Source organism: Sturnira hondurensis, unplaced genomic scaffold (assembly GCF_014824575.4).
Source record: "Sturnira hondurensis isolate 20B ecotype Veracruz unplaced genomic scaffold, ASM1482457v3 Scaffold0006496, whole genome shotgun sequence".
Classification (NCBI taxonomy): Eukaryota; Metazoa; Chordata; class Mammalia; order Chiroptera; family Phyllostomidae; genus Sturnira; species Sturnira hondurensis.
Genome location: NW_028079127.1, coordinates 18,376,439 through 18,439,713, shown reverse-complemented (window position 1 = coordinate 18,439,713; position 63,275 = coordinate 18,376,439). Strand labels below are relative to the sequence as shown.

General features: G+C 60.9%; 8 protein-coding genes and 1 long non-coding RNA gene across 24 annotated transcripts in view; 4 read left to right on the top strand and 5 right to left on the bottom strand.

The window, feature by feature from the left end:
* The window catches only part of RRP9 (ribosomal RNA processing 9, U3 small nucleolar RNA binding protein), a 7,406-nt gene extending 4,508 nt beyond the window's left edge, over positions 1–2,898 (bottom strand). Inside the window, exons 1-2 of the mRNA XM_037049592.1 lie at positions 2,724–2,898; positions 2,359–2,441 (exon numbers count right to left, since the gene is read on the bottom strand). Of these exons, the coding sequence (XP_036905487.1) occupies positions 2,359–2,441; positions 2,724–2,810 (170 nt within the window). The 5' untranslated portion in view covers positions 2,811–2,898. The remainder of the gene's footprint in view (positions 1–2,358; positions 2,442–2,723) is intronic.
* A 230-nt stretch (positions 2,899–3,128) lies between these two features.
* PARP3 (poly(ADP-ribose) polymerase family member 3) lies at positions 3,129–9,861 on the top strand. 3 transcript variants are annotated; one of them, XM_037049589.1, is made up of 11 exons: positions 3,129–3,392; positions 4,352–4,533; positions 5,126–5,257; positions 5,662–5,850; positions 6,019–6,151; positions 6,232–6,458; positions 6,687–6,836; positions 7,026–7,112; positions 7,370–7,547; positions 8,714–8,869; positions 9,301–9,861. In XM_037049589.1, the coding sequence occupies exons 1-11, from the start codon at positions 3,185–3,187 to the stop codon at positions 9,468–9,470; spliced, it is 1,812 nt and encodes a 603-aa protein (XP_036905484.1). In that variant the 5' UTR covers positions 3,129–3,184; the 3' UTR covers positions 9,471–9,861. The 3 variants fall into 3 exon arrangements, with proteins under 3 accessions (XP_036905484.1, XP_036905486.1, XP_036905485.1); XM_037049590.1 differs by lacking the exon at positions 3,129–3,392 and adding an exon at positions 3,402–3,694; XM_037049591.1 differs by lacking the exons at positions 8,714–8,869; positions 9,301–9,861 and adding an exon at positions 8,155–8,699 and having other exon boundaries at positions 5,662–5,852; positions 6,021–6,151.
* A 3,524-nt stretch (positions 9,862–13,385) lies between these two features.
* On the top strand, positions 13,386–15,232 carry GPR62 (G protein-coupled receptor 62). The gene is made up of 2 exons (XM_037049579.1): positions 13,386–13,443; positions 13,523–15,232. The coding sequence occupies exon 2, from the start codon at positions 13,547–13,549 to the stop codon at positions 14,636–14,638; it is 1,092 nt and encodes a 363-aa protein (XP_036905474.1). The 5' UTR covers positions 13,386–13,443; positions 13,523–13,546; the 3' UTR covers positions 14,639–15,232.
* Positions 15,233–15,297: 65 nt separating this feature from the next.
* Positions 15,298–25,380, bottom strand: PCBP4 (poly(rC) binding protein 4). 3 transcript variants are annotated; one of them, XM_037049578.1, is made up of 13 exons: positions 25,200–25,380; positions 18,796–18,946; positions 18,674–18,697; positions 18,547–18,579; positions 18,256–18,372; positions 17,937–18,068; positions 17,665–17,793; positions 17,376–17,450; positions 17,163–17,207; positions 17,023–17,086; positions 16,853–16,905; positions 16,592–16,761; positions 15,298–15,975 (listed from the first exon to the last, which is right to left on the bottom strand). In XM_037049578.1, exons 2-13 carry the CDS (start codon positions 18,874–18,876, stop codon positions 15,909–15,911), a joined length of 990 nt encoding a protein of 329 aa, XP_036905473.1. In that variant the 5' UTR covers positions 18,877–18,946; positions 25,200–25,380; the 3' UTR covers positions 15,298–15,908. The 3 variants fall into 3 exon arrangements, with proteins under 3 accessions (XP_036905473.1, XP_036905471.1, XP_036905472.1); XM_037049576.1 differs by having other exon boundaries at positions 15,298–16,172; positions 25,200–25,379; XM_037049577.1 differs by lacking the exon at positions 17,665–17,793 and having other exon boundaries at positions 15,298–16,172.
* ABHD14A (abhydrolase domain containing 14A) lies at positions 24,865–35,991 on the top strand. 6 transcript variants are annotated; one of them, XM_037049580.1, is made up of 6 exons: positions 31,349–31,401; positions 32,981–33,080; positions 33,607–33,818; positions 33,990–34,105; positions 35,218–35,453; positions 35,652–35,991. In XM_037049580.1, exons 2-6 carry the CDS (start codon positions 32,982–32,984, stop codon positions 35,832–35,834), a joined length of 846 nt encoding a protein of 281 aa, XP_036905475.1. In that variant the 5' UTR covers positions 31,349–31,401; position 32,981; the 3' UTR covers positions 35,835–35,991. The 6 variants fall into 6 exon arrangements, with proteins under 6 accessions (XP_036905481.1, XP_036905478.1, XP_036905477.1 ...); XM_037049586.1 differs by lacking the exons at positions 31,349–31,401; positions 32,981–33,080 and adding an exon at positions 24,865–24,967; XM_037049583.1 differs by lacking the exons at positions 31,349–31,401; positions 32,981–33,080 and adding an exon at positions 25,480–26,009.
* ABHD14B (abhydrolase domain containing 14B) lies at positions 26,351–31,288 on the bottom strand. Of its 2 annotated transcripts, none has more exons than XM_037049588.1 (4): positions 30,730–31,288; positions 30,242–30,316; positions 27,730–27,971; positions 26,351–27,378 (listed from the first exon to the last, which is right to left on the bottom strand). In XM_037049588.1, the coding sequence occupies exons 1-4, from the start codon at positions 30,800–30,802 to the stop codon at positions 27,199–27,201; spliced, it is 570 nt and encodes a 189-aa protein (XP_036905483.1). In that variant the 5' UTR covers positions 30,803–31,288; the 3' UTR covers positions 26,351–27,198. The 2 variants fall into 2 exon arrangements, with proteins under 2 accessions (XP_036905483.1, XP_036905482.1); XM_037049587.1 differs by adding an exon at positions 29,135–29,369 and having other exon boundaries at positions 30,242–30,794.
* Positions 35,992–37,257: 1,266 nt separating the features above from the next.
* Positions 37,258–42,771, top strand: ACY1 (aminoacylase 1). Of its 4 annotated transcripts, none has more exons than XM_037049572.1 (15): positions 37,258–37,370; positions 38,576–38,687; positions 39,427–39,491; positions 39,580–39,684; positions 40,010–40,104; positions 40,341–40,417; positions 40,510–40,599; positions 40,700–40,756; positions 41,019–41,092; positions 41,176–41,225; positions 41,342–41,486; positions 41,591–41,659; positions 42,166–42,245; positions 42,372–42,432; positions 42,515–42,771. In XM_037049572.1, the coding sequence occupies exons 1-15, from the start codon at positions 37,263–37,265 to the stop codon at positions 42,677–42,679; spliced, it is 1,353 nt and encodes a 450-aa protein (XP_036905467.1). In that variant the 5' UTR covers positions 37,258–37,262; the 3' UTR covers positions 42,680–42,771. The 4 variants fall into 4 exon arrangements, with proteins under 4 accessions (XP_036905467.1, XP_036905470.1, XP_036905468.1 ...); XM_037049575.1 differs by lacking the exon at positions 37,258–37,370 and adding an exon at positions 37,918–37,995; XM_037049573.1 differs by lacking the exon at positions 37,258–37,370 and adding an exon at positions 37,920–37,991 and having other exon boundaries at positions 38,573–38,687.
* A 3,474-nt stretch (positions 42,772–46,245) lies between these two features.
* Positions 46,246–48,440, bottom strand: RPL29 (ribosomal protein L29). Of its 3 annotated transcripts, none has more exons than XM_037049571.1 (5): positions 48,356–48,440; positions 47,940–47,984; positions 47,549–47,613; positions 46,503–46,778; positions 46,246–46,466 (listed from the first exon to the last, which is right to left on the bottom strand). In XM_037049571.1, exons 2-5 carry the CDS (start codon positions 47,974–47,976, stop codon positions 46,350–46,352), a joined length of 495 nt encoding a protein of 164 aa, XP_036905466.1. In that variant the 5' UTR covers positions 47,977–47,984; positions 48,356–48,440; the 3' UTR covers positions 46,246–46,349. The 3 variants fall into 3 exon arrangements, with proteins under 3 accessions (XP_036905466.1, XP_036905464.1, XP_036905463.1); XM_037049569.1 differs by having other exon boundaries at positions 46,246–46,472; positions 48,356–48,437; XM_037049568.1 differs by having other exon boundaries at positions 46,246–46,778; positions 48,356–48,439.
* A 3,702-nt stretch (positions 48,441–52,142) lies between these two features.
* LOC118989646 (uncharacterized) lies at positions 52,143–58,570 on the bottom strand. The gene is made up of 3 exons (XR_005067036.1): positions 57,775–58,570; positions 53,003–53,148; positions 52,143–52,802 (listed from the first exon to the last, which is right to left on the bottom strand). It is a non-coding gene; the product is annotated as an uncharacterized LOC118989646 (long non-coding RNA).
* Between the last annotated feature and the right edge of the window lie 4,705 nt (positions 58,571–63,275).

Here is a 63,275-nt window from a genome sequence, read left to right as displayed (position 1 = left end):
ACACACACAAAACTCTAACGCTAACCCCTGGACACCCACGCAGTCACACCATCACGACAACTGAAGACATTGTCAGCTTTCCCAAAGGCCGCAGGATGGGTCTTCCCTCCCTCTTTTAAGGATGGAGGACGAGCCCTGGCTGGTGTGGCTCAGTGGACTGAGTGTGGGCCTGCGAACCAAAGGGTCGCTGGTTCGATTCCCAGTCAGAGCACATGCCTGGGTTGTGGGCCAGGTCCCCAGTAGGGGGCACTCCAGAGGCAACCACACATTGATGTTTCCCTCCCTTCCTCTCTCTAAAAGTAAATTTACAAAATCTTTTAAAAAGTATACATAGAAGGATAGAGAACGAGCTCATCCAATAGGAGAGTGAGCGAAGAACGAGGTCAGCCCGAGAGGCAGGAAACAGGAGACCCCACCTGCAGAGCTGGAACGGTAGCTCCCGGCACAACCACTGCCCCAACCTGGGGGAGCAGCCAGCCCAGATCCCGGCAAAGCCTGAGAGGCAGACACACGGCGTCTGCATCACTTCACTGCCACGGCACCAACCTCCGTCCTAAGGACTGGGTTCCAGGGAGGCCTCACCAGGCCTGGCTTGACCTGGTGCCGGTGAAGTTCCCGCCTTCCCTCTATGCCAGGGCCCCTGCACCAGCTGGGACACTACTGTACTCAAGACAAGTCCTCCTTTGACTGGCTCCCGGGAACTGCAGGAAGGTCCCAGGCACTCAGGAGCAGAAAACCCAGGGCAGCCCGTGTCCCTGATCACAAGCTTGCAGATATCTGGTCCCTGTCAGGTGCCCCGACTGGTTCCCAGGACTCAATCCTGACCTTGCCCATGCCTTTCCCAGAAAGGACCTTGGCACTCTCAAGGCCAGACCACACTCCAGAGACTTTACTACCTTCAGCGCTTTACACAGCCAAGGTCAGAACTTCTACTCAGTTTCCCCAGACCAACCAATCCCCTGTTTAGGGGTTCATACATACCAGACAGAACTCCGAAAAAAGCCAAGGGAAGTATACACTCTGTGATTCCACCCACATCACATACCGGAGAAGGAAAAACTCTAGGGACAGTGGTTATGAGTCGGAGGCAGGCAAAACTGGCTATGAAAGAGCAGGGAAATTTAGGAGGGTGACGAAACCATTTGTATCTCCACAGAGGCACACACCTGTCAAACCCACAGATCTGTCCTCTAAGAAAAGGTGGATGTCCCTACATGTAAGTTAGAACTGCATGAGGAAATGGAAAACAGAAGGAGAAAAAGGAAGGAAAGGAGGAAAGCAAAGAAATGAGTAACTCGAGTCAGGAATGGCAACTGGCTTATAAGTTGCTGCAAATGGTCGAGTTCATAACCTGAGTGGTGAGTGCCCAGAGGTCATCCTGTCCTCACCACGCTCTACTGTACAAACACACTTCATTGACTCTTCTGTATCTAAGGCATCTCACAACACATTTCAAAACCACTTAAAAGTGCTTAGCAGAAGGCTTGGCGTGTGCCAAGCCCACCTACTCGCAGTAACCTCAGGACTAAGCAAAGCATCTTAAGTCTCCCTGTGAGCAAGGTAAGGCCAACACAGAGTCAGTTTGAGAAGCAGAATTCCCAAAGCCAACAACGCTTAAGGCAGGCACCAGGATTCCTGGGTACGAGGACTTCTGTGCCACAAGGCCGGGCCTGACGCTCTGCTGGCCCCTGGGAAACCCTGCCACTTGCCCCACTCCTGTCACCAGACAGGACGAGGGCGGTATTCAAAGCCCTCCGCAAGCTGGATGCCCCCACCACCTGGACTTCCTTCTCCCTGCCTCCCGTTCTGGCACTTACACCCTACACTTTCCTCTGATCCCTCAGTGCCTTCCCTACCGCTCCACGAGGGGCTCCTCATCTCTCCAGGCCCTATTCTAATGCCCCTTGTCTCTTCCCAGAACACACGGTGGTAAGACATCCCATTACAACACATTCGGTCTTCATCTGCCTGCTCACCTCTGTGCTCTCAAAAGTGAAGTCAGTGCCTGGCTTCTGTTGAGAGCCAGAGGGAGACCAGAAATTGTGAATTGTGGGAAAAGGAAGTGAAGAACTAGCCAGCATTTCTTGCATCCTCCTCCCCTTCCAAGTCAGTCCAGCCTGGACTCGGCTCCCTGCCACTCTGCCATGTGCCAGAGAGGTCTCCCTGGTCTCCAGTTGGGGTTGGGGGGTCCTCCCCACACACAGACCCCGCGGGGAAGGAGATGAGGCTACTCGGGATCAGAAACTGGAGGAAAGAGCCAAGGCCTGTGAGCCAAGGGCCGGGGTTCTCACTCACTGAGACTTCCACGCACCATGGGCCTCAGCGCTCCCTACCACTAAGAAGAAAAGCACAGCTCACCTCTCACTCTCAGAGTCACTGGAGATCTCCTCATTCATCTTGCCGCCGCCCTTGGACTTTCCCTTGTCCCCGGAAGAGTCGGCCTGGGAATTATACGAGAATGATCCTTTCACAGGTCAGGGGCCCCGACCACTCCGGCACTGACCAAGGGCCCCTTCCGGTCTGTCGAGAGCCCTGGGACTGGGAACGGCAGCCTAGGATTTGGCTGGTGGTCAGAGAAGCGAAGCTGACTCCAGTTGGAATCCCGGGAGAAGGGTCGGGGAGTGGGTCGAGGGGGCCGAGGAGGGGAAAGGAGGGGATGGAGGTGGGATGACAGTGGTCCCAAGACCAGGTCTGATCTCAGCCCTCAGAAACGCCACTCTCACCTTCCGCCGCCGCTTGCCAGCTCCCACACCGGCCCGCTCCCCCGAGACCGGCTTTCCCCGCTTCCGAGCCACTGCTGTCGCCGGCATGCTGACCGCCGTGTGTGTTGCAGCCACCGCTGGGGCACTCACGTGGCGGCGGAATCCAGGAGATCTCGCAAGACTCTGCGCCCCGATAGGCCCTCACTGCCCGGCGGGCCCCGCCTCCTACGGCCTCATTGAGTCATTTGGTGGCTTTGCCACGCCCCCCAATCACCCAGAGGGTAAGTGCCTGTGGTCACGCCTCCTAGACTTCCCGTAGGCTCCGCAGGCTCCCGCGCCGGCTCCGTAGGAAACCGCCTGTTCCGGGTTCTTCCGGCCTAAAATGCAGCGCGTGCGCATCGCTATTTAGCTGATGTCTAAGGCGGGGCGAACGCGGGGCCGTCTCTGTGTTTTCGCCCCTTGGACACTGGAGGGCGCCAGAGATGCGGAGTTCCGAGTTACAGAACAGGACCCCACCCTGTCAGGGGCGTGGACAAGGGTGTACCAAGTCTGGCACTAAATATCCGGCGGGGCACCAGGGACATCCAGGCAGCATTAGAGAAAGGAAGGCAGTGCCCGCACCTTGGCCAAAGGTTATTGGAACCGGTGGACACGCATGGGATACCTCAGGCCGAAGGAACAGCCCTAACGGTGCGTTGGTCCTCCGGGCCTTGACAGTGTCCCAATGAAGTGCCCACCCATGTGTGGGACAGGTCGCACGTATTGGCCTGACCCAGCCTTTGACTCACCCCACTCGTGGCCAAATAGTTGAAATACTATTCCACCACAACTCCAGCTTTCCTCCGCCTCTAGCGATTGTCAGGAAGTCCCTCCCATAGTCACGCCTAGGCTTTCAGCAGATTGCTAGAGGGGACCCCAGAACTGGGACAGCAGTGGGAGGTCCTCATACTGGGCATCAAGGACCACCTCTCCCAGGTCCCTGCCTCTCCTAGGTGAGTGCCCACTGCTCTGTCCACAGCCCTTTGAAGGGTGGCGGCGGCAGGGGGGGAGGGGTACTTCCCTTGTACAGTGGCAATTCAAGACCACTGGTCTGGGACGCTGGCTGACAGCCTGGGACTACTGAGCTCAATGGGAAGGGATTCCTCATCACTGGGTCCTGAGCTCCGAAGGAACAGATCTGGCCCTTGGGGCACTGCCCCAGCCGCCACTGCCCACTGAGCTCCATTGCTAGGATGAGTCAGCCCAGCACCCATGCCAAGTCCTAGGCAGCTGAGAGGTGGGAGGAGCAGGCAGAGCCCAGAGAGTTCTCTGGAGGGCGGAGGGGCCCATAGCTGGAGAGAAGGTTCTCCTTTCGTTTTCTGCACCCGCTGGACAACCTGCCCAACCAGAAAGGGGAGGGAGCCACTCCTCCCTGACCGGAGTGGGCAGACTGGACAGGGTCCTGGCACTACCCTGCTCTCGGGCACAGGGGCATGTCAGGGCTGAGAGAACTGGCTTTGGTCTGGGGCTGGGACTGGGGCCTGCAGGGAGGGGGAGGCGGTGGGTGCTCACCAAAGGCAAACCCAGCGTGGGGCCTGCTGGGGCTGTACTGGCCAGGTGGGGTGCAGCTGCCATGGAAGCCTGAAGCCCCTCTCCGTGCCCCCAACCAGCCATGGCTCCCAAGCGCAGGCTCGCTGTGCAGGGCAAGGGCCCTGGGAAGAAGAAGGGCCGGCAGGGGGCAGAGGAAGACAGCTTCCGCTCCACGGCTGAGGCCCTCAGGGCCGCACCCACCGAAGATCGAGTAGTCCGAGTGGACCCTGAGTGTCCCCTCAGCCGCAGTCCCGGGACCCAGGTGAGCCGTAGTCCCCAGCCAGGCCTGGAGCCTGCTCCCTCCTAGAGACAAATACACTCAGAGCCGCTCCCCTCCCCAGTGCAGCTTAGCTCTGGTCACATAGCTCAAGGGTCCCCCACGTCGGCTGTGGTCTCCCAAGACCCCCGAGCTCAGCAGGGCTGCATCGCATCCCACTAGGTGGGTCGTGCCTGCTCTTCAGACTGCAGGGCAGGCCCCTGAGCTTCTCTGGCCTCCTTCCACCCTTCAAGCCAGGCTCTGACCCCCTAGGTCTCCCCAGGACTCACCTATGCACCCTCAAACCTACACCACAGGGCAGGGTTGTGTCCCTACGAGACCCCTGGGGGATAAACATGTGTCCCTCAATTCCCCGACCCAGGGCACAGCTGTGTCTTTCCAGAATTTTCTTCCACGGCCCGAGTTTAGCCATGTTCCCTCAGACTTCATCCCCCAGGGCCTCCTGTGACGACTCAGGGCAGTCCGAGCCCAGTGGAGGCTGAGAGGCCCAGGTGAGGACCGTGGCTGAGTGAGCGGTCAGGTCTCTTGACCACCTGAGGGTAGCCCACGCCACCCTGCCTTGCCCATGTGCCCTCAGGCCCAGGTGCATGGGGACTATGACTGCACCCTGAACCAGACCAATATCGGGAGCAACAACAACAAGTTCTACATCATCCAGCTGCTGGAGGACGGTGACCGATTCGCCTGCTGGAACCGCTGGGGCCGCGTAGTGAGTGCCCACCTGGCCCCCTCTCCCCACGGCCTCCCCTCACCTCTCCCTGCTCCGCACTGCCCTCTGCTGCCCAGGGTCCACACAGCACTCAGGCCGAAAGGCTGTAGGTCAGGGGTGTCACACTCATTTTCATCAGGGGCCACATCAGCCTCAAGGTTGCCTTCAAAGGGCCTAATGTAATTTTAACTCCCTAACAGTTAAGGAGTAGTTACATTTAGACAGTCCTAAAATTATTTTGGCCCTTCGAAGGTAACCGTGAGGCTGATGTGGCAGTGTGTCTGACAGCCCTGTGGTGGGTGCTGACTGGCTTAGGCACAGGGCACAGGGCCTGGCCAGACAGAGGCCAGCAGGCGTTATGGTGGGCAGGCACTGGGCACGCGCCTGAAGGCTGTCGATTGCAGGGAGAGGTGGGCCAGTCAAAGCTCAGCCACTTCGATTCACTGGACCACGCAAAGAAGGACTTTGAGAAGAAGTTTCGGGACAAGACCAAGAACAGCTGGGCAGAGCGGGACCGCTTTGTGGCTCATCCCGGCAAGTACACGCTGATCGAAGTGCAGGGCGAGGACGATGCCCAGGAAGCTGTGGTGAAGGTATAGTGGCTGGGCGCTGGGCTCTGGGCTGAGGGAGGGGACCGGGGACCGGGGACCCAGCCACCTGGCCACTGCCCCTGCCCAGCGGTGCCACACTGCCACAGACTTGCACTCTCTGGCCTTGATCAAGCCCTGCCCCTGGCCCCTACGTGCACCCTCTGCCCCTAGACTGATGGAGGCCCGGTGAGGACCCTGGCTCAGCCCGTGCGGCACTGCTCCTTGGACACAGCCACACAGAAGCTCATTACCAACATCTTCAGCAAGGACATGTTCAGTGACGCCATGGCCCTTATGAACCTGGGTGAGGGCAGGGGCCAGGCAGGGTGGCAAGGCCTCAGGAGTGACTGGGGACTGAGTCTCCCCACTCCCCCACCCCCCCAGATGTGAAAAAGATGCCCCTGGGAAAGCTGAGCAAGCAGCAGATTGCACGCGGCTTTGAGGCCTTGGAGGCCCTGGAGGCAGCCCTGAGGGCGCCCACTGCCGGGGGCCCAGGCCTGGACGAGCTGTCCTCTCACTTCTACACTGTCATCCCCCACAACTTCGGCCGCAGCCGGCCCCCGCCCATCAGCTCCCTGGAGCTTCTGCAGGCCAAGAAGGACATGCTGCTGGTGAGGGCTGGCAGGTGGGCAGGCAGTGGGGATCCCGATCAGACTGGGCAAGGACATGGGAGCAGGGGGCAGGGGGCCAACGGGCCCAGAGCGCAGGACTGTGATGGACGGGCTGGTGGTGAACAGGGGGACAGACGCGTTGGGTGGCCACGGTGCCGGTCATGTGGGAAGGAGAGCAGAGGCGGGAGGACGCGTGGACAGACAAGCTGCCAGTGCCCGTCACCTTAGGTGCTGGCCGACATCGAGCTAGCCCGGAGCCTGCAGACAGCCCCTGAGGAGGAGAAGAGGGTGGAGGAGCTGCCGCACCCGCTGGACCGAGATTATCAGCTCCTCAAGTGCCAGCTCCAGCTTCTGGACCCAAAGGCGCCTGAGTACAAGGTGGGCTGAGCCCCACAGAGGAGCTGGGGGAAGAGTGGGCACTACCCCTCTGCCCATCTGCCCTCACGGTGCCTAGGGCAGTCCCTCACCCCTGGTTCCCTCTCCCTGAGTCTCTAGGGCTTGTGGAGAGCTCGGGGGTTCATCCATATGTCTCTCGCCCTCGGCACCCCACTTCGGCTCTCCCCGCAGGTGATCCACACCTACTTAAAACAGACTGGCAACAACTACAGGTGCCCTGCTCTTCGGCACGTCTGGAAAGTGAACCGAGAAGGGGAGGTGAGACGTCCCCCAGTGCCCTCCCCTGTCACTGCCCTGACGCTTGGGGAGATGGCCTGGCTTGTGTGTCCCTTACTGGACCATCCCCGCAACTCTGCCCAGTTCCCAGCAGCCCTGGGGCTGGCAAGTGGCCAGTGGCCAGTGACCAGAGCATGCCAGTGGCCAGAGGCCCAGGCCCCAGTGGGCCCCTCGGAGCGGCAGGGAGGAGCGCCGTGCTGGCATGATGTGGCTCCCCGGTTTCTCCCCACCCCACCCAGGGAGACCGGTTCCAGGCCCACTGCAAGTTGGGTAACCGAAGGCTACTCTGGCATGGCACCAACGTGGCAGTGGTGGCCGCCATCCTCACCAGCGGGCTCCGCATCATGCCGCATTCTGGTGGCCGTGTGGGCAAGGGCATCTACTTTGCCTCGGAGAACAGCAAGTCAGCAGGCTACGGTGAGCGGTTCCTCGGGCCCAGTCCCGGTGGGCATGGGGACTGAGGCAGACTGGGCCTGGTGTTCACGCACTTTGGGGGGGATCCAGGAGAGGGACCCTTGAATAGTGACTGACCAGAGCACTCAGTGGGGCTTCCTGGGACTTGAGGGAATGCAGGGACAGCTTCCTGGAGAAGGTGGTGAGGATAGAGTGAGCATGTCAGCCAGACCTGATGCGGTGAGAGATGACCCTTGGAGGCGAAGAAGGCAGCCAGTGGGCCACCGGCCAGGAGGCTGCAGCAGGTCGAGACCTCCCAGCCCAGCCTGATAGGAAAGCTCAAAGGCCTGTGTGGGCAGCGGCTGGGGACTTGGGGACAAGAGGGTCTCATCCAGAGAGCAAGCGGGTGCCCGTTTGGACATGGACATAGCTGGACCCCAGTGGTTGCAGCCCTGGGCAGGGTGGCGGGCCTGGAGGCTGCAGGGAGGAGGTGGAGTCATCAGGCATGGGTGTGGGGGCAGAGAGACAGGGCACGGGTGTGGGGGCAGAGAGAATCCGGGAGAGGGATGCGCAGGGTGGGGTGGCAGCACGTGGGAAAGACAGGGTCAAAGTCATCTCTAATGACCCCCAGGTTTCTGTCCAGCGTAGCCCTCACTGAGGTGACCTCTCCAGACTGGGTCCCCAGACCAGGCTGACCCCTTCATTGGAGACCACCGCCACTCACCCAGACAAGGCAGCAAGGTCCAAGGGCAAATGGGGCTGAAATTCTAGAGTATCCAAGGTTGCCCAAGGCCAAGGGGTCTGGCAGGGAGGCAGAGGAGCCTATGGAAGAGGGGAGAGTAGCCCCCAGAGAGCCAGCACAAGGGGGCTGGGCTAGTGGGGAAAGGGTGCGGTGGCCAAGTCAGCAAGCGGGCCAGGGAGCAAACCGTCCCACCCCAGATTCGGTCACTGGGAGGCCTTGACTGACTGTGGTGAGGGCAGCAGGGGGTACACCAGCCTGGCTCTGGGAGCCCCGGAGTCGAGGAGAGAGTCGGGAGGCAGCGTGGCCGGGGCGAGGGGTTTCCTAAGGGTGGCGGGCCCTGTCCACACTGAGGCAGCCAAGGCAGAGGGGCTAACAGTGTGGCAGGGAGGGGCCCAGGGAGTCCGCCAGAGGGCCGAGCAGCCCAGCCTGAGCCTCCCTGTGGCCCCAGTTACGGGCATGTCCTGCGGAAACCACCATATCGGCTACATGTTCCTGAGTGAGGTGGCACTTGGCAGAGAGCACCACATCACCATGGACGAGCCCAGCTTGAAGAAGCCACCCCCTGGCTTTGACAGCGTCATTGCCCGAGGCCACACAGAGCCTGGTGAGTCCCAGGCCTGAGAAGCTGCACAGGCCTGTGGATGGAAGTGGGGCTGCTGCGACAAGGGACCAGGGTGACTGCAGGGAGCAGCAAGCAGAGAGGGGGTTGTGCAGAGGGGCAAAAAGCAGCGTCCTCACTGCAGGATTTCACTTTGCCATTCAAATCGTTCCTGGGTATCCAGGAGGGCTTCAAAGGAGAGGTGTCGTCATGCACTGAAGGATGAGTGGGTGTTCCCCAGGGGGAGCAATGGGGCAGGGTGGTCCAGGCGGAGAGCCCAGCCTGCGCAGTGGTTTGGAGGTTGGCAAGGTGGGAATGAACTGGCAAGCCCTGTGCCAGAAGCAGACAGCATGGGGGGGGGGGGCAGAACTTCCTGGTAAGGTCAAGGACCAGTGAGTGACCCTGGTGTCCCCCTCGGCCGGGGCTGTACCCTGCAGATCCAACCCAGAACACCGAGCTGGAGCTGGATGGCCAGCGAGTGGTGGTGCCCCAGGGCCAGCCCACACCCTGCCCCGAGTTCAGCAGTTCCTGGTTCTCACAGAGCGAGTACCTCATCTACCAGGAGAGCCAGTGCCGCCTGCGCTACCTGCTGGAGGTGTGCCTCTGAGCTGCGCGCCCTCCTCTTGCCCCGGCCTGCTGCGGAGGGTCTGTCAGGCTCCGCCTTCCTGCCCACCTCTGGCTCCCCCAGGTCACCCCTTCTTGCTCCCACATCTCCCTGCTGTGTCCAGGATGGTGTCGCCTACTCCCTCCCCAGCCCTGGCGGGGCTGTGGCCCCAGGATCGCCCCGAAGCTGACAGGTGCGATGGACTGGCAGCATCACTGGGCCGAAGGTGCACCTGTTCCTGGCTGTGCAGTTAGAGGGGTGCAGGCTGAGAGCAGGTCGGTCCCTATACCCACCCGGGCCGTCCATCCCAGCCCAGGCTGTGTGGTCACTGATGTAGGCTGAACTTCAGGCACGCACGGGGCAAGTTCATTAAACGCTGTCTTCACTCACCCCAGACTCTGCTTCTCTGTGCTGCGGTCCCACAAGCCTGGACCCCCCCTTCTCTCCACAGTGAGCCACCAGAGCACACAGCAGCTCCAGCCCCACGCTGACCCCACCCACCCCGGTCCAACTGCACCCACCTCTGCCACACCCACTTCCTCCGATCACTCAGCCTCAGCCTTCAAAGGCAACCCTGGCCATCAACTCAGAACCGGTGGTCATGGGGCGGCCCCACCTGGCGACCCTGTCCGCTAGTCCAGACGAGGCCAGGCAGACCAGCCCTGCCCCTGCCTTCGCATTGGAGTGTCTTCTACCTGCACATCCCCAAGGCCCGGCTCTGCTCGGGAAAGGATGCCTGTGAGCGCCCCAGGTGGGCCTCCCAGACACAGGACGTGGGTGCTACAGCAGCTTGAGACCCAGCCGGCGGTCCCCCACAGCATCTCCCTGTCTTGTCTCTTTACTCTCCTTCGATCTGAAACCTGTCTCAGCCGTTTATTTCTTCTTCCATGACTTGGATGTCCTCCACAGCCCTGAAGGGTACAGGCCAGTCATTTCACAGGGTCTCTCAGTCTCGATTTCTCTCATGTCTTGTCATGATTAGATTCAGCTGCTGCCATGTGGGGGGACCCAACATGCATGACATCTCCTCGGGGGCATTCTGGCGGGAGGGACATGTCCCTCTGTTGGTGACATGAACTGATTGTTTAGACAGCTGCCACACGAGGTCTCTCCCCTGAAAGTGACCAGCTGCCCTACTTGTAATCAGCGACCTGTCCTTGTTTACTCTGAGCCTCCGATTGTCCTAGATGTGGCCTAGATGTAGAAGGTCCTTCAAGCTGACTCCTGCGTCTCCATTACTTATGAGGCCTTCCTCATTTCCCGGCTCATCTTGCACCATCTGATCAGCCATTTCTCCAAGGAGCCCAACCTCGCTAGAGCAGGAAATCGTATTTAAAATCCAGTTTCCAGACAGAAGAAATGCTCTTGGTACCAAGTGTCACTGCTTTTGAGCCCTTGTAGCAAAAAGCCAGGAAGGGTGTACATGCACAGAACACGCACGTCTCTCTACATCCACTTCCCCAGCTCCCACCCAACGGCACACGGCCCTCTCACTCTCCTCCAGTTCCACCTTTATTCTCCGATGGGAAGAACCTCGACGTGCTCCGCATCAGCCTGTCTACTTGTTTACTCCATTCTATACCAGAAGGAGATTCTGAATTGCCACACTTGTGCCACGGTGAGAAATGAGCGTTCCAAGCAGGACTCAGGCTTTCTCAAAGCTTCTTCAAGATTCCCCGTTTGCCTTTCCACTGAGGCTGACGCATCGGAACCAGTTTACGGGTTACTCGGGTTAGCCATTCCCTTCCCTTTGCTGTGGCTGTTGTTCATCTGAAATACGGGCAGATTCGTTCTTTTTTTCCAAATTATTTTGTTGTGCAAGTACAGTTGTCTGCCTCGTTCGTTTCTGCTTATATTCACCTTTAGGGGGTTTTCCTCATCTTTATAGATGTTTTTTTTTTCCAATACACAGAACATTAACATAGTTCCAAGAAGTCCAACCTATACAGAGAGCTGTGCTCAGAGTGGGCTTCAGCCCTGACCCCTCCCCTCCACTCCCACCCACCTGCCATAAGGCACCAGGGTCGTTGGTTTCTTCTTTATCCTTCATTCATTTATTTCTTTTTTTAAAAAGGATTTTATTATTATTTTATATTTACAGAGAGGGGGAGGAAGGGAGAAAGAGGGAGATAAACATCAACTGGCTGCCTCTTGCACGCCCCTGACTCGGGACCTGGCCTGTTGCCCAGGCATGTGCCCTGACTGGGAATCAAACCTGCAACCTTTCAGTTTGCAATTCTGCACTCAATCCACTGAGTCACAGTGTCTCTATTCATTTCTTCTGGCAAGTTAAAAACAGTAAATAAACAGATAAGCTATAAAGTTTTTTAACCGAGTTAAATCATTTGGAGGAGCAGGCACTCTCCAACCCACCTTAGTCCCTGTCCCTGCCTACTGCTGTCCCCGGTCCATTCTCTTATTTGCTCTCCCTGCCTGGCCTTGCTGAGCCCTGACCAGGCCCTGGTGGCTCAGGGGCTGCCAGGCCTGCAGGCATAACTGAGCAGGGACAAGGCCATGGCCCCCTCTCTTCCTTCTGAACAAAACCTCCAAATGCCACTTCACCTCCAAGAGGTGAATACCCAAGTTGAAGCTGTGGACAGAGCCTAGGAAACAGGTGACCTGGGTTTCAGGGACACCTCAGCTGCATGATCTGGGACACACTAGTCCCCTGTCTGGGCACCGGCCTTCTCCTATGAATCATGGAGAATTGGGCTGGGGCCCTTTAAATCTCAGCAGAAAGAGAGTCCACCTACAGGCCCCAAGCCTGATCTCTACCACCGAGATCTGCACTGATGCTGGCCACGTGCCTGGGATGGGGCCTAGGGGCCCACAGTGAGCAAGATACAGACAGGACCCTGCTCTCAGGGGGCTGATGTTCCAGTGAAACAGGCGCTAAACAAGCACCCGCGCAGATAGGACACACAGCATCGGGTAGGGGAAGAGCCAGGAAGAAGAATGAAGCAGGAGAAAAGGATTGGCGAGGAGGTGGAATGATCCCAGAAGAGACCGATGGCCAACGAGGGCCTCTCTCCAGCAGAGACCTGAATCGGGTGAGGGGCGAGCCCTGCTCTGCACTGAGGCAGGGTGTCTGACAGCGAAAAGAGGACATGCAAAGGTCCTGGGGTGGAAACCCGTTTGAGGTGTGAGCAACCGGCAGGATGACTGCTACGGCTGCAAGCAGGGGAGACGAGGAGGAGGGTGTGCTCAGAGTGCTCAGGGGACCTGCTCTGACGACGGGAACCTCTTTCCTGGAGGGGTGAGTGCAAGGCCATGGCCCTGTCAATTTGTTGTTACAGGGATGTGCTTCGGCCACTGTGCAGGAGACACACTGCGGGGCATGCGTCAGTCAAGACCCTGTCAGCCAAGCTGACATTGCTCCAGGTGTTCCAGACCAGAGGACTTTGATACCCAAAAGGGACTGAGCTACAAAGTGGGGTGGCGAGGGAACCCGCAGACCAGCAGCAGCAGGAAGCTGCTCCTACTCTTAGGTTGAAGCAATAATGGAAGGAACCGAACCCCAAGGTTCAGGGGCCAGGGTCACACGCAGAACCACAAGGTGGGGGGCGGGGGCAGGCTGCCTGAAGGGGAGAGACGTGGTCCTCTGGAGACAGATGGAGAGCTCAGGTTTCTTCCACCTTCCACACACTAGGGTCCTGGCGCTAGACCCCCACCTGGGCCTGCTGTGGGGCCCTCCACAGGCACTTGCACAGGAGAAGCCTCAAGCCTCCAGCCTCCAGCCGGCAGCTGCTAGGACCCAGGGGGCTGGTGCCAGGCCCTGCCCCTCCCTTGCCTGCTGGCTCTGTGGCTGTAAAGGGCAACATCAGAGTGACAGCCAGTACCATCTCCAGCAGGGGCTGAGCTGCTGGTGCAGGGGGGAGAGCCACAGCCTCAGCCTTGCAGCCCTCCATGAGGCTGGCCAAGCCCCCAAGAGGATGGCGGCCTGGGCAGCAGAGCCAGAGCCCGGGCAGCCTGTGAGGTGAGGGGCCAGAGGAGCAAGGGACGGGTGGTGGGAATGGGGGATGGAGGGCTGTTTCATTTCGCTCTCCAAATCCCAGCACAGGGTGAAGCCTGAGCGCTAGATGGCCAACTCCACTGGGCTGAACGCCACAGAGGTCGCAGGCTCCATGGTGTTGATCTTGGCGGTTGTGGTGGAAGCAGCAGCACTGCTGGGCAACGGCGCGTTGCTGGTCGTGGTGCTGCGCACGCCAGGGCTGCGTGACGCGCTCTACCTGATGCACCTGTGCATCGTGGACCTGCTGGCAGCAGCCTCCATCATGCCGCTGGGCCTGCTGGCCGCACCTCCGCCCGGGCTGGGCCGCGAACGCCTGGGCCCCGTGCTCTGCGGCGCCTCCCGCTTCCTCTCGGCCGCGCTGCTGCCGGCCAGCACGCTCGGCGTGGCCGTGCTGGCGCTCGCGCGCTGCCGCTTCATTGTGCACCCGCTGCGGCCCAGTGTGCGGCCTGCGCCCTCCCTGGTGCTCACGGCCGTGTGGGCCACAGCGGCGCTGCTGGGCGCGCTCTCCCTGCTCGGGCCGCCGCCCGCAACGCCCCCGGCCCCGGCCCGCTGCTCGGTCCTGGCCGGAGGCCTCGGGCCCTTCCGGCCGCTCTGGGCGCTGCTAGCCTTCGCGCTGCCCGCCCTCCTGCTGCTCGCCGCCTACGGCAGCATCTTCCTCGTGGCCCGTCGCGCTGCCCTGCGGCCCCCGCCGCCCGCGCGCGGGGCCCGGCTGCGCTCGGACTCCCTGGACAGCCGCCTCTCCATCCTACCCGCCCTCCGGCCGCGTCTGCCTGGGGTCAAAGCAGCCCTGGCCCCGGCGCTGGCCGTGGGCCAATTCGCAGCCTGCTGGCTGCCCTATGGCTGTGCCTGCCTGGCTCCCGCTGCGCAGGCCGCGAAGGCCGAGGCGGCGGTCACCTGGGTAGCCTACTCGGCCTTCGCAGCTCACCCTTTCCTGTACGGCCTGCTGCAGCGCCCGGTGCGCCGGGCGCTGGGCCGCCTCGCCAGGCAAGCGGTGCCTCGGTGCCCACGGACTTGCACTCTGCGCACCTGGCACCCGCGGGCGCTCCTGCAGCACCTCAAGGAACCTCCAGAGGGCGCTGCCCTAGGCCGTTCAGAGGCACCAGAACAAGACCCGGGTTTGGCCAGGGGCGCGATCCTCAGCATGCCAAAGGCCACTTGAGATCTGTCTCATATACTGAGCTGGGACGGAGAAAGGGGGGTGGCATTTAAAAGAGGACCGTCCAGCCTGCTGCACAGGTGACGGCAGGTGCCCTGAGACTCTGGCTCAGGAAAAGCAGGAAGGGAGGCTGCAACCTGGTGAGGCCCAGAGGCTTCTGGGAGCTAGGAGTCCTGGGTTCTCCGCCCAACTCTGTGCGGCCTTGTGTGCATACCGGCCCTTCCCCAAGTCTCATTTTCCCCATCTGTGCGGAGCATCTCAAAGGGCTTCTCCAGCTTAGGTGGTCTGGACACTCATGGATGGTCCCCAGACCAAGGAAGGGGTGGAGGCAGGCAGGATCCCAAAGAGGGTCCTCAGGGCCCGGCCCAGCAGGGCGGGGCCAGGTTACAGCCACAGCAGGAGGAAGCAGTGGCGAATCACTTTCCGAAGGACCCCCCTGCACCAAGGAGAGACTGGACAAAGCTACTGGGTCTCCTCCGTCAACTTCTCTCATGCCCAGACAACCACGGGAGCAGTTTGGTGCTAGCGGCCTGAGGGTGGACGTGTCCCCCAGAGGGTCCTGAAGCCCAGAACTAGGGCTGGTGGGTTCACAGACGGGGGTCCTCTCGGGCCCACTGCACCCATTTGCCTTGGTTTTGCCAATACCCACAATGTTTTACTGCTTCCTGGTCTCAGAATATTTATTCAAAAACAGGGATTGAAAAAACTGTACAGAGTGTCTGCTGCTGAGAACTCAGCCCTGCCCCCTGGGACGCCCCCAGATGCCCAGCAGCGCCCCCTCTGGGTTGCCCTCAGCCAAGCCCAGTCAGTCCATTCCAGTAAAAGGGTGTCAGTGGAAACAGCAGGAATCTGAGGGGTGGTGGGGAGAGAAGCTTGGCCCCCAGCCGCGCCCAGCCCTCCTCCGTGACCCCCACAAGGGGGCAGTAGGCTGGGAAGCCCTAAGGGATGGGGAGTGCATGAGTGACCCCCAAAGCAGGGGGTACTAAGGATGCTCCCTGCATCTAAGCACAGAGCTAGACGGGGTAGAGCCCCCCTCCTGGCGCAGCCGCACCTCCCAGAACCTGGGCCAGAAACAGCCCCCACTCTGAGGGCAGGAGCTCCCACAGACCCGGGCCAGGCAGGGCATCCATGCTTCTGGGCATTAGTGGTGTTTTGGGACCCCAGGCTGGAGGCTCCTTGGCAGGGCGGGTGTGGAGGCAGCCCCTGCCGGCGGTCCTGCCTGCTCCCATGCCTGCGCCTCAGCCGGCCTCAGTAGGGCGAGAATTTCTGCCGCTCAGCTTTCTTGCTCCCATTGGCCGCCGCCATCTTGGCAGTGTAGGCCGCCAGGCCTGGCGGTGGCCCTGGGGAGGCAGGCGGTAGAGCCAAGAAGGGCACAGGCTTGAGGCCGATGAAGTTGGACAGGGAGATGGCGTAGGGAGCGCCCAGCAGGCCTGGGGGAGCCGTGGGCAGGGCCGTCAGGGGCGGCGAGAAGGGGGCAGACAGGTCTGCGGGGGCCGAGCCGGGTGTCCCCCCAGAGGTAGACTTGGCCGTTTCTAGACTGGAGAGAGGGATACGGGGGGTGAAGGGGAAGGTGGGGTGAGAAGAGACAATGAGGACAAAATCGGGGGTGAGATTAGATGAAAGACAGAAGAAGGGAATTGAGAAGAACTGGGACACGGGGTGGACATATTTGGGGAGCAGATGGGAACGGGGGAAGGGCAGGGAGGGAAGAGAGGACAGCGGGTACCGTCTGGGGCAGGGGGAGCAATGGGGAGGCCAAAGGCCCAGGACACAGAGCCAGGCCTGGGGGAAGAGGACAGAGGGCGTAGCTAGAGAAAAAGATGGGGCAACACGGAGGGGGGGAGGTAGAGCACAGCACCAGGCAGAGGTCAGCCTCCCCGCCCTGCTGTGTCTTTCTCAGGCACAGAAGCCCCATGCCCTGTGACCCATGACCCCCTACCCCCAGCCCTCACTCACCAGGCAGTGATGAGGTACTGAGCCAGGGCGATGGACACCGGCGAACCCGTGATGGTCACGTGCCGCTCGCCGGCGCCCTCTGCTTGGTTCCCAATCTTGATGTGAGCCCCCGACATCTGCCGTATCTCGCTGATCTTGCTGCCCTGGCGCCCGATCACGCAGCCAATCAGCTAGTGGGGGAAGGGGGGGGATTCAACCCTAGGCAAGGCCCAGACTCCCAGGGCCCCTACCCACCCTCAAACCACCCCATCCCCTGCTCACATCGTTGGGAACCAAGAACTCCTGCGAGCTGGTCTGTGCACCAGGATCCAGTCCTAGGGAGAAGAGGGGTTGGTCGTGGTTCTGGGCCTTTTCTGCCTCCCACGTCCACTCCAGGGGGCTGCCTGGCCCCTTGGGGCTTGCCCCGCCTCTTCCGGCAAGAGCGTGCTCACCTGGCACCATGCTCGGTGAGGCAAAGGGGACTGCGTGGCCTGAGAGCTGCTGGAGCTTAGTGACCTGAGCCGAAGAAGAGGGGTCAGAAGTCAGGGGAGGCTTGACTGGGGAAGGGGTGCCTTGGGCTGTGGCCACTCACCTCAGCTGGGGTCACAGCCCCATACTGACCCTGGACAGAGAAGCCCTGTAGGGACAAAGTGGATGAAGGGAGGTTACTGTGACAGGTTAGGGCAGTGCGGCCACAGTCGCTCCTCCCTGCTTCCCCCTGGACCCCCGAGGCCTCCTTCCACCCCCTCCACCATCTCGATCCCCCTTCTGCAATGATGCTCCCACCCCTCTGCTGTCCCCTCACCTGGTTGGCGGAGAGAAGGACAGTACCTAAGGACAGGCTTGGGTGATACGGGATAGTGGCTCCTTTGGGTGGGGACTGAAAGGCACAGACGGAGCAGCCCTGTCAGGACACCCCTGACCTCACAAGGACCCTCCCCAAGGCCCCAGGTGAAAGCATCTGCCGCCGGGGCTTTCTGTCCAGCCCTGCTTCCCTGCCCTGCCCCCACCAGGTGTCACCTGTGCAGGATTCAGGGCACGACAAGAGGGCCCGGGCCCAGCCCCCACCTGCTCCCCCCACCCCAGCACAGAACCTCCAGGATGACGGCGCAGATCTGGCGCACACACAGGATGATGGCATCGGGCACCCCGGACACAGTGACAGCACGCTCCGTGGAGTTGGGGAGCAGGTCCCCTGCCACCTGCACCTGGGCACCCGTCGTCTGCAAGCAGAGAAGAGGGGCCACTCTGGCTGCTCCCAGAGCCCAGAGAAGAGCTGCCCAGGCTCGGGGGCGGCCGGAAGCCCAGCTCCTCTCTCGCAGCTGCAGGGTGGGGCACCCTGGGGGTGGCTTCCCCTTCTCCTCACCTCTCGGATCTCCTTGATCTTGGTGCCAGCCTTCCCGATCAGCGAGCCACACTGGCTGGCAGGGATGACCAGGCGCAGGGTCACAGGAGGCCTGGAGACGGTCCCACCATTGGCAGGAGCAGAGCAGAGGTCCTGGGCAGGAAGACTGTGGGTTAGCCCCGGCTGCCCCAGCTGCCCCCCTGCCGGAAAGGGAAGCCCTCCCACAGTCTTGCACCAATTCGAGAAACCTGCCTGGGCTGGGCCTCCCCTCTCAGCACCAGCCCGAGTCCTGTTCCTCCCAGGGAACTGGCCTAGGCCTACACCCCAGCTGGTCACACACCTCATCCAGCTTGAAGGCGATCATGGAGACTGCATGGAAGACGGCCGCCGTAGACCCGGTGATGGTGGTGATGCGCTCTGGGCAGGAGCCCTCGGAGATGGTAATCCGGGCACTGCTCTGAGGGGACAGGACACGCGCCGGGCAGCGGGGCTCCTTCCTCACCAGCAACCTGTCTGCCCGCCCCACTCATAGGCTCCAGCAGCTGCAAACCGCCACCTTCTCAGGACACTCACGGGGCCTCCCCTCCCCTCCAAATCAGAATCCCTGGCTCCTCCCCAGCTCCTTCCTCACCTGCTCCCGGATGCGTTTTACGGTCTCTCCTTTCTGCAGGGGGGAAAACAGAAGGCTCTTGGTCCGAGCGGTGGGGGGCAGAGGCCTCGGGTTTAAGAGGACACACAGCACAGAACCCGGCACCTACCTTCCCGATGATGCTGCCCACCTCCTGCAAACAGGACAAGGGTGGAGTCAGGAGGCTGCCGACACCAGGCCTCCCCATCCTTCCTGCCTCCGCCCCCAAGTCCCAGCAGAGAAGCCCCTCACCTTCCCCTGCATCAACATCCGCAGCGTGAGGGTGACACTGAGCTCCGGCTCCTCCTCCAGCCCCGCATCTGAGCTGCTCATCCTGCCAGGCGGGGCTGTGGCCGAGGTGGCCTGGGAGTGCGTCCACGTGCACGCTGCGGCCTGGCTGGCTCTAGCAGGGGCGGCAGAGAGGGGCTCAGGTAGGAGCCCAGCCCTGTTTCGGGTCCCCTGCCCTTCCGTAGGGACCCCGGGGCGGGGCCAGCCAGGCTCCCAGAGAAGGGAGATGACACAGACCCTGAGTTGCACACGTCCTGCTGCCTGGGGCACTTGTTTGCAACTCACTAGCTGTGCAACCCTGGACAACTCCCTGAACCTCCCTGGGCCTGAGCCCCCAGCAGGAAGATAGGAAACCGAGCCCTATCCCCGAAGAGGTATGAGAAGTAAAATGAGCCCTGGCAGGTGTGGCTCAGTGGACTGAGCACCGGCCTGTAATCTGAAAGGTTGCTGGTTCGATTCCCAGTCAGGGCATATGCCTGGGTTGTGGGCCAGGTGCCCATTGCAGGGCGTGGAAGAGGCAATTGATCCATGTGTCTCTCACACACTGATGTTTCTCTCCCTCTCTCCCTCCCTTCCTCTTTCTCTAAAAGTAGGCAAATAAAATCCTTAAAAAAAAAAAAAAAGAAGTGGGGCCCTGGCTGGTGTGGCTCGGGGGATTGAGCGCAGGCCTGTGAACCACACGATCACGGTTCAATTCCCAGTCAGGGCACGTGCCTGGGTTGCAGGCCAGTTCCCAGCAGGGGATGCACGAGAAGCAACCATACATTGATATTTCTCTCCCTCTCTCCTTCCCTTCCCCTCTGAAGATAAATACATTTAAAAAATTTAAAAAAAAAAAGAAGTGGGTGGAATTTTTTTAAAAAGTCAAATGCACTGTGGACCTAAGTGGCAGGTACCCAGTCTCCACGAGCACCCTTCCCTCCCAAGCATCAGAGGGAAGAATGAGGAGGCCTCTGGGGGTCTGGAGAGGGAGAGCCTCCTTGCCGGCCTCTTGGAACACAGGACCCCTGGAGCTCGGACCCAGCACAGACATGGGGGGCCACGGGAGGTCTAGGAAGGACAGTTTAAGGGAAGGTAGCAAAGCTCTAGGAGGGGGTCTTGGGCCCCTGCCTTCCCCCAGCTTAGCAAAGGCTTGGGAGCGTAAGCTGGCAGCCCCACCTCAGAAGTGGTCCCTGTCCACTGGAGCTTGCTGCAGCGGAAGCCCCTCAGACAGCTCAGGGCAGGGCCCACTTGGTTCTAGAGAGCATGTGGGGGGCGTGGCCTGCCCAGTGGTTTTCCAAGCCCTCTCCTATGTGCTGAGGGGGCCAGTGTCCAGGACGGCCCCCTTCCCAGCCAACAGCACTTCCTACTGGCCCTTGATTTCCTCACCCATACAATGGAGGAACTGTGTGGTGAGGGATAAGAAAGGGACCTGGCGGGGCTGGGAATGGCAAGTCTAGTAACTGATGGAGAGAGGGGGAGCCGGAGACGAGCTTCCGGGATTAGCCTGGTCGCCAGCCCTCCCCACCCAAGCCCTTTTCAAGCCTGGACTTAATCCTGAACCTTAATCCTGCCTGGAAATCCCTCTCCTCCAATGGCTGTCTCCCGCCAAAGCTCAGCCTTGATGGTGGGGGGCTCACTGGGGGATGGGGACCCAAGGAGGAACACAGGGAGTGGGACCAACTGGAGCCAAGTCTGAGCCGGAACCAAATCCTCACCCTGCCTGGAAGGGCATGGGGCCAAGGAGGCATGGCCGGCCCACCTGTGGCCTCTGGGGGCCTTCCTCCTCGGCCCCTGCCCTGTCCTGACAGGAGGGTCAAGGGCACGGGGCTCTATCCAATACCCTCTTCAGAACCCTCCGGCCAGCCAGGGCTCGAGCATGGACTAGGAAGTGGGAGTGTCCCCACCTGGGTCTTCCTCAGCAAGCCTGAGCAAGCTACTGCATGGCATGAGGCTTGATTCTTCATCTGTATGCAGGGGTGACAACCCTGCCCCCCCCAAGTACCCAGTAGCTGTTGCTTCTCCAGGACCTGCTCCTCCCTCCATTCCAGTTTTGCCCGCAGACCCTCCAGAGGTCAGGGGCCGTGTTCCGTGGGCCCACTGGCAGGCCTGGAGCTGGCCACCCTGGCTGACACTCCCCCAGCACCTGCACCTCCCCCACCAAGAACTTGTGATGCCACTGTGGTTTCTGCCTCCCTGGACCGCCAAGCCCGGCGGCCCCTTAGCCAGGACCCAAGGCTGACGCCTTCCTGTGTCTCCAGACCTCAGGCCAGAGCCAGGCTGGAGAAGGTGCTCGAACGTACAGGTTAGCTGGGCAGACACATTCCCCAGACAGGAGGGGAACCCCATGCCCACAGGGGGTCTGTGCCCTGCCCAAGGTCACTGAGAGCTGGGGCCTGGTGGGACTCAGAGCGTCCTGCCTGCTGGTGTGGGGCTCGGGTACAGGTCCCATCTGCCTCCCCTTGTCTGTCCCTTCTTCTCTGAGTCCTCTTTTGGGGGGGCTCTTCAAAGGTGGAGAGCAGGCTTTAGTAGTCTCTGGGACCTCTGCCTGGCCAGCAGACATGGGTCGTGTTTAGAAAGGGCTGACAACTTGTCTGGAGCCATGGTCTTAAGCTGCAGAATGTTCTGGGCCTCAGGAACCCTTCAGGGTGGTAACCAGTGGGGGACCTGACCTCGCCCTCACGTCATTTCCACGTCACCTCTTGGGGTCCTAAGTCCCAGGAGAAACAGGTCAGAATGGCTGTGGTGTGGCCAGAACTGGGGCTCCTGCCCTGAAAAGATAAGGTCTGCAGTAGCACCCTACTGCCCCAAGCTTAGTGGGTGACCTTGGCCAGACCAGCACCTGACCTGGACCTGTTTACCCACCTGTGCTATGTGTGTGTGCACGCACGTGGAGCAGGGGCCAGGGGGGCGTTTCTGGTCTCTCTGTGTCCCTCCTGTTTGGAAGGACCCCTGAGACCTTTCCCACCTTTAGGAGAGACAAGGGGTCCCAAAACCGGTCGTCTGAATTATGCTCCTAGCAGCCCTTAGAACACGCAGCCCTGGTTAGGCATCCTCACCTGCCTTCTGCCCTCAGAGGGGCTCTAGGGAGCAACTGGCTGCCCAGCCTGGTGGGCCCTGGGTCCCTGCTGGGCCACCCACACGGTAGACCTGCCTCATGCCACAGTGACCTCCAGCTCACCTCTGGGGGTGCCCAGCCCCCTCTAGTCAGCAGGGCTCCCTGGCAGACCATACCCAACTTAGACCAGGCCTCTGGCCTCCAGTGTCCCCGCCTGCTCCCCAGGCCCCCTCCCCAGACTCGGTGCCCACTCCCTCTGTCCCTGGCGTCCTGCCACACAGGCTGGAGGGGGTGGAACAGCTGTGTAAGCGACGGGCGGCCGATGGTAGCCGCCCCTTCCTGCCCCTCCCCCCAGCTGTCCCTCTCTCATGACAGCTGCCCAATCAAAGGGCTGGGGGCTTAGCCAGCTCCCCCGACATGCGGGGATCAAGTGTCCACCGAGGCTTTGTTCTGGAGCAAGAACAATCCGGGGGAGGGGAGGGCTCCTGGGACAGTGGCGGGGTGGCGGGGGGGACTGGCCCACCCCTCGGGGGATTCCCTGGGCTCTGCTGGCCAGAGAACAGCGTCTGGACCATCCAGGGCTCACCAACCGACCTGGGCTAGGGGAGAGAGGAGGCCGGTCTCCCGTTCGTCCTTCCCTTCACATCCCCCAGTACCCCCTCAGCCCCTCCGGCCGCTAACCCAGCAACCTCCTACACCTACTCCAAAGGCAGCCGTGCTGGCCACACCCAGTGATGCTGGGGAATGCTGGGGACCAGGCGGGGCAGGGCGTGGCAGGGGCTGGACCTGGGGCCTGGGGGCACTGAGGGGTTCTGCCTCCCGGGCCTTGGCCTTCTCCTGCTCACCACCCCCGATTAGCCAGGCCTCTACGAGAACTGCCTCAGCACCCTGGGACCGAGTGCCCAGCCTCTCAGCCTTCTGGCCTCCTGGGAGGCCCACCCATAGCACTGCCAGGGAGAGTGGGCGGGAGGGGTCTACAGGGGAGCAGTCTGGGGTCCACCAGCTCCAGCCCCTGGGTCTTGTACGCTCAGTGCTGGGCAGGGGAGGGGAGCGCCGACAACCTAGCTGGTGCCTGAAATGCCACAGGCTCCTCCGAACATCCTCCGGCAACCACCCCTGCCCCCCGGGAATGAGCCTGCGCAGCCAAGGGAGAGCCAGGCAGGCCCAGGCCCAGACTGAGCTCCAGGAGGAAGGACAGTTTCGGGGTACACCCATCCACTGGGACCCGTACCCTCACTGTCTCACCCAAATTGAGAAAGGTCTCTAAGCTTCCATCCCTCAGACTGGGTCACACTGCTGCTCAACAGCCATCCTTGGCTCCCCAGTGCCCAAGGAATAAAGGTTAATCTCCATAGACAAACTCTTAAGGACCTTCGCCATCTGGCCCCCCAACAGCCACTCGCCTGATCGCCACCTCATTGCCCCAGCCCCCCACACCAGGCTGCAGAACACGCCTAGCACCGCCAGGCCCCCAGGCCTCTGCCCAGGCAATCCCAGCTTGAAGTGCCCATCCTCCCCGCTCTGTCAAAATCCTTCTCAAATGCCGCCTCCCCCGTGAAGCCCTTCCCAACCTTCTAAGTCAGATTCAATCACCCAGGACTCTGGGCCCCCCAAAGACATGTCTACAACTCGAGAGAGCCCCAAATGGGCATTTCTGAGCCTGTCTTTCCGCAATGCAGAGTGCTCCCGGAGGGCAGGGGCCAGACCCAGGCTCAGTGTGTGGGAGAGGGCTCCCGGGGCCTGGAGCATCAGGGGCTAGAGATGGCACTGAGGGTCTCAGAGGAGCAGTTGCGGGGGGGCGGGCAGTGCGGAGACCCAGGGCTTAGGGGCCCATTCCTCAGCAACCCCAGCTCCCATTCTTGCCGTCTCTGGAGTCCAGGGGCTCCCCGGGCATGTCAATGAGGTGGGCTTTGAGAACTGTGCTTTGAGAACTCTGGGTGGGCTTCCCCATGAGGAATGGGGGTTTCGCCTGTCCCAGCTGGAAGGGCCTCACCAGAGAGGAACCTGAGGCCCAGACAAGAAAGGGCTTATTTGTAAGGCTATGTGACAGGCGATTGGCAGAGCTGGGGAGACCCAAGGGTCCCCCTGTGTACCTGAGACCTCTTTCCCCAAGAGGTCTGCGCCATCGAGAAGGGGTGATGGAGGCTGGAGCGGGGCAGTGATGAGAGTAGGAAGGGTGGAGAGAGCCAGTCTGGGGACACAGGGCGGGGCAAAGCCAGCCTGCCTGTGGCCTGGGCCTGCCAGGGTGTGTGGGCTGCCTGCTCCCAGCCCCCCACCCTGAGCACGCAAGAAGAACAATCCCCTTGTGTTTGGGCAGCCTGAGCCTGCATGCTGATGAAGCCGAGGAGGTGGGGGCTGGGAGGGGGCGCCTGGAGGTTGAGAGGGTGCTAGGGCCTGGAGGGGCTAGGGGACCTTGAGACAGAAAATGGGTAGGAACCCAGGTGCTGGCCCTGAGGCAACAAGAATGATCCCAAGTGACGGGGGGCACCCCCGAGTTGAGGTTTAAGCTTCTGGGGAGTCCAGGGCTTTGAAAAGTGCTTTGTGGGGGAAGGAGGGCCCGAGGACACGAGCGCTGTTGGTCCAGCACGAAGGTGCTCCTCCTGGGCTGGGTGGGGCCCAGCAGCCCATATTCTGGGAGGAGGGAATGCAACCGGCCCTGGGCGCATCCCTGGAAGACCACTCCCCAGGTGCTGGGGCCGGGCGGGGCACCGGGTGCCACAGGTCTCAAGATGGCCGGCCTGGGATGGGGGAGTGAGGAGGCAGCACCTCCCTCCTCTGACCAGGCAGGCCCCAGGGCCTGGCTGAAGTGAGTAGCCAAAGCCCCCGCCCCGCCCCCCCAGGACTCCAACTAAGAAGCCAGGTCAGAGCTGAGGGGCTGAAGAGCCACGGGCACCAGGGCCCATGTGAGCCTCCCCCGGTCATCCCCACACAGCCCTGGGAGGTGTGTGTGGGGCCCCACCAAAGACTGCAGAGAATGGGAAGGGGTGCGGGCTGAGCCAGAACTGCAGGGGAGCCGCAGATGGGGACCGCGAGGGAGCAGAGCCCCAACCCAGGGCGGGAGATCCACGGCAGAGCAGGTCCGAAGGCCAGAAACAGCAGGTGGGATGAGGGCCTCGAATCTGGGGTCTCTGGTATTGGGGGCTCCTCTGGCAGGCCGGCGCCCCCCACCCGTGCAGGCCTGGGCCCGTGTGGGACAGAGACCGTGTTCCTCGCAGTCTCCCAGGCCCCCAGACCGAGGACCCGGGCCTGTGGACTTGGGCACCGACTCCCCGCCCCCGGCCGAACCCCCAAACTTCACGGTCCGCGGTGCCCCGCCCGGCGCGCGCCCTACCTCGCTGGGGCTGTCCTGCGGCGGCGGTGGCGCGGCGGCTGGGCCGCTCAGTCCCACATTGTCCCCGGGAGAGGCGGCCGCTCACAACTGCGAGTGACATCAGCTGCGAACAATGAGGGGTTTGACAGGCGCGGAGCCCGGCCGGCCCGGAGCCCGGCTCCGCGCCCCCCCACCCCCACCCCCCGGCCCGCCCGGCCCGGCCCCTCCCCGCCCCCTCCCCGGATCCGATTACAGCGCGGCGGGCCCGCCCCAGTCGCCCCAGTGCCGCAGCCACCCGCCCCGCCCCGCGCGCGCGCCGGTGCGCCTCGGCGCGGCGGCCGCGTCCGAGAGGGCTGGGCGGCCCTTGGCCCCTGGGAGTCGGGGGCGAGGGGAGGTTGGGCCTGAAGCGCGGTCCTCCGACGCCGCCCACTCTGCGCCCGCTCCCGAGTCCCTTCTTCGGTCTGGGCCGCTCGCCCGGCGCCTCTGCCGAGCCCCCTGCACCCCCATCCCGGCCTCCGCCCCGCCGCCAGCCCCCAGGCTGTCCGGCTCCCGCTCGGGTCGTGGGAAATCGGCTCCCACCCTCTGCTGGCTCAAGTTCCTGGCTTTCCTGCTCCGCGCCATCTACCCCTGCGCCCCTCGGCCATCCACGGCTTCAGCGAGGCTCGGCCCTCGTCTACCCAGGACAGGTTTCCGGATCAGCCGGAGGAGGGGCCTGAGAACGGTGTGAGCCGGGCACCCCGCCCAGGGCTCCCTCAAAGCCACCCCCAGAATTCTTTTGGGAGCTAGGGTCGCAAGGGAGGCCGCGCGGCTGAGTACTCCGGTGGGGAATAGGTAAGAGTAGGTGGAGGCTTCGTAATTCAAAGGCCCTTCCTCCCCCCACAGCACCCTGTGCCGCTGCCCCCGCCCCGAGCAAGTCTTCCTCCCCCTCTCCTCTGTAATCCGCTCAGTCTGGTCCCACTGACCTCCACCTCCCCCCACAGCCGAGTCTCTTGGCACCTGGATGCGTGGGGGTGGGGAGGGGAATCCAATCTCCCTTCCCCTCCATCTGGCCTAGTGGACAAAGGGCAGGGGGACCATCTGGTCCAGCCGGGGTGGGGGAGGGGCCGTGGTGGCGGTCCCAGGGGGGAGGGGAGGGGCGGGGCGACGCTCTGGAGACAGCAAGAGCCTGGGGGTCTAATTGCATGACTTTATTTCGCCGACCTCCACTTTCCTCCGCACCTCCCCCAGCGTCGAAGCAGGAAAGAGGCTTGGCTGTGAAGACCCAGGCCTGATAACCTGGGGAAGGGTGGAGCACCCAGATGAGGGGGAACGCAGGAAAATCTGAAGGTCAAAGGGGTGGTCCTCTCCTTTGGGGGACATTTCTGATCTGGAGTCAGCTGCGACCTGTAGGTGAGTGGAGCTCAGGGCAGGCCTCACCCTAAACTCGGCAGAAGGTCTCCTGCAGGGACCGGTCCCTGGGGTCCCCACTTTCCCAGACATTGGGGTGCTGCATGGTTGGGAGGGCACGCGTGCCTGTGCAAGTGCTTGTATGGAAACACACGCACGCACAGGTGTCAGTGCATGCAATGCAGAGCTGCACCTGAGTCTGCGTGTCAGGTGCATGTACCTGTGTGGTTGGGTCATATTTGGGAACATGTGTGTGCATGCATGTGGGCATGTACGTATCTGTGGCCTGAGAGGCCAGGTAGGGGCTGTGAGTCCTGTGGGGCAGCCGCGGAGGAGGTGGGAGGGGTGGACTGGGCAGAGCAGCAGAAGGAGAGCAAAGCAGGAGAGCCTAGGAGAAGTTCATCTAAACAGGTTATCCGCCACCAGGTCCCGTCCCTTGATTCCTGAATTTTTTCTCTTGATTTCACCTCCTCAATGTGTCACTGCAAGAGAAAGAGGAAAAGGCAGACAGACCCCGAAAGACAAGCACCGAGAGAGACAGACACACATACACACACACCTGTTGGGTGTGCAGGGAGGGAGGGAGGGAGCCCCCAACAGGCAAGCAGCCCACCCTCGACCACAGGGCTGGGCCTCATGCCAGCCCCTGCAGGAAACCCAGCAGCCCTGTATGCCATTCCTCTGGATTGTCAAGGTAACAAGGGTGCCCTGCCCCCTCCATGACCAACACCCGGTGGTTGGGCAGCTGCTTCAGGTGCTCAAAGCTGGTCTGACCCATGGGGTCCTGGTCTCCATAGACAATAAGAGCTGAGGTCTGGAGAAGGGAAAGGGAGGTGAAGTCAACAGGGGTCTGCCCCACCAGCTCCAGCCTCCCCATCACTCAGCCTCTCTGGGGTCGCCCCAAATGAGGGGGAGAGACAAGCTGGCTCAGTGGGGTGGGGGCCACTCCCAAGGGACAGAGATGTAGATTGGTCTGTCCCAGCACACAGTTACGTGCATGGCTTGGCGCGGTCATTGGCCCAGGTAATCAAAAGAGTGGAGGGTGGTGATTCAACTCCTCCCAGAAGCCACCCATTGGCGACCCCACCCCCAGATAAGGAAAAGCCCCAAGAGGGACTTGCCCTCGCTCCTGGCAGGGGCGTCTCAGCCTCCCACACAGGGGTACCTGCACACTGGCATAGTCAGCGGTGCTGATTTTCTCAGTGCAGATGGGGGCCACTGGTACATAGCCCCGAAGCTGGGAGCCAGGGGCCGTGAGGAAGGGTAGGGAGTACATGCCACTCAGCGACGGGCTGATTACAACTGGGGAGCCCAGGTCCAAGGCGTCTACCACAGCTGCCAGGAAGCTGCTGGGGACCAGCTCCCCGATAGTGGCAGGGGCTGCTGCTTCCTTGGAGCGCCCCAGACCTGCAGGGATTTAGGTGTGGGAGAGACAAGACAAGGGCCATGAGTAGGAAAACAAGATAGAGAGGGTCCCTTCCTCCAGGAAGCCCTCCTAGGTCATATCCCTGCTGTGACAGAGCACCTGAAGCATGAGCCACTTCCCTCGGGTCTGTGCCTGTCTCCCCCTGCAGCACAGAGTGCCAGGAAGAAGCAGGCTCTGAAGCCCAGCACAGCTAAACCCAAGTCCCAATTTTCCGTTTACTATCTATGTGACCTTGGGAAAGTCCCCTTGGCCCTTTCCTCTGCTCAGTTTCCCCATCTGTTAAAGGGAGAAAAAGAAGTATCTGCCATTCAAGACTGTTGTGAAAATTAACTGCTCAGGGGCACCTGTCCCAGGGATGGCAGTGGGAGTGTCTTGACAGCAGTGGCTGAGGGGCTGGCTCTGCACAGGCACCTCCCCTCCAATTAGCGAATCCCCACCTTCCCTGGGAAGATTAGCTCAAGACTTTAGCCTTGAAGCTCAGCCGGTCTGGGCTTCAGAGGCTAAAGCTCCCTGGGGACCCAAGGCCCACACTTGGGCACTGAAACTGTACCAGCCTCAGCCGAAGCGGAGAGGAGAGCAGGTCTGCCACAGTCCCTGCCACACTTGGCACCAGGGGCTAGGGCCAGCGCATCCAGGTTATGGCTGACAATCTGGGGCTGCCTCTGCCTCACCTGACCCTGTTTAGGGCTTTCTACCTGGGATCATGGCTAGTGGCTTAGCCACCCACCAGGCCCTGCCCTGCTCCCAAAGCTGCCAGGATATTCAGCCTCACTCTTCAGGGTTTCCAACAGAACCTATGGTTATGGCTCTGTCAAAATACTTCATTTCCAACTGGCTGAGCAGCCATTTTTGTGTGTCAGGCACTGACCACACAATCCCCGTGATGCGCCATACACTGGAGAGCCAGCCCCGGGCGGGAGTGCAGCCATCTCCCATTACAGGGGAGGAAACCCAAGCTTGGAGACACTGCCCCGGGCAACGGCTGGACTAGAGATCTGGGTCAGCGGCTTCCGGGTCAAGACTAGACAAGCTGGAGGGTCCTTGCAGTGCACGCTGTGGCCCAACCACACAGACCCCTGCCCCAAGCACTGGGCCCCCAAGGAGGTCCCCGCCACCCCTGTTCAAATGCCTGCCCAGAAAGTACCTGGCAGGTCAATGGCCACAGCCCGGTAGCCAGCCTCGGCCAGCTTGAGCAGCGTGCCCAGATTCTGCCAGGTCTCAGAGGAGAAGCGGATCCCGTGCAGCAGCAGCACGGAGAAGCGGGCGGGCTGCCCGCCGCCCGGCCGGGCCTCCCGGAAGAAGAGGCTCTGGCCCTGCACCTGGAAGGTACCTTCGTGCCGCTCCACGCTTGCCATGCTGCCGCTGTGCCGGGGCAGCGCCTGCGGTGCGAGGCCAGGTGATGAGCCACAGGACAACGGCCCAGGTGGAGCAGCAAGGGGAGGGCGGGCTGCGGAGCAGCAAGGAGGCCTCCCAGAGGCTCCCAGACCTCCAGGAACATGCTTTGGGGCGAGGGACACAAAGGTGTGCTGCTCACTTAATTGTGCAGCCTTGGGCCTCAGTTTCCTCATCTGAGATACAGGACGTTAAAGCCTACATCAGGAATGAACAACTTTAACAAAAAGGAATTAGCAGCGAGGGTGTAGCAAGAACTCGATACAGGAGGCTCCCGTTACGATTATCGTTCTCATTAGACCTCCTTTTCTGCAAATGGGGAGAACACAGTAGTACTTCACTCCTAGGTGGTTGATAGCATTAAATGAGGCCACGGGTGTAAAACACTCCAGGCCGGCCTAGCACTTAGTACCAAGCATGGTAGCTGCTCAAACAACATTAAATAGCTGATTATTTTGCCCGTCAACCCCTTGCTCTTAAAAGGCACTGTTTCGGGTTCTAGTTTAAGCACCGCTGGCAGGAGGAGCTCAGGGTTGGAGTAAAACACCCACTTTCTGGAAGCGGAAATCGGAGCGCTCAACCGGGAAAGGCTTTGGAGTTCCCGCCCGCAAGGGACGCGGGGTGCTCAGCGCGCTGACGCCGCGACCGGGAGGCGCGGCAACAGGCGCCGCCAAGGCTCGCTCTGTCCCCTCCGAGGACCCCGGTGCTGGCTCGCAGGGTCTGGTAGGGCTCACGCGTCAGGGGTGGGGGCAGACCCAAGGGAGGGGGTCTGGCGAGCCGAGTGAGAAGAGGAGAAACTAGGGATAGGTGAGGGTTCTAACTGGAGAGGGGGAGAGGGTCGGGGGCACAGGGCAGATACCTGAGGAGCTGCGAGGGTTCGCGCAGACTAAAGGCAGGCGAGTCCTGGAGGCGAATGGGGCGCGGGGTGGGGAGACTGGGAGGCGGGGAAGGAAGGATAAGGCCAGGCCGTGCTCTGGGGCGACCTCTTTTGGCCATAATCGGCTGCAAGACCCGGTTTTCTCCCAGGAGCCTCAGTTTCCCCAAGCCCGTCAGCCCCACGTGCCCCAACCACCGGACTGAGTGCTTTCCCAAGACCCTCAGCGACCTGCCCCACGAGTACAAGGCGCGGCTTGAGGAGGAGGGTTCCTGTGGAGTCTCGTCCCTGCTGCGCCCTCCTGTCCCCCTCCCCCATCCGCAGGCTGGACTACCAAGATCCAGAGCTGTGCGCCAGGCATGCAGTTGAGGCCCCCACAGGTTTGAGGGCAAGGTTCTGCCAGTGCCCAGCCAGGTATTGGCATCTGCCAATGCCCTTATCCTCGCCTGTAGAACGGATGTGAGGTCGCCTACCAAACGGGGTGCCAATAAAGGAGAGCCGTGCGGCTCCTGCACGCTCCGCGCAGACTGTGCCAGGCCAGGCCATCACGTGGCCCCTGAGCCTGGGGATAGAGCAGACTTCGGTCACAAGTTACCCGACAGGATAGGTGTCAAAGAGATGCCAAAGGAGCTCGGGGGCCACCCTGGGCCCTGACCGAGTGTGTGTGTGTATTTGTCAGGTCAGGGAAGTTCTCGGGCCGAGCTGCACGACGATACTATCTGTATATCACACAGCGAAGCCTCCCCGCCAGACACAGGCTTGGTGGGTCCCTAAGCCCTAAGACAACCCTTATTCGTAACCCCACTTTACAGACGAGAGACTGAACGAAGGTGGAGACGCTGGGTGGGGAGAGCTGGGTGGCTCTCCCCTGGAGGTTAGGCCTAAAACAATTTCAAAAATCTTGACTTGGGGGGTCCAGGACTGCGGGCTTTGGGGAGACACCTCCAGCTCCCACTCCAACAGGGCCACTAGGCTCAAGGCCTGCGACTGGGAACTGCGCAAGCGCGCGGCGGTGGCCGCGCTCTCCGCCGCCTAGGGCCGGCCGGAGCCCGCAGAGAGGCAGCGCCATGGTCGCTGGGCTGTTTGGCTGCTGGGTCCGCGTGGGCGGGGCCCGCCCCGCTGGCCGGGTTATCTCAGTCCGCCCGGTGAGTGTCCCTGGGGAGGAGGCCAGCAGGGTGCCCGGGGACCGGCCATCCTTGCTCCGCCCCTTGCCCCGGCGCCCTGGGCAGAGTCCTGCGGGAGGGGCAGGCGCTGGGGCAGCGAGTGTGGGTGTGTCCGTGTGCTGTGCACGCGCGCGTCTGCGTTTGTTATTGGGGGTCTGGGCGACAGTGTTTTTGTATGCCATGTGTTGGAGGGTGTCGGTCTGTCCTCCCGCTTGTTCTGTGTATATTTTTGTGTGTATGTGATTTTGAGGGTGTGTACTAGCCGCGCGCCTACGTGTGTATTTCTGAGGATCTGTGTGCATCTGCGTCTGCCTGCACGTGTGTTTTTGTGTGCGTGGGTAGTTTTAGGATTGCTGTGTGTGACGGTGTGCTTGAAATGTGAGGGTCTGCACGTGATTTTGAAACCATGTGTGTCTGTCTGCCTGCCTTCCTGATGCTTGACTGTGGGCATGATTTTGAGGGCGTGTATTTCAAGGGATCCATTTCGCACAGGCCAGCGCCAAAGAGGATGCTAAGTATAGGGAATAGCTTGTGCAAAAGAAAAGCGGGTGAGGACAAAACTCGATGTTTGTGTGCACGCGTCGACAATGACACACGCGTGCACAGAGACCTAAGCTGGAACCTCTCCACCCTCAGCCCCAGCCCCAGCCCCTAGCTAGACCAGGTTGCCTGCTACTGGCAAGGTAAGGTTGTCTAGTGATGCGGCCTCTTGGGTTGCCAAGGCAACAGCCGAATTCCCGCCCCTCCCTACCGGAAGAGGTGTCTGAGGGGCCTAGTCCTTACTACCGGGAGGGGCCAGCGCCCAAGCCCCCTCTACTGGGAACTTAAGCCAACCGCGAAGAAGGCCTCATCCCAAGACTGTTTTGATCGGAAAGAAGGGAGAAGCACCTTCCTTTGGCTCAGCTCCTGGGTCACCACCTGCGGGGGGGAACCCTGGGGTGGGAATTTGGGAAATATCCCGAAAGGTGGGTGGGGTTGGAGTCTGGTCCCCAGTTCTAGCTGGGGCTGATGCCCAGGTGGCACTCAATAAAGATGTGTTTACTGGAATCTGGGAGCAAGCAGGGGTGCTCCTCCTAGGCCAAAAAAATGATGACAGGCCAGCCCCAGGTCAAGTCCACTGTTTTGGGGAAATCTCACCGCAGGGTGGGGAGGGGGGTGGAGGGTGGAGGGGCAGCCTCGGGGTTATCCCCCTTGTTTTACTGACAAGTTGAAGACTCGTGGCCAGGAAGTGGCAGAGCAAAGTCTCAAAGCCCTGGCTCACCCCTGTCTGGGTCCTGGTCCTGAGGTCTGTACCCTGGGCTGGCAAAGGACCTGGACTGGAGGAGTCCATGGAGCAGGTCACTTGATGGGGTGGGGGGTGGCATTCATCTCTTGAGGCTTCAGGCTGCCCCTTCCTGTTCTGTGTGCCATTCTCCTGCCTGCCCCCCCCACCTGCGTGCCCCCCACTTCTCCTCCTCCACAGATGCTCCATGTGCCCTCCTCCTATTATCAGCTGGGCTGGAGAATCAAAAGTTCCCATCAATGGTAAAACACACTCTGATTTGCGCATTATTGTGTATAGTATGATAAAAAGAACCATTTCCAAACATGCTCTCACCAGGGCGTCTCTTTACACTGAGCCTTCCACCTCTGGCGACCCTCCCCACTGTTCCACCAGCAAGGTCTGGTTCATCCATTGCCTCCCAGCCCCACTCTTTTCTCCTTGGCAAACTGGGTGTGTGTGACCCAGTGGTTAGGAGCCCAGCCCTGGGTTCAAATCCCTGCTCCCCGCTGGCTAGCACTCTGCACTTTGAGCAGGAGTCTGCCTCTCTGAGCCTCGGTCCCCTCAAGTGTAACAGACCTGTAATCATACCTGTTCCCCCATGGTCCTGTGTGGAGTCAGGCCCTAGCCATCTGAAGACTCAATGAATGGAAGTGGTCTTGGCCAGCACAATAATAGTTGCAGTTGCTGGGTGTGCTGGGTGCCCGGGGGGTATCTCAGATGCTCCTCACAGAGTGGGGTACCTGAACTGTTGCCCTGGTGTGTGGAGTATTTGTGTGTGAACCTTCAGGCCCTTGTCTGGAGCAGGGCAAAGGGTCAAGGCCAAGCTTTTCCTCTTCTGGGGCCTTCTGAGTGGGGTTTGGGGATGGGGCCCCAGGGCCTTGTGGAGCCTCCACCCCAGCCCCTTCTCCCTCTCCTCCCTCCAGACTGTGGTGCAGACCTCCATGAGCCGGCCCCAGACAGCCCTGCTGGGCCTGGGCCTGCTGCTCATGCTGCTGCTGTACGTGGGGCTGCCGGGCCCCCCAGAGCAGACCTCCTGGCTCTGGGGTGACCCCAATGTCACCATCCTGGCTGGTCTCACTCCTGGCAACTCCCCGATCTTTTACCGCGAGGTGCTCCCACTCCACCGGGCACGCAGGTGGGTGCTGACCTCAGGGTCCAGTGGAAGGCCCAGGCCCAAGGGAGTGCCTGTGTGGGACCCCGGCTCAAGTTGGGGTTCCCAGGGCCTGGGAGGGCAGTGAGAGAAGCCTGGAAAGCAAGCAGGCCACCTCCAGACCTGCAGGACCCACCCCGCCTTGTGTGCCCCCAGGGCGGAGGTGGTGCTGCTCCACGGAAAAGCCTTTAACTCCCACACGTGGGAGCAGCTGGGCACGCTGCAGCTGCTGGCGCAGAGGGGCTACCGGGCTGTGGCCCTTGACCTCCCAGGTGAGAGCCCCCACCCCTGGGGAGGCAGGGTGCAGCAAGTCCAAGGGGGGCAGCTTTCCAGAGGGGGATTTAGTGGGGCAGGAAGGCCCCAAGATGTGGCCAGGGGGCATCCGGAGCCCAGAGTCTGGACGAGCAGTGGCAGGTCGCAGCATAGGGTGGCTATACGAAAGGTCTGTGTCTTTATTTTCACCTTGTAAATCTGTGTGAACTGTTGCATGTCGTGGAGCAAAACCTGCCTGGCCTCCCCGGGTTGCATGGGGAGAGCTCACCATCTTTTTTATGAAAAAAGGAGCATTTGGGTTTTTTAGCTGTCTAATGATTTATGTTATCGCTCTCGCCGTTAAAAAAATCAAACTAGAGCGATACCCTCAGTGACTTGAGCCACACTTTGCTCCCCCTCTCACCCCAGCAGTCCCGGGGAGCCAGAGCCTCTGTGGACACGTTTGTGTACTTAGCGGTACAGAGAACATGCAGGAGGGCATGATGGGGGCTGTGAACATGAGTGGTGCCCTGCCTGCTTCGTGGGTCCACCTGCAGCTCAGGCCCCTCCCCTGTACCATGTCTGTGGATCATGCCAGACGCTGTGGCCCTCCTGTCTTCAGTGCATGCCCTTGGAGGGACAGACGGCTTCTGTCTGGCCATCCCTCTGCCGGAGGATATGGAGGTTGACTTGGAGTCCGGGGGGTCAGTTGAAGCTTGAGGACGGAAGCCAAAACATCTTGGGATGTGCTCCTTGGAGCCTGTGGGCAATCACTTCTGCAGGGCAGCTGCCAAGGACAATTGACGGGTTAAAGGACACTCATCTTTCACATTCTGACAATTATTACCTTACTCTCCAAAACCTCTCTGTGGATTTGCCCTCCCGTCAGCCGTGTGTGGAAGTGCCCATTCCCCCACATCTCCCCCAACTCTGCATGTTATCGGTCTTTTTTAGTTTTGCCAACATGAAGAATGAAAGGTGTTTTTCTGGCAGGCCCTATTACATCACACAAAAAATTCAGAGTAGCATGTGCCATGATCCACTGCTCCCCACCCCGTTCCCCCACGGCGGTGGGCAGAAGTCCTGAGTTCCTTTCCAGCTCCCCTCAGCGGGTGCCTCCTGCTGCTCCCAGGTTTTGGGAACTCAGCACCTTCAAAGGAGGCCAGCACAGAGGAGGGGCGGGCGGAGCTGCTGGAGCGCGCGCTGCGGGACCTGGAGGTGCAGAATGCCGTGCTGGTGAGCCCCTCGCTGAGCGGCCGCTATGCCCTGCCCTTCCTGATGCGAGACCACCGTCAGCTGCACGGATTCGTGCCCATCGCACCTGCCTCCACGCAGAACTACACCCAGGAACAATTCTGGGCTGTGAAGGTACTGGGAGGAGGGTCTCCAAAGGTCCTGGCTCCCTGTCATATGGAGTAAAGGACTCAGGCCCCACTTGGAGGACACATGGCCCCATCCCTGATCTGGATGGAAAAGATGGGTGTTTGGGGGAGATTCCCTAAGGAGACAGCTTGAGGGCCGGTCTCCCCAGGCTGCAGGCTCACAGCCCCTCGCATTGCCCTGCAGACTCCGACTCTCATCCTGTATGGGGAACTGGACCGAGTCCTGGCCCGGGAGTCACTGCGGCAGCTTCGCCACCTGCCCAACCACTCTGTTGTGAAGCTGCACGATGCAGGCCATGCCTGCTACCTCCACAAGCCAAAAGACTTCCACCTTGTCCTCCTTGCCTTCCTGGACCACCTGGCTTGAGCTCACCCACTTAGCTTGGAGGATCTAGACCAGTCCCTCACCAGGGAGGCAGCCCCTGGGACCGGAGGGCCCAGGCCAGACAGAGGGCCAGACCCAGGCAGGACCTCTCATTTCATCCCACAGGTACAATAAATAAAAGTGAGTTTGTCGTGCCCAAGGAATGACAGATCTTGTTTGCTGGTGCTGCTGTGGCTGGGGCAGGGCGGGGGGCGGGGGAGTGGGAGGCAAATGTGGGCCTCCAGGTGGGGAGCTGGGGGAAGGCTCCAGCAGCCAGGGAAGGCCACAAACATGGGCTACTTCCTAGCTGCCCTCCCCACTCTGTGACTCAGTTTTTTCATCTGTGAAATGATCAAGATAGTGAAAGCAGAAAAATCGGCATTCGTGCTGCCTGTCACTACCAGAACACATAAGCAGAGACAGGGATCGAATCTTTACAGTCACTTTATTCAGATGCCATGACCTGAGAAGACAGCAGGTTATGTACACTCAAAAACCATCTTTCAGGAACGAGCTTCTCATAAGAAGAAAGAGGTTTGGGGAAAAAGGTTAATGGGATAAGAGTTGCAGTCCAGCAGCGATTTTCCTAGGACTTCTTTATCTGCTGATCAACAATTCCCTCCTGAATTGCTTGGAGTCCCTCCAGTTTCTGTAATACAGCTTTCCACGTGCATTAATCACTTAAGCCTGTCAACTAGAGCTAAGGCCAAAATCTTTAACTCTGAGTTCCCCCATCAACAGTAACACCTAGCTGAGAAGGTGACTTTAGGACCGGATGAGTCAGTGTGGGGAGCTCACGGCCACACAGTGCCGGAGGAGGGGTGGTATTCCTCCTGCTGCGTGACCACTGGGATTGGTGGGCCATCCAGGGCCTGGAAGTGAGCTGAGCTCATCAGATATGCAGGGTCTGTGGGCCAAGGAAGCAGGATGTGTAGAGGTGGGGTGGAGTGTGGTTTAACAGTTAACATGGCATTACTGGTGAACCACCAAGCCTGCTTGTCCCTGGGTATGTGTGGGTCAGCAGCCCACACTTAAACCCCAGGAGGGTTGGGATGGACCTGTACCCCCCCCCAGAGGTTCAAGTCTTTTTATTTTATTTATTTTATTTATTTATCTTAGAGGGGAAGGGAAGGAGAGAGAGAGAGAGAGAAATATCAATGTATGGTTGCCTCTCATCCATCCCCTGCCGGGAACTGGGAACCGGGAACTGGCCTGCAATCCAGGCATGTGCCCCGACTGGGAATCGAACTGAGATCCTGTGGTTCACAGGCCCGCGCTCAATCCACTGAGCTACACCAGCCAGGGCCAGAGGTTCAAGTTTTTAATCCTGCCCCTCCCAAGCTGACTCAGCCCCTGGAGCAGGGGGCGGAACTGGCTGAGAGTACGAAGGGCAGCCGGGCACACTGCACATTAGTGAGCAGCTACAACTGCATGCTGCCTGTGGGTGGTCGAGACACCTGTGTCTTTAGCCTCGCTCTCTGGTCCCTGCAGAAGACCCAGGGAGTCTGGCCCGGGGTAGTCACGTGTGCCACCTGGTTGGTGAGTTTCCTGGCATCTTACACTATTATACAGCATCGCGATTACATCCTCTAGCCATGACATCCTTTGTCACACAGAGGCTGTCACACCCAATCACCCTGTCACACATTTGTATTGTCAGAAACGTGGTCATACCCACTGATATACACTGTTAGATTGGCCCTCCTTGTGGCTGGTTTCCGAGATCACCCCGCGGTCACCGTGCTCCAGCGCGTCCCTGTATCCTTCATTCCTGGCACGTAGCCCGGCGTTTGTTCGTTGCCCTGGCGGGGACAGACTCCGGGGGATAGGCGGGCAGGCTCCTGGAGCTCGCAGGCTGAGGGAAAAATTAACCAGTCCCCTCTGCACCCAGGGAACGGAGCCATCAGGGCTGGGGAGAGGGCAGACAGGGCCAGCGCCGGAAAACCGGCGTTGATACCCGCCCCCTTCCTTCTGGTCCAATCCGGAGGCTGCAAGAGGTAACGCCCTCTAGGGGCGGGGCCATCAGAGCTCGGGACCCGGGGGCGGGGCCCGGCCCGGAGGGGACAAGTACTCCGAGGCGGGCGGGGGCCTGTGGAAGCCAGACCAGCCCGGAGCTCCTAGGCCGCCGCAGCAGGGAGCTAGCGACTCCTAGGCGGGATCCGAGGTCCGAACCTGGGGTTACTGGGTGGAGGCTGGAACCAGGGGCGGGAGGAGACCCCGGAACTCGCAGTTTTCGGTTCCGCCCCGCGATTCCGGCCCAGCCACGTGTTGGGCTGGGAGCGATCTGAGACTGCGACCTCGCAGGACCCTGAGTCCGGACCACAGTTTCAGGAGGGTGCTGATAGGAGAGCGAGGTGGGGGTCCTTGGAGAGGAGTAGGGGGATCTGGGGCTCCCTGGCATGAAATCCGAGCAACAGGGGAGAAATTTTTTGAGGAGGCGGCGGGAGTCAACGTCTGGGTTGAAACCTGCCTCTGCGCCTCTCTGCTGTCGCTGCGCCTCTCTGAGCCTCGGCGCCCTCCTCTGTTGAGGAGGCTTTCAGAGGCGCAACTTCGTGGGGCTCTTTGGGGGCTAAAATAAGGAAGTGTGTTCAAAGTGACCAGCATAGCTCCTGAAACAATTGGGGCTCCGAAACAGGGTGTCCGCTCCCAGGGGGGCGTGTGGGGAACCACCCTGGGGACGGGGCGTGTGCAGGTGGCGTGTCCAGCAGCCGGGAGGGGAAGGCAACCACTGGCTTTGCCCGCAGCTCCCCACGCGCAGCGACATGGCCAGCGAGGGTCGCGAAGATGAGCACCCATCCGTGACGCTCTTCCGTCGGTACCTGCGCATCCGCACCGTCCAGCCCAAGCCCGACTACGGTGAGAACGCAGGGGTGCCGGGGTCTGTGGGGTGGGGGTGGCAGCAGGAGCGGGGACTGTGCTTTAAACCGGATCCGACTCCTGTCACCCGGCTGAGCCCCGCTCTGCTGCCCTAAGCGGTGCCTCAACCCCTCCAGCCCTTCGCTGAGTCTACAGGCTGCTCACAAGCCCGTCCAGGCTGAGAAGGGTCCTTTCCTGCCAAGGCTCTTCCAAGTTACTCCTGGTGGCTAGTTAAGAAACAACTCCTCCACGCTCCCCACCCCCCACCCCCGCCCGGGGGCTTGAGGATAGGGGAGGAGAGACTGGGGCACCACTTGGAAGAAGCAGCCTCTGGAAGTCTGCTTGGGCTGGGCAAAGGCAGGAGCCCTCAGGGAGTCAAGCTCAGTGTCTGGGAATCCATGAGCGTGGGTCAGAATTCCTGCTGTGATTTTCCATCTGGGAGGTGCTGGGTGACTCTCCTGACTCTGCACTAGTTTCCAGTGTTTGAGGGCGATGATAACACCAGCTTCCAACCCTGGACTTCCCACCTGGCCTTCCACGGAGGGTCACTGATTGGCCAACAATACCTACTTCCCTGGGAGCAGAAGCACAGGTGTCTCTGAGGGATGTGGGACTGTGTTGAGGAGGCAGCAGCCCATTTTGGGGTCTGCCCCCTCTCTGGATGTGCCCCTGTGCTCTGCCTGGGCCAGGGAGCATCCTGGGAAGGCAGCAGCAGGCCCAAGATGCCCCGTGTCCACAGGGGCTGCCGTGGCCTTCCTTGAGGAGAGAGGCCGCCAGCTGGGCCTAGGCTGTCAGAAAGTGGAGGTGAGCCGGGGGCCCCGTGTGGAAGGGGGAGGGCAGCCCTGGCGCTACTCGCTGCCCTGCACTGAGCCTCCCGCCTGCCCCTCTCCAGGTGGCACCTGGCCTTGTGGTGACCGTGCTGAGCTGGCCAGGCACCAACCCCAAGCTTTCCTCCGTGTTGCTCAACTCTCACACGGACGTGGTGCCTGTCTTCAAGGTGTGCGCGCCGGGAGGTGGGAAGGATGGGATGAGGTGCAGGGAACAAAGACGAGCCAGGCCCCTGTTGGACCTTGGGGACCCCTGGCAGTCCTGGCATTGACACTGGACCTCACTGCACATGAGCAACCATTGCCCAGGGCTGTTTCCTGCCCTGGGTGGGACACAGCGTGGGGGTGGCCATCTGCCACCCTCTCCAGCCCTCTTCTGTCCCCTCCACAACCCTTGCAGCCCTACGGTGGGCTCCTCGGGCAGGGCCACAGTTGAGCACAGAGGAGCGATGACTGAACTGGGGCTTGGGGCGCTCTTCCCACCCCTGCCCCCAGGAATGCTGGAGTCATGACCCCTTCGAGGCCTTCAAGGATGCTGATGGCTACATCTACGCCCGGGGTGCCCAGGACATGAAGTGTGTCAGCATCCAGTGAGTGTCCCCCTGGCCCATTGGGATAACCCAGAACCAGGGCTGTGATTAGAGGACCTCAAGGTAGGGCAACATCTTGACCCCTGATGTTGGGCAGTAATTGGGAGACAGGGACAGGGACTTCCCTGAGTCCCCTGCCAGGCTTTGGCAGAGCAGGCCCAGGGCCTACAGCCTGCTGGCCCAAGCACCTGGTGGCTCCCTCAGCACCTGGCTTATACCCTCTCACCGCCCCTCAGGTACCTGGAGGCTGTGAGGAGGCTGAAGGCTGAGGGCCACCACTTCCCCAGAACCATCCACATGACCTTTGTGCCAGGTAGGAGTGGCTCAGGGACAGGCACCTCCAGGGAGAGGGGAGGTGTGTTGGGGGAATGGCTTCCTCATCTCATGTCCCTGCTGCTTTTACAGATGAGGAGATTGGGGGTCACCAAGGAATGGAGCTGTTCGTACAGCGGCCCGAGTTCAAGGCCCTGAGGGCTGGCTTCGCCCTGGATGAGGGTGAGCAGGGTGGCAGGCGCTGAGCGGCCAGCAGGCGATGAGGAGGCTGCAGTGGGGGCTGAGCCACTTCACCCCCTGAGACCCCTTCCTGCCTCCTCAGGCCTGGCCAACCCCACTGATGCCTTCACTGTCTTCTACAGTGAGCGAAGCCCCTGGTGTGAGTATGGCTTGGAGGGAGGGGTCCCTGTGCAGATGGGAGACTAGGCCAGGAGGGAGCCCAGGGCCTCTGCCTAAGGGCCCTTTCCTGCCTGGGCGTCCCATTCCTGAGCTTCTGGGGGCAGGGACAAGCCCCTCTCAGTGCATTCTTCGAAGACAGAGCCCTGCCAGAGGAGCTTGGAATGTGGGACAGACCCACTCAGGGCTGAGTGCTTTCCCGGCATCTCCCATGCTGAAGTCACCCCCTTTCATGAATTGCCCAGGGGTGCAGGTCACAAGCACTGGGAAGCCTGGCCACAGCTCGAGATTCATTGAGGACACAGCCGCTGAGAAGCTGGTGGGTGGCTCCCAGGGCAGGGGTTCGGGAGTTCCTGAGGCTCCATCCTGGGGCCTCTCACATGTAACCCCTTACCCTCCTAGCACAAGGTCGTGAGCTCTGTCCTGGCGTTCCGGGAGAAGGAGAGGCAGAGGTGCGGCAGGCTGGGAGGGGTGGGTGCTGGGAGGCTGTGCAAGACTGGAGGGATGTCCTGGAGCCTGTTTTTATCTGTTGTCCCCTTGCTGTCCCATCCCTGTCCCCCCACTGCAGGCTGCAGTCAAACCCCCACCTGAAGTTGGGGTCTGTGACCTCTGTGAACCTGACTAAGCTAGAGGGCGGTGTGGCCTTTAATGTGGTCCCTGCCACCATGAGCGCCGGCTTTGACTTCCGAGTGGCACCGGATGTGGACCTGAAGGTGCCGCCTCCACCTGGGTTTCAAGGAGGGAGCCCAGGTCCTCGATCCTGCCCTGGAGGCTCAGGGAGAGCCTCAGGGGTTAACTGATCTCCTACTTCTTGTAGGCTTTTGAGGAGCAGCTGCGAAGCTGGTGCCAGGCAGCTGGCCAGGGGGTCACCCTCGAGTTCCCTCAGGTAACGCCCTCTTGTGGGGAGTGTTTCTCGGGAGGGAGTGTGTTGGGTGTACCTGCACACAGCAATGTCTGGGCATTGCCCTGGCTCTGGGAGGTGCCTGCTCTTCACCCACAAGCACTGGCTGTAGAGGCCGCTGCTGGCACTGGGGAACGCTGTAGGGAGTCAGAGGACACACTCGGGCCTTAGTCCTCGCAGCCTTGGGGGGAGACATGAGCCAAGTCCCCACAGAGTGGTGTTTTTATGGAAGTAGAAACACACGGTCCAGGAGGGGGTGGGGCCTCATGCCCTGAGACCTGTAACTGGAGCACTTGAACGGCCTGAGATGTTGGGGGCGGGGCATCTGAAGGAAGGGCTCTTGGGCTGGGCGTGGAAGGGTGGACAGGAAGGAAGCAGGCGGAGGGCCTGCCTGTGGCTGGGTTGGCCGGCTGGCCTTCCAGGGAGGTGTGTGCTGGGGGAGTGGTGGATGTGTGCCCTGTCCTGATCCTGCCATCCTTCGCCTCCCCCAGAAGTGGTCGGAGCCCCGAGTGACATCCATCGATGACTCAGACCCCTGGTGGGCAGCGTTTAGCGGGGCCTGCAAGGACATGTGCGTGCACTGGTGTGCCCCCCTCTCCCCATTCCCTTTCCCTCAGCTGCCTCCTTCCCTTGCCCCTTCAGTCCTGCCTTGCCACCCCCCCGCCCCCACCAGTTCACCAGGCTCTGTCCCCTGCAGGAACCTCACTCTGGAGCCAGAGGTCTTCCCCGCTGCCACCGACAGCCGCTATCTCCGTGCGGTGAGCTGTGTGCAAGTGCATTGGGCAGTGGGTGGTCCTGGGCGCCGGCCCTCCCCCTAACAGCTCCTCCTCGCCCCTGCAGGCGGGGATCCCAGCTCTGGGCTTCTCCCCCATGAACCGCACACCTGTGCTGCTGCATGACCATGACGAGCGGCTGCACGAGGCCGTGTTCCTCCGTGGGGTGGACATATATACTCGGCTGCTGCCTGCCCTGGCCAGCGTGCCCACCCTGGCCAGCGAACGCTGAGCCCACGCTCCCAGCCTTTGGTCCTGGAGCCTCCACCCTGACCAGTGTCCCTGACCGACAATAAAGTCTGTGTGTGGACAGGGGCCGCTGAAGTACTAACAGCAGGGACATTCATGGCACAGGGACGCTCCTTCCTCTGGGGACACGCTGTTACTGTCCCAGTGGCTCCAGGCCCCACCGCCCACCCTGGGCTGCTGCAGCCTTCAACTCAGCACACCCATCCTGCCCCGTCCAGCTGTGTCTGCATCCAGCCACAAGGGCCACCATGCCTGTTCTGTCTCCGCACCAGGTCAGGGATCCCATTCCCACTGGGCCTGGGAATGTTCTGGCCTGGATCTAGCTTGCAGATCCATGGGGGTCACATCATGCAATGGTCCCCACACTCCAGCCCCCGCACTGGCTCTTACAGTTTCACATGTCCCCGCTCCAGATGCCTCAGTGGTCAGCCAGGGGCTTCAGTCACAGGGCGGCAGCTCATGTGGTCATCAACTGACTGTACGGGAGACACAGAGGCCGCACAAGACGGACGCGCACAGGAAAACGGCCTTTTAAAAGAAGCCGTCCACACATCAGTCACAACTTTTCCCACCACACTCCTCAGGACCTGAACTGGTGCACTAACGTGCCACCTGGGCTGAGGTTGGGTGGCTTGGGGCGCTTGAGATTTCCCTCATACCAACAGAGGACAGGCGTCAGCAGACTCGCCTGGTACAAAACCCAGTGGTTGGTTTGGGTGGCGGCATGGGGGCCTCCCCATAACACCCCTGGGAGTGTGGGGACCTCAGGTCAGAAAGGCCTATTTATAGGGCCTGGGAGACACAGCCTGCTCTCCACTGGTGAAGGAAGCGCAGCCCCGGGGGTCTGGCCTGGCCGTGTAGCACACACGTGCGTGAGGAGAGGCGATGCCCTCTGCCTAAGGTGCCTGGGGGAGGGGGCGGGCCATGCCCGACCGGGCCCCTACCTCCTTCCTCTTTCAATGGTGCGTGTGCCAGTCCTCAGTGTCCCCATAGGTCACAACTGCATTTAGGGTGACAAGGCCCCACTTGGGACTAAGCAGTACCTCCCCAGCCAGGGCTGTGAACTGCCCCAGCAGGGAGAATGGGCCATGGCAGATTCTGGTAAATGATCCTGGTCCCAGGGACAAAAAGGCCTGGTGCCCCATTATCATGGCCAAGCCACCAAGTCAGTCCTTTCCTAACCCAGCCCATTGGCTGCTGCAATTTCCTCCTGTTCCCACCCAGGGAGTACCCATCAGTGGACAGTTCAATGTCAACTCCCCCCGGTGGGCAGGCTGCCCTGGCCCGAGCCAATGGCATAGCAGCTCCCTCACAGCCTGCAGGGCCTGCAGCAGGGATACCAGCTGTGAGGCTGTGGCAGTCAAAGGGCCTGGTGGCCCTGCATCTCCAGAGACAGCACTCCTCTGCCCTGGTGGGCAGGTCCATCAGTGGGGACGGGAGTCAGAGCTGGCCAGTGAGCCATGGGGTCCCACCCACCCTGGATGGCAGGCCCTACTCTGGCTGCTCCTTCCAGGAGTACCTGGTCTCCACCCCCTCCCACAGTTGGGATCAAAATCCTAGGGGCAGCTGTCACTGTTTTTGCTGCATTGCCCCGCTCATGCCTCCTGGGGTCACTGAGACATTAATTCGGGTGGCAAAAGTGCCCGAGACCCGAGAGCTCTGATGTGTCTGGCCAGTACCTTTGCTCTCACAGGCACCCTCTCGTTGGGCCCCAAGGTCCGTGTGCCCCTTCGTAACTAAGCAATACGAGATAAAAGTTCACCAATATTTCTCTGCCTCTCCCCCCACTTCCCCTCTAAAAACAAAATTTTATTTCATTTTTAAGAAGGGAGGAACAAAGACAGAGAAATATCAATGTGCAAGAGATACGTTGATCGGTTGCCTCATACATATCCTCACTGGGGAGCCAGCCCACAACCCAAGCATGTGTCCTGACTGGGAATCGAACCGGCAACCTTTCCATTCACAGGCTGGCACTCAACCACACCAGCCAGGGCTAAAAATAAAACCTTAAAAAGTTTTTTTCGCCAATACCCCAGATTTCCCACGGACATCTGTAACCCTCTACATGTTTGGTGTGGGGCAGGTTCCTGCTCCTCTAACCACCTAGGGCAACACGTCTTGCCTGGCCGCCTGCCCCCCTAGGCCTCTCACTGCAGCGCCGGCCCCTCCTTTTCCGTGGACTCTCACCCGCCCTCTAGCAGGTGGTCCGGGCAGGCCTGCCAGGTCCTCTGCAGCAGCGTGGCACGTGCACACACGGTGCCAACCAAAGCAGGGACAGTTTCCCGGGGACCAATTAATGGTGAGCTCCACCAGGGGCCCCTGTAGACCCCCATGGCCTCACCCGACAGTCCTGACCTTCGTCCTTTACTTGGGAAGGTGGGGAGGCAGCCAGCCAGTGCAGGACCCAACCCTGAGGGCTCCTCCTGCCCAGCAGCATCTGTGCCGAGCTGAGGGTGCGGGACCCTGACCCAATACTGGGGGTGGGGTACCTGACCTCTGCTCTGGTGTGCCCAAGGTGGCTTGTGGGTTAGCCTCCTGGGCTCTTTCAAAAAATATTCTATTGTTAGAGATGGGGAAGGAGTGAAAAAGAGGAAGACAGATTGGCTAGTTGCCTCAAGTGCTCCCAGGTGGGGAGGACGTGGCCCGCAACCCCGGCATGTGCCCTAACCGAGAATTGATCTATGACCTTTCGGTTCCCAGGCGAGTGTTCAACCCACTGAGCTACGCCAGGCCAGGCCAGGCCAGGGCTTCCTTCCTGCTGTTCAGACACGAAGCTGAATTTCCCCCAGATCTGCAGATGTCTTGTGCCACTGTGGGGCTCGGCACAGAGATGAACGTCCAGTGCCGTGTGCCGGGGTCTATGCGAAACCTTCGCTCTCACCTGTGCTGAGTGGCCTGGTCGGGTGCCTTGAACACGGGCACAGACTGCCCAGTGCACACTCAACTTTCCAAAAATCTTACTTTTTTTTTTTATCCTCACCTGAGGGTATCCTTTCATTGCTTTTTGAAAGGCAGAGAGAGGCATCAACTGGTCGTCTCCCATACGTGCCTGGACCAGGAGTAAAACCTGCAACCTTTCAGTTACCAGACAACGTTCCCACTCACCATCTCTGGCTAGGGCGACTCTGCCGCACTTCCGGGCTTCAGGACACAGGGGTCCCACCTCTGCGGGATCCACCTGCAGTCCTATTTGAAGTCTCTCCTCCACACCTGGGTCTGCGCCCGCAGGTTCACTAGGAGTAGCCAAGTCTGGACACTCCAGGCCAGAGTGCAGGGTGCTTGAGCAGGACCCCTACCCTCTCCTGTGCCAGTGGCAAGGCCTACAAGGCTGTTTGGGACGCCCCCCTTTCCTCACCAGCCTGCCACCAACCACTCCTCACTAGATTACCCTTTTTTCATCCCAGGGAGCTATTTTCCCTGCCACCCAACGTCACACCCCCAACCAGCCAGAGGATGAACTCTCCCACAGAAAATGGAGGCAGCGACCCCAGCTGAACCGAGACCCCAGTCCTGGAATCGGGACCATAGACACAGGCTGACACAGGCTGACAGACCCCGCCTCACATTTATTTGCACAAACACCACAGGAGGACCCCAGCCCAGGGGCATACCAGTCCTTCTGTCCTCACGTCGGCAGACAGAGGCCTCCACTATGGAGCCTTCGCAGGGGCCTGGGCACCTTTGGGAGCCTGAGCTGGAGCCGGAGCCTGAGCCGGAGCCTGAGCCGGAGCCGCAGCTGCACCTGCAGCCTGGGGCTTGGTTTGGGCCTGGGGCTTGGTTTGGGCCTGGGACCTGGTCTTGGCCTTGGCCTTGGCCTTTGGCCGGCATAGTCGGAGACCCTTGGCAATGCGGGCACGAGCACGTTTCCCGAGCTTGGGGTGAGCAATGTAAGCCAGTCGACTGAGCTTGCGGCTGCTGCCCTTTGGGATCGTGGGCCTGGGCTCCTTGGACTTGACCAGGGCCTTGATAGCCTCAGCACGTGCGCTCATAGCCTTGGCATTGTTGGCCTGCATCTTCTTCAGGCCCTTCTTGTTGTGCTTTTTGGCGAAGCGCATGTTCCTCAGGAACTTGGGGTCTACCTGGAAGGCAGGAAAGGCGCAGGCGCCTGTAAGTGCAGCATGTGGGGCCCCCAAGTCACCCCTGGTGCCCCTTCTTCACAGTGGTACCCAGGAGACTCAGCGGACTCCGGCAGAGTTGGGGGCCTCGAGAGCATCAGATTGACCTCAAATGCTGAAACAACCAACCCCTGGAACTGCAGAGACACTCGCACCCCCGCCCCGCGGATGCTGGACACGGTCCACATCTTCAGGGCCGTGCACATCTTGAGGGCCGTGTGCCCAGAGCCCCGCACAGCTCAGGTGCCAGTGCAGAAGAGATGGACAGGAAGGCCGCCCCTCCTTGAGCTCCCAGGCGACAGAGCTTCAAATCCCCACAGCAGGGGACCACCCCACCCCCTTCTAGGAAGGCATCAGTGAGATACCAAACCCAGCACAACAACTCACAGCCACTGTGGCACAACAAAAGACCAAGACACAGAAACCAGGGCTCAGAGACCTGATAATGCACCCCACATATCACAGACCAGGGGTACGGACAGAGGACTCAGTCCCCAGCCCCCACAGCACTCCCCTTCCGAGCACATCCTCAGAGCCCCCTGGCACAGGGATGTGGTCAAACTGCCCTCTAGAGGTGGGTCACACCTGACCAGGGGCTACATCCCTCGCTGGGAAAGGCCAAGTAAAGCTTTCCTGCAGGCCTGGCAGAACTCGAGGGCAAAGCCCCCGGAAGGCCCTGCAGGGACAGCTGCACCCAAACACAAACTGCCACGGGCTGCCGCGCACACACTCACCCCCTTGAGAGACTCATATCTTTGCGATCGGGGTTTCTTGATGCCATTCCTGTGCCATTTTCGGGCTGTGGGGAAAAAAAAAAAGGATGAGACCAAAATCAGGTTTCCTCCAATAATGTCACTCAGTATCACAGCTCCCAAGCCTGGGAGAGCCAGTAACTCCCAAAGCAGGTTTCTTGAGATCCGGGAAACCCCGCATCGCTGACTGCCAAGCACTGTGGGTACCTCCGTGGACCCCTGACTTCTAAGTCTCCACCCCCGAAGTTAATACTGGCTAAAACCAAAGCCAGCCCCAGGGCCGCAGCAGAATTGTGCTCCCTTGCCCTGCCCCAGTCTCCGTAATCCTTGTCAGGGTCTGCAGCCCAGGCGGCGCTGGGCCAGAGGGACTTACATTGGTTGTGCGTGGTGTGGTTCTTGGACTTGGCCATCTCTGCGCCTGGAAGACGAGAGCGACGATCAGGCCTGCGGGCTCGTGACGGGGCCTCCCCCCGCCGCCATGGTCAGGAAGAACTCGAGGCCAGGTGCCAGGAGGCTGCAGCAAGATGCCTGGCATCTGTGGCTCCCACCTGCCCAACCCGCAAACTCCGGCAATGGTGCCCCCAAACCAACATCCCCCAGCCACAAGGCTGCGCTCTCCAGAATTCCGAGTTCTCTCCCTCTCTCCCATCTGCTCGACAGCAGACGAGCACCGCCCCCGCCTCCTCTCCCCACAGCCAGCAGCCGGTCTCCATGTCCTCCACGAGGCTGGCGCCTCGGCGCCGTTCGAAAGTCGCGGATGGCTTCGGATATTGCCTGGCCAGTACTCACCCAAGCCCTCGGATCTCGAAGCGCCTGAGAGCGGAAGAGAAAGAGGAAGGCCGCGGTGCAACACGGGAAACAGGTTGTGGATGCCGGAAGGTCCTACTGAAAACGCTTCCCCCAGCGCCAGGAAGAAAGGTTCCTAAGGCCTAGAGGGCACTAGTCAGATTGAAAGGCGGTGCTACGAGCCTGGCCCGGCCTCTATGGGTCTCATCTTCCCGCTTCCCACCCTCAATCCTCCTGGACCACTTTCTCGGGCCTAAGTCTCATCAAAGACCTGCAGGAGAAGGGAGTACTAGGGGGATGTGTAGGCAGGAAGTAACAGATTCCCGTTTTTGAAAACTACCCCTGGGGAGGGGGCTGACTGGTGTGGCTCAGTGGATTGAACACCGGCCTGCCAAAAGAAAGGTCGCTGATTTGATTCCTGGTCCAGGCTCTAGTCCATCTGGATTGTGGGCCAGGTCTTCAGGAGGCAACCCATAGATGTCTCTTCCTCTCTTTCACCCTCCTTTTCCCTCCCTCTAAAAATAAATAGATAAGCCCTGGCTGATGTGGTTCAGTGGATTGAGTGCCTGTGAACCAAAGGGTTGAGGGTTCGATTCCCAGTCAGGGCATATGCCTGGGCTGCAGGCCAAGTGCCCACACATTGATGTTTCTCTTCCTCCCTTCCCCTCTGTCTAAAAAGAAATAAAATAAAAATAAATAGATAAAATCTTTTTTAAAAAGTTTCCCCTGGCATGGAGAGTGGACTGTCAGGGGTGCCAAGAAGGGAGGGCTGAGAGGAGGGGGGTGCAGACACTGTGGGAGCGTGGTGGCATGAAAAGGAGAGGACTAAATAAGGGAGGAAAGAGAATACACTGGACTTGGGGTGAAGTTGAGGGAGGCCAAGGTGGTCCCCAAGTTTGGGGCTTGAACATCTGGGTGAATGGTACTGTTTATGGAAATAGGGGAGGTTGGGGGAAGGATAAGGGTTTTGCTGCCTTGTCTTTTGCAGGGGGGCAGGTCACTGATCCAGATGCTTCTTCTCCAATGCGTTATGTGTGATACACCCATCGACATCCAGCTTGAGCAAGCACTGCCTCGAACACTCGGTGGCCCTGTCTCCACCTCTTCCAGCTACAGTTCATTCCCCACACAGCAGGGGGCACCAGAGCGTGCTTTTAAAGACAAATCAGATCTTGTCCTGTAAAGTCTGCATGGACTTTCTCCATGGACTTCCCTTTGCATTGGAGATAAATTCTCTCTCTCTCTTTTTTAGGTTGGAAATACTGAGTTTCTTTCTTTTTTAAAAAAGATTTTATTTATTTATTTTTAGAGAGAGGAGAAGAAAGAGAAAGAGAAGGAAAGAAACAGCAATGTGTGGCTGCTTCTCGCACGCCCTCTACCAGGGGCCTGGCCTGCAACCCAGGTGTGTGCCCTGACTGGGGATTGAACCACAGCCCTTTGGTTCACAGGTCAATGCTTAGTCCACTGACCTACACCAGCCAGGCCTGGAGATGAGTTCTTTACCTCTCCTAGCCATGGTAACCATTCACTTCTCTCCACACCTGTGGGCTTCCTTCCTTCCTGCCAAGCTTGTTCCTGCTCCAAGGCCTTTGCACCTGCTACCCCTCCACCAGGCCCACCTTGTCCCCACTCACTGGATGCTGTGCTTTCTTGGAGAAGCCTCCCTAGGCCACCCTGTCTAGAAAAGACACCCTCTGCCACATCTCCCCAGCTACTCTGTGTCCTCACAGTCTGCTTCCTTCTCAGAACATGCCCGGACTCTACTCATGTCTTTTGTTTACTTGTGGGTGTGTCCATGGGCGCAGGTGCTGTGAGTTCAGGATTGGCTTGGTCACCTTCGATTTCTCATTGCCTGGCACAGCACTGGTTGTACAACAGGAGCTTAATAAACACCTGCAGAATGGACATGCCTCAGCCAGGCGAGAGACAGAATAGACTGCACAGAGTTTGGGAGCAAAGGGGAAGGAAGATGTAGAGGCAGGACGTGCAGATGACCTTATGGGAGCAATCCTGAGCCGGGGGAGAGAAATCTGGCAGATGTCAGTTAAGAGAATGGGGGGGCCGGCTCGGATGCTGATGGAGTGGCCTGTTGCCAAGGAAGAAACAGCTGAGTCCAGCTCCTGGCTCTGCCCAAGTCTTCATCACAGAGGGTGGCGCATGGAGCCGGACCCCGCATGGTCTTGACATGGGGCAAGAGCTGCCCATTCAGAGGCTGGGAGAATCCTCTAGACAGAGGTTTGTTCTCCACTTTTATATCAGAGACTCCTCTGACATCTGGTGGTGTTTACTGATCTCTCTTCTCTTCTTAAAAAAAAGATTTTATTTTTAGAGAGAAGGAAAGGGGGGAGAAAGTGAGGGAGAGAAACATCAGTGTGTGGTTGCCTCTTGCATGCACCCCAACTAGGGACCTGGCCTGCAACCCAGGTGTGTGCCCTGACTGGGAATAGAACCAGTGACCCTTTGGTTTGTGGGATGACGCACAACCTGCTGAGCCACACAGGTCAGGGCTATAAATGATCCCTTTCAGACTAAGGTTTTTCAATGTGTAAAGTAAATGGGGATTACAAAGGATTTTCATGTACAGGAAAAAGCATCCGCAAATTATGACTGAATGAATAAAATCAGGTCCCAGGAGAGCCTCTGTAACAAAGTTTCATTTATGAGGAGAGGAAGTGGGGGAGGAAGGAAACAAGGAAGGAAAAAAGAGAAAGTCACCCCTTATGTGTGACTGGTCCTGCCATCTTGCCCACTTTGACAAGCATGGCAGTGCCCCAGGTCATGGTCCCCTTTGGCCCCTGGCCAAAGTCCCCTCAGCTCCTCACTCTTGTCACTACACCCCCTTACCTGGGAGCCGGGGTTGCAGCCTGGGCCTATCCCTGCAGCATCCGATGGTGCCGCACGCCCACCATCCTGCCCTGAGTCTGCCTCCCCTGGGTCATCAGAGTCAGACTGTTTCATCAGAGACAGCGAGGGCCTGACACAAGGGGTGTGCAAGGTACGGTCCAATCACTGGAGATGGAGGTCGCAATGGAGTTTGTAATACGGGGTGGAGAGCTGGCAAATAAACTCTTAAGTTCACTTCCCTCTGGGAGAGGGATCCACAGCTCCTGGGTGAGGGAAAGGTGGTGGCAGCCGGGAAGGGGGCCGACAGTCCAGGCAGAAGTTTGCAGGCGCAGCCAATTGGGGGATGGCTTAGTTTAGGCTCTGGTCTTCCCTGGGAGGGGCGGGGCACACGCCTGGCCCAGAGGTGATGCGGCATCCACCGGCGGGAGTATGAGCCCGCGGCCACACGGGGGCAGCATTGGACCGAGGATGGCGAGGGAGCGCCCCGCCCGCCAGAAGCCCTCGTTATCTGTGGGGGGGACATCTGTGCGGGGTTTCCTCACTCCCCGCTTTGCCCACCCATCCTCTCATGTACCTGCCTAAGGCTCCAGCCTCTGCCTTCCCATCTCAGTAGGTTCTCTGGGGCAGGTTGGGTCTCCCCTGGGGGGTGGGGTGTCTTCCCCCAGAGAGGGTTCAGGGCAAGGACAGTGAAGGGACAGTGAAGCCTGTGGGAACCGCTGGCGCACCTCTTAAGGGGCTATGTCTGTTAGGAGTTAAAGTTAAAGGAGCATGCTTTTTGTTTTTTTCTTTTAAGGAGGAGAAAGACACGAGAGAAACATCAGTGTATGGTTGCCCCTCGCACGCCCCCTACTGGGGACCCAGTCCACAACCCAGGCATGTGCCCCAACTGGGAATCCAACCCGCTGCCGTTTTGTTCGCCGGCCGGCAGGCAATCCAGAGCCACACCAGCCAGGGCTAAAGGAGCAGGTTTTGACATCGGAGACTTGGGTGCACATTCTGACACTCACCAGTATAGTGAGTTCAGATCTTACCCTGACACTGGGTGGCCGTAGCTCACTCAAGGCTCACCTGTAGGAGGAAGATGAGGGCACTACCCACTTGGCACCTAGTGGTGAGGCTCTGGGGCCGTCTACACCAAAAACTCACCTGGGTCTGGCCTGCAGTTTCTGTCGCACCTGGCAGCACCTAAAGGGGAGTTGAACCAGCCAGAAGGCCAGGCAGGCAATATGGGGTCCTTCTCCACCCCCCAAATCTCCCCAAGGCTGCCCACCCCGAGGTGCCCTGCCCAGAGGGGGATGGGAGAGTGGGGTGTCCAAAGGATGCTCTGCTGTCTGTGGACCGGGATGGTTGGGGATGGGGCCAGGAGAAGGGGGCTGAGGAGCAGCTGCTGAGTGTGGCAATGAGGGGCATGTGGGGACGTCCCCCCCACCCCCCAGCAACCGGGCCCCAGCTCAGGAAGCCAGCCGGTGGGAGGCCCGGTGTTGGCGGGCTGTCTCAGCGCCGGCTGCCCGCCTGGCACCGGGCCCTGGCAGCGCCGGCTTTAATCGATCCTCTTCCGCAAGCAGCTCCTGGAGACGCGGGGGTGGTTTCCCCTCGACTCGAGCTCCTGGAGGATGCAGCTTGGTTAAAAATAGCTGGAACCGCGGCGCTCCCGCCCTGGCGTGGGGGCGGGGCCGGGGGCTGCGGGGGCGGAGAGGGGGAACTTCGCAGCAGCAGCCGGAAAGGGATTCCCTGGGAGGAGAGGGAAAAGGAGGCTCGGAGGGGGAAGGGGCGCAGGGCGGGGGAGGGCGGGTGGCCCTTTCTCACCCGCCTCTCTCCAGGCCTTCTTTTCCCCTGAGGACAGAGTTTCCGAGCAGAGCTGGGGTCGAGGCTGGCCTGGATCCTGGACTCGCAGCATGGAGGGGAACCAGCCTGGCTGTGGGGATGGCAGTGGGCTCCGTCCAGCGCGACGCCTGTTGGGAGGACACCCCCACATACACTCAGGGCTGGCGCACTTGCCCCGCACTGTTGAACACAAGTGGTGGGTCAGGCAGGGGCTCAGATCTGGGTCCCTGTCCCCATGTCTCTTTTCCCCACCATAGGACACCAAGTCATGACTCCTCATCTGAAAACTGCATGACTGCAAAGTTAAGCACGACTCTTGGGCTGATGCCCTCCCCCAGCCCCACCTCCTCCATCTGCCTAGAGACCCAGCATCAGCTCCCTGTCACCCCCTTGGTGCAGGGCTCTGAGGGCCCTTCCTGCGATTGCCTGTCAGGGCAAAGCAGGGGCTGGGCCAGGTCCTGGGCGGGTGTGTGTTGTCAGACGGCCGGCTGTACTTACAGAAGCCCAAGAGGTGATAAGCCAAGATTCTTGATGTACTGTGGGTGAAGGGCCAGGACCAGCCAGGATGGGGGTACTGTGGTGACTTCCACCTCCTACTCCCCAGCTCAAGGCCCAAGCTTGCCACACCCTTGGTACAGCCTTGGCCCTCTGAGGTGCCACCTGCCCCCAGCTGGGCCCCCAGCCAAGCAGTGAGAAATGGCCACAACTCTCACTCTTTTCGTAGCAGTGAAGCGTGCCTGCTCAAGGGTTACACTGAGCCTAGTTCAAGGCCTGGCGCCTCCACGTAAGGATGTGTGATCTCGGGCTGTCTGGGTCTTCATACCCACCTTGGCAGAATGAGGATGACAGTGGCCCCTCCTCCAGAGCCCTGGTCAAGCTGGTGAGGGCGAGCACTGGAGGCCACCCAGCGCAGACCTGGGCAGGAAGCCCACCACGATCCCGCCTGGGGGGTGGCATGGTGCTACGCTCTGCAGACCATAAAGTGAGGTGCCCATGGTCATCGGGATTCTTGGAGCTGGAGGGGGCATTGCTGGCGCTCAGCTCCTCCCCCAGGAGAGGACCAGTTTCCAGTCCTGTCCTTGGGGTGCAGGCCTCAACATGCCAGGCTGTGACCCTGTGACCCCTGATCACAGGGGAACCTGCAGTCTGCTGGCCAGAGAGCTACCGGGCCATGGGCACTGACCCCACAGGCTCAAGCTCATGTCACCATCTCCTGGGAACAGACTGTCCTTGGTGTGTCTCCAAGAAAGAGCCAGGAAGGTGTCACTCACCCCAGCGACCTCCTCCTCGCCAGGGTGTGTGTTTGGCCATGTCCAGTGGATGCTTTGGGCTGAGAGTGTGGCCTGGAATAGCTTCCTGGGTAGCTGGTCCCTGGTGGGAGGCAGGGCAGGGGAGGGTGGGTTCGCCCTGGAGAAGGGACAGTGGAAAAGGCTGCTTCGGAGCCCTGCTTAGCCAGCCTGACTAGAGGTGAATGGCTGTACTGCACACACAGCACAGGTGCAGCCGCCTGACCCCTGCCGGATCTGCCCCGCCCCGGTCCGGGGCTCAGGGTGGCCAGAGGCTGTGCTAGGTGCCTGGCTCTGGGGGCCTGTCCTGGGGCTGTCAGTGCCCCTGGGACATCACCTTCTCTCTCCAGACCTGTTTCCCTGCAGGAGAACTGGGGATGCACAGTAGCTGCCATTGCGAACATCCACAATGCCTGGGGACAGCGCCTTCGGTTTTGTTTTCATGTAATCTCACTGTTTGCCTGATTCTGCATGAGAACGTTGAGGCTTCAGGAGAAAGCGGGCTGCCGGTCCTGAGGCAGATGGCGCCCAGGTCTGGCCAACTACCCTGTGCAGCTCAGTGGGAGGAAGCCAGCTGGGGACAGGCTGCGGGCTCTGACTCTGGCCGGCCGCACCCTTTGCCCCGCCCCCGGCGGCCAGAGGCTGGCCTCCAGGGGCCCTCCACCTGCAGGTTCTGACGCGTCTTGGCGGCAGCTGTGAGATGTAATGCCCCCTTTCCATCTCCCTCTCCACTCTGCTGTGCTCCCTGCCCAGCTTTGGGCCCTGGAGGCGGCATCAAATGGCAGGATTCTCTGGGCCCAGACAGTGCGATCCTCCCTCAGCTCTCCCCCGACCCCTGGTCAGGCCAGAGACATTCAGGCTGGCCTGGCACCTGGAGACCAAAGTTGCCTGGGGGGCAGCCAGGGGTGGGGGATCAGATTCGGGCGTTCAGATCCCCTTACGTCCTCAAGGGGACCCTGGCTGAGTTGGGCAAGCTGGACTCAGAGTAAGACAGGCAGCATGTGGAGCCCAGGACCCAGGTTCGAGCCCTACCTCTGCTACTAACTGGCGAGGGGAGTTGGACAATCACTTGGCTGTCCGTCCAGCCAGCCACCTGCATTAAGAGGGCCCCTCCATGGGGCCAGCCTCAGTGAGGGGACACGACTGCTCAGAAAGGTGAACACCCGTGAGCAATGGGGTAAGAACAGGAGGGTGACGAGCTGGGCTCTCTGCGGCAGGGCCTCGAAGCCTGGGGCTGTGAGAACAGCGCCTGTCAGCCATGCAGGGCACCTCGGGCTCTGCCGAATGGTGAGCTGAGCTGGGCTCAGAGGCAGCGGGTGGTCAGGGCTGCAGGGTTGGCTGCCCACCTGTGTGCCCACGAGTGGGCACTGACTCTCTAGGGAGCAGGTGGCAGGAGTCTGGAGGCCCTGCATCCCTCCAGTAATCGCCACGCAGCAAATGAATGTGCTCAGGAGGGAATGCCCGGTGGCCATGGCCATGAAGGTTGGGGGTACAGGGCAACTATGCAGGGATTGTCAGCTGCCCAGACCAGTGGGGAGGCACGGACAGGACAGGTTTTGGCTGCTCTGCACCCCCCTCAGCTGTGTTTCAGCTCCTGGCCTCTGACACCCCAGAGTCTCAGGGTCCAGCATGCACCAAAGAGACCCCTCACAGAGCCTTCCTGGCCACCTCTCCATGGCCCCACTACAGCCTTGTGGGACAGACGGGGAAACTGAGGTTCAGGGGAAGGCTGTCTAGGGCGCACACGTAGAAAGCGCACCCCGGGCCCCAGCACAGGTTTGCCTCCAGGTGCCCCCCGCAGAGTGCATGCCTCCCTGTTTCCCTGGCCTCACGCAGGACCCAGAATGGGCTGTGGGGGAGGAGCCCTGCTTAGGAGGTCAGGAGACCCTGGCTTGAGGAGGAGGTAAAGGTGACCACTGTGGGCAAAGCCCACACCACAGCCTCCAGGCCTGGCATCCCAGGCCTGTGCAATGAGCACTGCACCGCGGAGCACGTTTTGCTGGCTGGGCCTCAATCTCCCCTGGAAGTCCTGGGTGGGTGCCTCTCTGCGCTCGCTCTGCACAGCTGGCTGAGTGACCTCAGCTCAGCTTCTCGACCTCTCCAGACCGGGTGTGTCCCTCTGAGCGGTGGTCCCCTCTCCCAGGTCCCCAGGGAAAGGAGAGAAGAGACTTTTGATCTCAGCACAGGAACTGGGAAAGGAAATGGGTCAGGGAGGGGGCGGCCCAGGAACTTCCCTCCAGCTGACTGACTGCAGCCTGCAGGGAGGTGCGCGGCCCCCCCGCCAGCCCTCCTCCTTTAGGCCCACCCACGGAGGTGGCAGCGGGGACAGTGCGTCTGCCTCATCTGACCCTTCTGAGCCTTGCCGTGCACCCCACTGTGTCCATCCTGTTCCTGTACCCATTGCTTCTGGGGCAAGGCCAGCCTAACTGGCCCCCAGCTCCCGTGCCTGGTGCCCTGCCCCCGCCTCTGCTCTCAGCAGAGGAGGGTCCACCCCAGGCCTTCCCTCATGCTGTTCTCCAGGCCTGGACCATGTGTCCCGTCTTGCCCAGCCCGCAGGTCCTCGCCTCTGGGGAGCTTTCCAGGGCCACCCCAGCCAGACCTGGCCCCACACTGTGCACCAGAGACTGCCCTGTGGGTGTGCTTTGCCCAGGTCTGGTGTCCCTTCTGGGAGAGGGGCTCCCCAGGGACAGGCCCCGGCTCTCAGCATCCTCTGGTCTTAGTGTCTTCTTTGCCATCTCTACTCCTGAAGGAAGTCCAGGTCTTATACCCTGGAGAGGCCAGGCGGAAGGGGGAGCCGGCCACTTCACCACCCCCCACACCTCTTGGACCCCCCTTTCTGGGTCCTTGCTCCTGCCTCAGAAGCCCACCCATCCCTGCAGGCTCTGGGCTCCAGGCTCCCATGTCTTCTCTTGCAGAGCTGCCTGCAGCAGGAGAGATGGCATGCAGGAAGGGTCCGGGACGGGACGGTGGGCTTCGGGGGAGGGTCCCTGGCAGACACACTCCACCCCAGCTCGCTGTGTCTGAGGTGCAGCCGGGGATGGAGGTAAACTGGGGGTAGGCCGGTGGCAGTGGCTGGTCCTCTGTCCAAATCCAGGTCACTGCCAGCCTGCTCAGCAGCCGTCAGTAATTAGGGACCAGCAGGACGTGGGCAGGCTGGTGGCAGGAAGCCTAATTGTCTGATTTTTCAGGTAATTAACGGGAGGCTGTCTGGCCTGTCCCCATGGGGCCCAGCATCCGCCACCCCATCCCCTGGGCAGTCCCAGCCACCTAATGAAACCAATTATCGAGTGGTGCCCGGATCCTCATTAGCCACCCGGAAAGGTTTAGTGGGAAAAGCCCAGGGGTGGGGTTCAGCCAGCTGGGTGGAGGCTGGGCCACCCTCCACAAAGCGAGGGTGTGCTGGCTGTCGGTCTCGGCTGCTGCCCATGGAGGGGCGCCCCACCTCAGGGACCACCTTTCTTGCCTCACCTCTCCGGTCAGCAGCTTCAGGCCAGATCCTTCGGAGGCCACGTCCTGGCTTTGTGGCCTCGGGCATGTCGCTTGACCCTCTGTTCCTGAATTGGAGATGATGACCGTCAAACGGCTAAGGCTCTGTGGGCGCCCAGCACATGGGCTCACCCTCTTCCCACAGTGCCAACCCCTTTACCTCCCTTGAGAGGAGGCCCGAGGGGCCTGGGCCTGCGGTCACCAGGCTGCCCAGCGCCCACTCTGCTGGGCACTGGAGTCTGAGGCCAGCAAGGGACCGTCTTCTTGATTCACCCCACAGGACACTGGCAGCTGGGCCCTGGTCCTGGGAGGGGACCATCAAGGCCATCCTGTCGGGGAGGGGTTGTCTAGGAGCGGCCAGACCTTTGGGACACCCGAGCCGAGTGGAAGTGGGAAGCAGGACATCCCAGGAAATGGGGGTTTGGAGCCTGCAGTGAAGCTGGAGGCCCCCCTCTGGAGGTTCCGGGACACACAGGTGAAGTCTCGCTGGCACCCAGCCTGCCGTCCGTCTATCTGGGGCAGAAGCCCGTCCTTCCTGGGCTGTTCCACGCCACCGCGGCCCAGGGAGTTGGGGGAGCACTGTACCTTCGAACACTGGGGTTTGGGGGCTTCTGTGGCTCCTCTTAAGAATTCTGTGACCTAATTCCACGCTGACGAATCGCATGCTGTCCCGACCCCTGTCATCGTCAGCTAATGCTCCTTTTGGTCCCTCTGGCAGCCTGGAATCTAGGTCAGGGGTTTCCAAACTGTGTCCCCCAGAGCCTGGTGTGGGAGCAGGAGAGGGCGGCCCCTGCCCCTCCAGCGGAGCAGCTGGACCGTGCTCTGTGATGAGACATCAGCCGCCTCTCCTGTGCGCGTCGGACCGGGCGCCACGCACGAGCAGGGGTCCCGCCTCCACAACTGCATTCTGTCCTCACGACACCCCGAGAGGAAGGTAGTGTCCCAGTCCCCTTCCCAACGAGGATGCTGAGGCTCCCGGAGGCCAAGGCTGAGCAGCATTGCCTGGTCACGCTGCTTTCGGGAAAGACCCTGGACCTGCTTTGAGCTGCCGGGGACACACGTTCCACAGCCAGAAAGAAAGCGAGGTGCAGGAGTTGGGGCAGTGCCACACGGATGGTGACTTGTGTCCTCCGGGCTGGGCTGTGTGGGCGTGCCAGCCTCTCCGCCCCCGAGGGGCGTGGTTCCAGCCCAGGTTACCCTGGGCCGCTGCTCCCTCCCTGTGGCGTTCCTGTGTATGGGGTCTGTCTGCCCGTTTGTTTCCTCCCTTCTGGCGTGGGCTCTGCTTCCCCCTTGGTTGGTCCGAACCAACAAGGTTTAGCCCAGAAAGAGCATATGTTTCCAGCCTCTGTTCGCCCAAGTGCTGCACTGCCCGCTGTGACACACTCCTCATGCGCACTCCAAGCTCAGGGTCGAGGCACATGGGGCCTCCTCCAGGTGGGATCCCAGGTGAGTCCAGGCCCCGGGCCCCGGTTCAACCTGGGCCTAAGGCTTGAGCTGGGGTCCCAGGTCAGAGGGCGGGTTTCCATCATGTCCAGCCATCAGGGGTCCAGACTTGGCTTGGAGTCCAGGATCCGAGGACAGGGGCCCTTGCTCAGAACCTGATAAAAATGGAAAACCAAGCTTGGTCTGGGGTCAGGGACAGGACCAGGCTGATGTAGGATCAGCGGTCAAAGGTCAGGATCAGACTTCCTATTCCCTGGAAGTGAGTTGGGGCAGGACCAGGGACAGGGTGCCTATGATATGCTCCCGGGGACTGAACATGACTATGAGGAGGACCGGCAGCAGAGCTGGAGCCCAAAGCCACCAGGATGGGACTGGGGGGCCTGACTGCTCTCGGGATGAGGGCCTCAACTGCTGGGCTGTGACACCTGAGTGACGCTGGCACCACCTCCGTCTGCATCTTACTCCATGAATGTGGCCTCTGTCTGCCCTTGAGACCGTGGGCTCAGGGTGGGCCAATGAGCTGAGGTAGATGGTCAAGGCAAAGCAGGACACCTGGCGTGGACTCATATCCCTTCCCTGCCCCCATGGCGTGGGGGTGGGGCTCAGCGGCAGAACAGCACTGTCCTGGTACCGGTCACTGCCCAGTCCACTTCCCAAGCTGCCCCTGCCAGGTGGTGGTGTGGCCCACCACGGGTATGTAGCGCTGTCCCAGGCACACTTCCAGGCCTCGGCTCTGCCAGCCGGGCTTGCTGCCTCTCCTCCTTCCTGGGCCCAGCGTGCACAGGTATTTGGGGACAAGCCCACAGAGCAGCCAGCAGGGGAGTTGGGGGCGGAGCAGGCCAGCAGGAACAAGGCTCAGGGTGCCAGGGACAAAGCTTATCACAGGCCTCTCTGTTCTCATCTCCCCCAAGCCCCCAGCCTGGGCCAGCCTCAGGCCACCCACCCACCACTGGTGCCCTGAGCCCAGAGGCCTCCCTTCCATGGGGTCTTCGAGGAGACCCAGCCGAGGCAGGAACCAGGTGTGTGGGAAGGGCTGCAGGCCAGAGGGAGTGCGAGGCCCCCTGGGGGATGGGCAGGTGGAAAGCCAGCAGAGGCCTTGTGGACAGAGGGCTGCCCTGCCCTCCCGGGATGTGAAGCCTCCAGGGTTTGGCTGTGAAAGTCTCGGTCACCTCCTCCAGCTGAGCTATTAATACCCGGCTGCGACCCACGCACCCTTGCTGGGAGGACGCCGAGTTCCTCTGGGGCTAAAATCGGTCTGTGGTGGGGGTGGGCAGGCTCGCTCCTTTCCTTCTGGTTGGGGCAGCCGGGCAGGAGGCTGGGGCCAGGGGGGTGGGGTGCCCAGGGGGACAGCCCTGGGGATCTCACATAGGAGCAAGGAAGCACTCCGCTGCTTGGAGACCCGAGGAGGGGCACTCAGCCCTGCCCAGGGGTACCACCGTCAGCTGGGTCTGCCCAAGTTGCAGTGGATTTGGGGGCTGAGGGCCACTGTCTCCTCTTGCCAGGGTAGCCCTCCAGGGGTCAGTTTGGAGCCTCGGTGGGGGCTGGGCCTTCCAAAGCACGGCCGTGAGGCAGGGAGGCCAGCAGTCACTGTAGAGATGTGGAACAGGGGTCTCAGCCGTCTGGACCCTCTGGACCTTGGGCCTGAGCTGGGTGGGTCTGGGTCGTTAGGCTCCGAACCCTACCCTGGGTCGCCACATCATTACAAAAGGGGGTTTCATGGTTAGTCTGGGGAACCCACGAAGCAGGTGTGTCACTCAAAGTGTCCTGGTCAGCTCAGCGCCCTGGCCCCCCTGGGGCAGCTGGACCAGGAAGGAGCAGCCTGCACAAGTTCTCCCTGCACCCAGGAACCCTCTCCCAGGGGGCCACTTCCTCCCCACTTCCTGGGGCTCAAGGGTACATCTTGGGGGCCTGTGCCAGTCGCCTGGGCTCAAAGCCACCCAAGGCCACCTGCTTCCTGCTGTCTGTCCCTCCTTTCCCTTGACAGACGCTCCAGGACTCAGACACACGGCCCAGCAGAGCGCAGACGTGGCGGGGAGAGTCTAGACGAGAAGGTCTAAGCTGTCAGCCCCAAGGCCCCCTGGGCCGGAAATCCTGACAGCTGCCTGGCTCACAGCTCCTGGGCACTGGGCCCCGGCCCAGGGCAGGCGGCGGACGAGTCAGGTGTCCGGAGGAGCCAGGGGCAGTCTGCCCGTGGTTAGTGGGGCTGTCTGCACCTCCTGAGCTGCCAGAGCAGAACAGGCCTGGTGGCTGGGGCCTGGCCCAGCCTGGCCTGGAGCGTCTTTCGGGGGCAGTCCCCACCGTCCTGGGGGTCTGGGGGCAGATGTGTAGTCCAGTCCGAGGCTAAGAGACCTGCCCGAGAAGGTCTGAAGATGTGGCGCAGACCCTAGCCTTGGGAGCTGCTAGAGGGGATGTATTTCCTAATGGCTGGTGGGGTGTGGGGGTTTGTCTCACAACAGAGAGGGCTGCCCAGTATCCTGATCTCAGGGGAGCTCTGGACCTGCCCCGTCCCCCCCACCCCCCACAGGTAACTGCACAAGCAGCCAGGGGGCGGGTGGCTCTGCAGCACCCAGCAGGAGTCGTCTGGCCTCGGGCCTGCCACGCAAACCGCCCTTCCCTGCCCAGGAAAAAAACCATGGCCTGGGTCTTCCTCTGGTTCCCTGGTTGGACCAGCGCCTCCGCCACACCAGGGCTGGAGCTCCGGCCGTCCCTCTTTGCTCAGCCCCCCACCCTGTGCCTCTGTCTCCTCTCTGGGTCTATCTCCATCCTTTGGTCTCCGACTCTCTCTGGTCCAGTCTCAAGTTATCTCAGCCTTTCTGGCACTATGGGTTCGGGACCCTCTCCTGGTGGCGTCCTCTCTCCCCATGGGACACCTGCTCAGCCATCTGCTCCGACACCTGCTCGCCGGGCCCATGAGGCACTCAGCACCTGCGGTCTCAGCCCTGGCCCAGGAGGACTGCTGTCCCTCTGCAGGCAGGCAGGGGGCCCGCCGGAGGGCTGCGTGTTTGCCCTCCCTGGAGGGTCCAGTGGCCCTGGTACCTCCCTCTGCTCCAGCCTCTGGCCACGGGCCTCCCCTGGCTCCCAACTCCCAGCGCTGTGGGCTTCACTCTGTACCCATCTCAGGTGGCTGGTGGCTACGTGACCCTGAGATTCCGGCAAGCACTGCACTTGGGTCCCCTCTCGTACAGAGTGGGGCCAGCAGGGTCCGCTGCGGCGGGTGTCCGAGGGTGAAGTGTCAGCGTGCTTGGCTGGGTTCTTGGCACAGAGCCCGGCACATGGGAGTGTTCGGCAGAGTCCCCGTGACTGGGACTATACTTCCCCACAGTCCCCAGAGGCACCATGGGTGGGGTGGGGGCTGGCCGAGCCCTGCGTCCCTCTCCTGACACCCCCACACCTGGGACCTTCCTGTCCTCAGAGTTAGCCTGAACTGAACACTGTGAAGCTCACCAAATTAATTACAGCCGGCTTGGGGGTATATTTTTTAAGACGACTTTCCAGGGGGAAAAGCACGCAGGAGCTATAATTAGTTGGGAAAGAAGGGCGAGTGTGTGAATCACCAGCCCCGTGACAGACGGTTAGAGTCGAGCAGAAGTCGGGGGGCAGGGGAAGCGGCTGGGATGTGGGTGCAGCCCCCAGGTGGCTGGGGCCCCAAACTTCACCTGTTGCCCTGAAGCCTTGACACCTCCCCCAAGACCCCGTCCCCCATCCCCTTGTCAAGGTCCCAGCTTGTCAGCCTCCCTGCATTTCCTGGCTGTTGCGACCACCCCCTGGGCCTGCCCCCGTGGTCCCAAGCCCTGTGCTGGTCCCTGATTTCTCGCCCCTGGGCAGACAGCCTTGCTGCCTGGGTGAGGAGGGAGGCCCTGCCGAGGGTTTATGTAGCCAGGGACTTGGCGACTGTCTAGCCCACCTCCTGCAGTCGTTCTCCTGCTCCTCCCGGGGGAGGGGGGCCTCAGACCAGCAGGCCGAGGCCCAGGGACAGGCCACCCGGCGGCGCCCCACAGCCTGAGTGCCTGTCCTGTCTTGGCAGCTGTGCTGAGTGGACC

What these genes read in the sequence shown, in the direction of transcription:
- PARP3 (XM_037049589.1), top strand. Translation starts at nt 3,185, where the DNA reads ATGCGGAGTTCCGAGTTACAGAACAGGACCCCACCCTGTCAGGGGCGT. An exon ending in GCCGCAGTCCCGGGACCCAG is followed by an intron (nt 4,534 to 5,125) that starts GTGAGCCGTAGT and finishes ATGTGCCCTCAG; the next exon opens with GCCCAGGTGCATGGGGACTA. An exon ending in AAGTGAACCGAGAAGGGGAG is followed by an intron (nt 7,113 to 7,369) that starts GTGAGACGTCCC and finishes CACCCCACCCAG; the next exon opens with GGAGACCGGTTCCAGGCCCA.
- GPR62 (XM_037049579.1), top strand. Translation starts at nt 13,547, where the DNA reads ATGGCCAACTCCACTGGGCTGAACGCCACAGAGGTCGCAGGCTCCATG.
- PCBP4 (XM_037049576.1), bottom strand. Translation starts at nt 18,876, where the DNA reads ATGAGCAGCTCAGATGCGGGGCTGGAGGAGGAGCCGGAGCTCAGTGTC. An exon ending in GGATGTTGATGCAGGGGAAG is followed by an intron (nt 18,698 to 18,795) that starts GTGAGGGGCTTC and finishes TCCTGTTTGCAG; the next exon opens with GAGGTGGGCAGCATCATCGG. An exon ending in AGATCAAGGAGATCCGAGAG is followed by an intron (nt 17,794 to 17,936) that starts GTGAGGAGAAGG and finishes CTCTGCTTGCAG; the next exon opens with ACGACGGGTGCCCAGGTGCA.
- ABHD14B (XM_037049587.1), bottom strand. Translation starts at nt 29,345, where the DNA reads ATGGCAAGCGTGGAGCGGCACGAAGGTACCTTCCAGGTGCAGGGCCAG. An exon ending in TGTGGCCATTGACCTGCCAG is followed by an intron (nt 27,972 to 29,134) that starts GTACTTTCTGGG and finishes AAATCCCTGCAG; the next exon opens with GTCTGGGGCGCTCCAAGGAA. An exon ending in CTGACTATGCCAGTGTGCAG is followed by an intron (nt 27,379 to 27,729) that starts GTACCCCTGTGT and finishes TCCCTTCTCCAG; the next exon opens with ACCTCAGCTCTTATTGTCTA.
- ABHD14A (XM_037049580.1), top strand. Translation starts at nt 32,982, where the DNA reads ATGATAAAAAGAACCATTTCCAAACATGCTCTCACCAGGGCGTCTCTT. An exon ending in CCCACTGTTCCACCAGCAAG is followed by an intron (nt 33,081 to 33,606) that starts GTCTGGTTCATC and finishes TCCTCCCTCCAG; the next exon opens with ACTGTGGTGCAGACCTCCAT. An exon ending in TGTGGCCCTTGACCTCCCAG is followed by an intron (nt 34,106 to 35,217) that starts GTGAGAGCCCCC and finishes TGCTGCTCCCAG; the next exon opens with GTTTTGGGAACTCAGCACCT.
- ACY1 (XM_037049572.1), top strand. Translation starts at nt 37,263, where the DNA reads ATGCTGCCTGTGGGTGGTCGAGACACCTGTGTCTTTAGCCTCGCTCTC. An exon ending in CCACATGACCTTTGTGCCAG is followed by an intron (nt 40,418 to 40,509) that starts GTAGGAGTGGCT and finishes CTGCTTTTACAG; the next exon opens with ATGAGGAGATTGGGGGTCAC. An exon ending in TCACCCTCGAGTTCCCTCAG is followed by an intron (nt 41,660 to 42,165) that starts GTAACGCCCTCT and finishes CGCCTCCCCCAG; the next exon opens with AAGTGGTCGGAGCCCCGAGT.
- RPL29 (XM_037049568.1), bottom strand. Translation starts at nt 47,976, where the DNA reads ATGGCCAAGTCCAAGAACCACACCACGCACAACCAAT. An exon ending in CCACACCACGCACAACCAAT is followed by an intron (nt 47,614 to 47,939) that starts GTAAGTCCCTCT and finishes TTTTCCCCACAG; the next exon opens with CCCGAAAATGGCACAGGAAT. An exon ending in GATATGAGTCTCTCAAGGGG is followed by an intron (nt 46,779 to 47,548) that starts GTGAGTGTGTGC and finishes CCTGCCTTCCAG; the next exon opens with GTAGACCCCAAGTTCCTGAG.